The sequence below is a fragment of the Cottoperca gobio genome, chromosome 15 (assembly GCF_900634415.1).
Source record: "Cottoperca gobio chromosome 15, fCotGob3.1, whole genome shotgun sequence".
Classification (NCBI taxonomy): domain Eukaryota; kingdom Metazoa; phylum Chordata; class Actinopteri; order Perciformes; family Bovichtidae; genus Cottoperca; species Cottoperca gobio.
The window spans coordinates 8321261-8393349 of record NC_041369.1 but is presented as its reverse complement, the minus strand read 5'-3'; the positions used below and the strand labels follow the sequence as shown (position 1 = coordinate 8393349).

The 72089-nt window shown below is 41.1% G+C and overlaps 2 protein-coding genes and 1 long non-coding RNA gene across 3 annotated transcripts; 2 read left to right on the top strand and 1 right to left on the bottom strand.

Annotated features, from left to right (window-relative positions):
- Positions 1–131: 131 nt before the first annotated feature.
- Positions 132–1033, bottom strand: LOC115020184 (uncharacterized). Its single transcript, XR_003833548.1, has 3 exons — positions 920–1033; positions 714–807; positions 132–266 (listed from the first exon to the last, which is right to left on the bottom strand). It is a non-coding gene; the product is annotated as an uncharacterized LOC115020184 (long non-coding RNA).
- Positions 1034–28448: 27415 nt separating this feature from the next.
- klhdc3 (kelch domain containing 3) lies at positions 28449–55374 on the top strand. The gene is made up of 11 exons (XM_029450145.1): positions 28449–28581; positions 30228–30469; positions 31817–31993; positions 32249–32364; positions 32447–32518; positions 34139–34352; positions 34451–34537; positions 35576–35684; positions 48041–48114; positions 49566–49644; positions 52054–55374. The coding sequence occupies exons 2-11, from the start codon at positions 30316–30318 to the stop codon at positions 52118–52120; spliced, it is 1149 nt and encodes a 382-aa protein (XP_029306005.1). The 5' UTR covers positions 28449–28581; positions 30228–30315; the 3' UTR covers positions 52121–55374.
- Positions 55375–59949: 4575 nt separating this feature from the next.
- npas4l (neuronal PAS domain protein 4 like) lies at positions 59950–64648 on the top strand. Its single transcript, XM_029450129.1, is given in 10 exon segments — positions 59950–60185; positions 60358–60464; positions 60466–60504; positions 60598–60697; positions 61125–61389; positions 61479–61572; positions 61574–61589; positions 62161–62296; positions 62397–63637; positions 63782–64648. Coding segments are annotated over 10 exon segments (2205 nt in total). The 5' UTR covers positions 59950–60007; the 3' UTR covers positions 63811–64648.
- Positions 64649–72089: the final 7441 nt, after the last annotated feature.

Below are 72089 nucleotides of genomic sequence, written 5' to 3'. Positions count from 1 at the left end.
CAGCTCATTATTTGATTAATGCCTGTCCAGATGCCCAGTTTGCAAATGAGGGGGGTGGGGATATATTTATCCAGTGCTTATGTTTTAAGACAAACTGTGAATATGACTTGGCTTACCCGTTTGACAACCTCTATCCTGGCCCTGTTGGTGAGGATTTCTTGTTGCAGAGCGTGTTGACACCTCCTGGCTGCCTCCAGCCCCTCAAAGTTGGCTATTGAACACACCTGCGTGGCCATGGACACATTGTCTTTTAGCCAGGACAAAGTCTGAGATGGAAAGGAGAGCAAATGGGGACATGGTTAAAGAGAAGAAACAGTTTGCAAGAGGAATATCTGACAAGAGAAACAAGGGTGATGACATTTAGATGCCACAGGAAGCATAGAGACCAGGATCCAGGGGATGTTTCTCATCAGGACCTTTAAACACACCCAGAATTTGAAATAAAACAAGACAATTACTGGAAATAAGAACACAGTAGCACACCAGTCAGGACACACTCACACTTGAATGCATGACAACTTCATCTCATTTACAGTCAAATGTGACATAATGTCTGTGGTTACAAGAAGAGGGTGTAGTCGACGATGAGTACAACTGCAAGTGCTGATTTTACAATTCATAGCAATGAATTCTGAGGTCACAGGATTTGGTTTCGTACGGGGATTTCTGGTGTAAAGAGGAAACGTGGGCGTGCCTGCCAGGGGTCAAGTCACCTTGTCAGCAGACACGGTGAACTTCTGGAGCTGCATGTGTAGCTGTGGGTGGCCTCGCGGGGCGGTGGCAAGCTTGGGCTCTGCTCTGGGCTTCCTGGTGCAAAGAAAACACAGACATGTGAGACCAATTATGACTTACATAAAGACCTCTCATTATGTAAGGTCACAGAGAGAGAGACAGAGAGAAGCCAGGCCGCAATGTTCACCTGTCCCCCTTCAATTGATGTCTGACGATGACATCATCTGCAGAGGCAGGGCCGCCTCCCGTGGGTGACGAGGTGCGGTTCACTGATGGCTGCTCCTGGCTTTGGCTGCTCGGTTGTTCTCCTACCGATCCCACATTCAACAGTACTCTGCGGACAAAAGAGTAAAAAGTCTCTGTAGGAAAATCCAAAGATCACCAGCATGTCATGTGAGTAATGTTTCGCTTTTTCTGTCAGCCGTCCATCCCATAAATGTCAGCTGGATGCATAAACATCTCAAATGGAGGATTTATACTGCAGTCACGAGACAATGAGGCATTGCTGTTGCTCGCTGCTAATGTGAATGTTACAATGTGGCTAGAGGTCGGACAACATGGACAGCTGCCAGAGTAAAGTAAAGCCTCTCCTGTAAATGACACAAAGCATACTCTCTTACAAAGGCTGGCTCTTCTCTGTGAAATAACCCAGGCCAGACTAAAGACACAAGTTTCTTTTTGGTTTGAAAGCATCAAAGTCTGCTAAGAAAAATACTAAAGATGGCAGAGAAATTATATATATTATAATTGCTTGTGAATGAACACATTATGTCTAACAAGGTTGCCAAACATGTGCTGTACCACTCGGATGACTAAAAAGAGCCATTGCAGTTGGAAACATGACCCTTTTTTTAAATCCCCTTTCCCCAACGCTCATTAAACAGCTGCAAGTGTGTTGTCAGCCTCAGTACTGATTTCCACTGTGATCTGTTTTACAACTATGCAGTGGAGTTTTCAAGGTCACTGCCAGAGCTATGGAGCTTGTCTGTGTGCAGAAATATATTAAAGAGGTCAACAGCCACTGAGCCTCTTTTACACCATCGGAGTGCTTTAAAGGTTGGCCAAAGGACTCTACAGCATGGTGTCCAATGAGAGCTACATGTCTCTACTGTATGGACTATACCAGAGAACACAGTGACATATCACCCTAAAAAAAGATGTGATTCATCTGATTCAATTAGTTTGTATTAAAAATGATTCTTTAATGAGTATAACTCGTCAAGCTGTTTTTTGACCGCAGTGAAAATGTTGTTTTTGAATAAATATTGATTAAAGCAGCATATTTTGTTGGATAAAAACATATTAGAATTTTGGAAATTTCTATCTTTTTTTTCAATGAATGAGTGTAGCCTAATTTGTATCTGCAACTGTGCAGAAGTTTTTACAAAAGAATCAACAGACATAAAAGTTCAAATGTTTGAAATGTTGATTTAGAATTCGAATGCCAATGTTATGAATAAAGCTTTGAAATATTCTGCACTGCCTTATGGGATATCCTGGTGGTTGGTGTCGTTACCAACTGCAGAGTCCACTGCAAACATCTGAAACATCGTACTGCAACAGAACCAACGCAAGAATGCATGAAAATGCTTAAAGCTTAGTGAAATGTTTTGCTTGTTTTCATTGCAGTATGTACTTATTATGTGTGTACGTATAATTTAAAACCATATATTAGCCAACCAAGGTTTTAAAAAGGGCTATATAAATAAGGTTTTACTTGATTTGCTGGTTGGCATAAATATGAAACAATTAAATGAACTATGACCTTCGTAAAACATTCTCTAATGCGGACATTTCTCTCTCCAACTGTATTAATATTGCAGACCACAATGTGTTAATTGTTCTATATAACATAATGTCTTTTACACATGCCAGTAAAACACTGCTGACATAAGTGAGGTCTCTGCAACAATCAGCGAGGCAAATATGCATCTGTCAATGCTTTCACACATAAAAAATAAAAATCAGAAAGGCTGAATTTACACGGCGGCCAAAAAGCACAAAACAGCCATTAATAATAGTGTTTTATGGAGTAGGTTTAATTCATTTTTTTGACTGGGATTATAGAAGAAGTGAGTCAGAGAGTTGGAGAAAAGTGTCGCCCTCAAAATGATGCGAGAGATGCAATAAATTAAAAGGGTCTAACATCATTTACTAACATGCCAGTCATTTTATAGGCTGGTCTGAGCTTCATAGAGGCACATTATCAGCCCATTTCTGCGCTAAAGCTGCAGAACTAACAAACTACTGTGATTCATTTGACAGGCTTGATAACATCAATGACGTCTCCTCCCCAGATATTTGCTTCTGACCTTCATCCTTCACAGAGGCTTCCACTGTAAACAACTCCTGTGGTGCACTCAACATCCCATTCTGCCATATGAAAGAGAATTATGTCAGCCACGGCAAAAAGAATTGCAGTTTAATGATTCGCTATGTCATATTCAATGGTATTTTGTGTTTTAAGGCCTCATCCAATCATCTCCTATTTCAGCATACTTCTCCCAATCTTGGTAGTGTTGATTCTTATCTGTTTTCTACTGATCTCCTCTTCCCCCCGTGTGTCTTTCAGCAATGTGCTATGAAGTGATGTCAGCCAAGAACTATCACTTAGCACCGAGCCCATCTGGTCTGCAGCCCAGCATCTGGCTACAATTAGCCAGAGAAACAGACGAGAGCCATGTTTACCTCCAGCGACAAGAGGCCATACTACTGCTGACACAGACATGAACATATAGATCATAATGCATGTAGCCATACACATACAGACACTAAAACCTTTACAGTTACCTTTAATCGAGTCAAATTGCATCAGAGAGGGAGAGACTACGAGACAGAAAGTGTGTATGTTAGCCTGTCTGCAGGAATACACTGAAAGTGCTGTCTACCAGCACATATGCAAATGCCTCAGAGTCCCTGCAGCTGCATCTCGCACCCTTAAAAATACTGTAATCAATTCCACACAGCCAGGAGCTGGAGTTAAAAAGTATGTGACAAATTACTTTTACTGTTCAACTGGTGGTTGAACAGTAAAACTGAGTTTGGCCTTTGGGCTCCAGGGTTTTGTTTGGAGTGTGTTATTAGTCCTTCCATAAAGAGTAACAAGAGGGGCTCCCACAGACAGCGCACCTACGTAACTCCCAGCTTCCAATGCAATAAAGGCAACAGACAAAGCTGAAAGGGCTCGGGACATCAACAACTGAGCCAGGCTTGCTGGTCTGATGTGTTCCTGTCACAGGTGGCGAGGCCACAGAGTTGGTTCGAGGGAAATAAACTGAACAAAAGGAAGAATGGAAAGAGTGAAGTCTTTTCTTCTAGAGCAGCTAGGCACTTTTTCTCTGGGCAAAACGAGGCCAGAGGCTCAGAAGAGACTTCACAAGAGCTCAGGGTCAGAAGCATTGCATTCTGGGATACCTCTGCGCTGGACACAAATAGCCAATCTGCGTTCACTTACGGATTGTAAAGAGATTTTATGTGACAGCTTAAAAGACTAAATATACACATAATTACTGGTTTTTAACATACCGCACAATTAAGTTTTTGGATACGTCCACTTCTAAAAGACGCTAACAGTATTTCCTTGTAGGTTTATGGGCAGTGGGGTCACTATAGCAGGCCCCACGTGTTCAATAAAGTGCTGGTAGGCCTCCAAGATGAGGAATGTCGGGTCTGAGGAATCCACATGCTCTGCAGATTATCCATTCACCCCGGACTGACCCACAGGCCATCTATTAATACAGCATTAATCCAATGACTGTGTACTTTTGTTGAAAGCCAAGATACTATTCTACGATAAAATGAAATTTGGGGTCGGAGGGAGAGGCTTACTTGCTCTGGCCTTGACATTTTTCACGGAAATGTATGTTGTGTTTGTGCCAGGGTTAATAACACCTCTCAAAGCTCTTCACGGGACTCCTCCAGGGCAATATTCAGAACATGTCAATACAATACATGCTCTACTGCACTGGTCTTTGGGTTTTAGAGCCAAGCTGCTTTTCATCCTACGAATCTTATCGAGGGCTTCCTCACAACTCGTACATCAGATGGTGTTATTAAGTGCAACTAACTAGCTGGGAGGATGGAAAACCAGCAGTATGTTGAGTGCCAAGACTACAAGCCACGGCTCTACAGCACATCTGACGACTCCAAAAGCACTGTTATTTAGGAAAAACCTGCTTAAATTGTAAATCAGGCATTTTCCAAACCAAAGGACAAAGTGCGTCACTTTCTGCAGCCACAGATGCCGTAGGACTGGAAGAGGCTGATGGCGCTCTTCTCCCCCAGTCAAGAGCCAGTGTGGTTTCTGCAGTAATAGAGTGAAATACCAAAAGCTACTTACCACGAAGCCTTTCAGCCGATTCTGCTCCTCCTTCACCTCCTTTCCCATAATCCTTTGCGTCTCCGTTCCCACGTTGCACTGGGGTTCCCGGGCTGGTGTCAGGGGGTCAGCATCTTCCCTGGTGAAAGCGGAGCCAGTGGGAGAGAGTGTGGTCCTGTCACTCCTGCAGAAGGAGCAGAGCGGGAGGTTACTGTCGGAGCCACGCAATGAACTCCAATTATGGCTCTGAAGTTTTCGAGCAGTGTTTGTGTTATTTGGTTTAAATAGCTGTGAACCGCAGCTGATAAGACAGACTAGATGATGTAATATTTGGATCTAAAGATAGCCAGCCGACATGAGAGGCTCACAGCCTGAGAAATATTTGGAAAGCAGGAGATGTTGGAGATGGATGTCAGAACTGGGAACTGGAGTTACTCCTGACTGTATTTATTATTAGGAAAATGGAAAATGTTATTTTTTTTGCCCAGGTATAAGGATTGCTATGTTATCCATTGGCCATTCCAACACTTTGATCCAGTACAAGATAAATACAGGCCAGACTGAAATTACATTTTGCATGGATATTCATGGTCCCCAGAGGATGGATCCTCATGACTTTCATTTATACAGCACCTTTCAAAACAACATCTTAAAGTATGATAATCCCCTGACCCCTTCCTTTAACGGTATGAATCACAGTGCACAATCAGTATATCATTTTATGAAGCTGGTTCCAATTTAAAGCAGCATTTAAATGTGTTCTCATTACGCAGATACTGGTTCTGTTGGTCTAAAGTCTGGACTCTTACTGAAGGCTATTAAAGTAACAATAAATTAGTTTTACAAATGCCATAAAAATGACAAAATATTCTTGTAAACGTGTAATTTCTCAGATTCCGCAGACTATTCGAGGTGATAGAAGGATTTTAATAGGGAAACAACCGTGTTGCCAACTCGACTCAGTAAGCCAAAGCATTATTCACCTCGTTCAGTAATCAAACACATGGCCAAGTTCCAAAGCAGTGCAGAAAACTGAACATTATAACCTCAAACCAGTGGGTGGCGAGTGATGCTTTGTGTGGTAGTTGGTCTCCAGACATCCAGACAGACCAGTGCTTCACTTTGCTTATAATTTTTCACTGACTCAAACCCAAATGCAACAAGGCTAATCAAGAGAGAGAGAGAGAGAGATCTTTATACAAACGGAAAACTAAAGTTCCAGCTCAGTGTAAACCTGTGGAGGACCTAATTACTGGGTGAAATGGCGCATGCACTCACTGGGCCACCTAAGTTGTCGGCAGCATCGTTGGCCTACCTGAGAAGCTTCTGAAGAAGCGCCCAGCAGTCCTTCACCTCGCTCTGCTTCTGCGTGACGCCGGCAGCCAGGGCAGGATGGAGATTGGACACCTGGGACACGCTCACATCTAGCATCTAGCACACACAGGCCTGCAGGTTAGGTAGAGAAGGCTTCTGCAACACACTGACAGGATCTGTTCACGCAGTGCTGCTTTAAGTTACAAAGAAAACAGTTCCTACCATGATTTGACCGGCGATGTCGCGTATTTCTCTATCACCGAAGCTGTCCAGCTCTTTGGATGCAGACATGCTTTTCCTCTGGAAGAGAAAACAAGTAATGTGAGCGAAACGTGAATCTTCAATCGAAGCGGAAAGAGAAACAATTAAAAGGCTAGAATTGTACCATGTTATCAATAGCAAACAACGTATTATCAGCCTGTTGGTAGAACGAGGACACCTCCAGTGCCAGCTGAAGATTTTCATGGTAGTTTTTCAGATGAGACTGGACCTTCAGCCACCTACACGGAGAAGATAACACACAAATCAGTCTTCTCTCCGCAGTGAGGACGGTCCACTCAGCATACCAGTTCAACTTAACGTGTACATTTTATTGATGTGTTTCCTCTTGCTGGAGATGTTTTTGCCATCTGTCTTCCCTTGTTTCTCCAGTTTTAGGGCCAAGTGGTTGATCTCCTCGTGGAGGTTTCTGTATAGCTGCTCGTCCTGCAGGGAAACAGGCGAACACAATCCACTATGACCTCAGCTTTACCATACACTCCTGGGAGACAAATTACAGTCAGCCATAGATAAATGACTGGGAAACCTCTACAGAATTGTATTATAAACTATTTACATATGGGAAGGTGTATAGTTGTATCTAAAGAATGTTGTTTAGCATGTTTAATGTTTTTTTTCACCTGTTTTAGATCTAAAATTCTCCTGGTCAGCTGCATTTTGTCAACATGTTCCCCCAGGACATTCACCAGAGACTGCTCCTCTTCCTGCTGACACACATAAAAGTCAGTATTTATAGCCCCCCATTTGTTAGGAACCCAACCATTATTTCTTCTCAGAGGCACCAGGATTAAACCACATTACCAAGGAAGATGCTGAACAGAAATAGCCTTCAGCGTTAGGTGAGAACTTGATACTAATGCACGGAGGAAAGGATGAGTGGAACTAAATGGAGACTGCAGTCTCCTGTGGGGATTGAGGTTTTATACACTAACATCCTGCATTACATTCCCACAGGTCCATTATCAATCATCAGTTCCCCTGTGCCAGACATGGACATGAACAGAAAGATAAACATAAGCCTAAAACGCAGATTGCTTTTTTGATAATGACAGGCAGATGTTGTACGCTTGTGAATATACAAAAACAAGAGATGTCCTCAGGATACTGAGATAATTTCCTGTATTAGAAAGTGTTGGTTTTTTTGTGCCAATTATCTTGACAACTGTTGATCAGAGCTGTCTGTCCACTCATAAATTTGCCTCCTGGCCAACTGTTTTTGGTTTTAATTATTGCAGTCGGAGAGCTTGATGGCTTTAGATGAATGGGAAATGGGGGGCGAGAAATTTGGAGATGATCAAAATTAGAATCTGAAATGGGAATTATGTAAAAATGTTAAATGTCTGTGAAATTTAAATGAAGTGCATAACAATTCAAATAAATCTGATTTGAAGTACTTATTTCACATTTCACCCTGTTTCACATTCATGTTACAACTTTGAAAAATAATAACATGAACCATAATGAATGAGTAAAATGTGCTAGCATCATGCAGGCAGCACTAACATAAAATCCAAACAACCAATATCATAAAAACATGCAACGCTTTTACTTAACAGTTAAATAAAAGTGGCTCTAAAAAGGATGACAAATAGCCGTCGCTCTGCAATTAAATCCACACTTAGCATAATAACAGAAAAACAGAGGGATGTATTTATTGTCACCTTATCTTTAATCCATGCCTCCAGCTTGTCCACTTTCTTGTTGAACTCCTGCAGGTTCTTGGCTCCACCCAGGGCCCTTGTCTGATTTGCGGCCGTCTGTTTCAGGGTCTGCCACATGTCCCTGAGCTGGCTGAGCTGCTTCTTCACCAGGTCAGAAGTGGGGTTTAGCCTGCAGATCAGCTGCTCGCCCATCTTTTGAAACAGAAAGCCGCTGTTCATTTTAGATGTAGCGCAGACAGAGCCACCTGACTTGACACAGAACAGTGGCTGAGTACGTTTGTCGGAGTCATAGCTTATGTGCCAGCTGGCTCCACAGAAGTTGGAAAACTTCCATTTATTTCTTGGATATACCCTTGAAAAAGTCTCCTGGTTCTGCTTCTGCCCTTCCTGAGCTGTCTGAGTGTCAGGGGAGGTTAATTATCAGCAATGTACCATTTCAAAACATTTTCTCCTCGGGGAGAAAGTATAAACTGGCTTGACAGAGCTGTCTGGAACACTGAGGGTCTGCTTTTCTCTTGTTGACTGGAAATACCTACCATTATGTTATGTGTCATGTGATCGGACAGACTCTTTTAGCACCAAAGACAGTGATTAATGTTTGCATTCGGATCTCCATTACCTGATAAAAAGATTAAATAAACATTTAATTTTGGATGTGTGCTGCTGCGATGTGCTTGCTCTGGTAACGTGATAATATTTCAGTTAGAATCCAGCAAAGTGTTGAATCGTTTTGTTACCTGGTTGAGTTGAATTAAGGTGTTCTCAAAGTCTCTGAGGTCTCTCTGGAGCGTCTGCGAGGCTTCCTCCCAGTCCTGCAGGGGGCAGCGCTGAATATTACATCCATCCTTCAGGTCCTGCAGCTTGCCTTTGATCCACGCCTCTGCCTACATCACAAACAGACACACAGACAAAAATGTTTAGCATGTCCTTCACACTCTGCTAGGCTTGGGGAGTAACGCAATGCATGAAACAGCATTACTTAATACAAAAAAAAAGGTTACTGTTTTCAATTACGCTTACAGAAAAACAAGATATAATCAGATTACCGATGAATTAAAGGTGCAATGTGTAAAATATGCCAGAATTTCAATTTAAAACATTAAAACAATTAACTAAGATTATCATCAGAATGTGAAGAAGTAACAGTCTGTGTGTTGTTTTGCAGAGATATCTACTGAAATTAGCATGCTAACTGACTACCTGCGCTCCGTCAATATACAATATAAAGAATAAATTAGACTATGGAGCCAGTTTAGAGGTGAAATACTTGCCTCTATTTCTGTGGAGCAGTTAGCTCAGAATTACACATTGGGAATATTAGCAAGATTACAACTTTTAAATACATTTTTAAATAAAGAGCATTAAACAGTGGCCTTTAACATTAGTGAAAACAATATTTAACAGGATAGAAATGTTGCCATTACTTTGTATGTAAAGCAGAAAGGGGAAAAGACATCACAGTACAGTGCAAGTTATCGCAAAGCAGGATGGTTCGCCCACTTTCCAGTCCATCAAGATTAGCCTTTTTGCTGAGAGGTGTCTGAGCTTGAAAAGACGGTTCGTAGAAAGTGAGCTAACTGTTTTTAAATGTCTGGTCCAGCAAACATAATACAGAACAAAGCAGGACATTTGCATGTACAGTAGGTTAATTCAAATGAATTTAAATGGGTACTGCTGCTGCTCCGAGTTCAAATCCGGCAACACTAATGTGCCAAATGATTCAACTCTGTGGATGATGACAGCGTTTCCACAGCTGGAGGGCAGAACTTGCACCGTACTGTGATGCTGTTCCCCTTTCCTGCTTTACATACAAAGTGCTGGCGACATTTGAGCACTTTTCTTTTTTGTAGTCTTTATTTGCATACTTGGCATTGGGGTAATACAAAAGTAACGGAAAGTAATTAAATTACTTTAATATTGCTATACTTGGATAAAGTTACTGACAACATGTTTTAACAGGACTTTAGTCATTGTATCAGAATACAGCTTGAAAACATCTCTCCCAACCCTGCACTCACTTATGTGTGTTTATTGACCTGTTTTATGATACCCCTTCTTTTTTCTTTTTTAAGTGGAATCTGAGAATGTATCAGCTTTAGATACCTGATGCAATTAAACAAACATGGTTGAGGTTGAAGCAATCATTCTTTATGCATAGACGTCATATTTGTAGATATATTTGTATGGATCAATGTTAAACATGGAAAGAGGAGTTGACGTGTTTTCTATTGGTTGTGAGATATCTGCTGTGTGACAGTACACTCAACAAAGCTCTTATTTCTGCTCATCAGGAGAGCAAACAGGCCACAGACCTGAGAGTAATATGCAGCTTCAGACACATCAAGAACAGCTTTGTTCTCTGATGTCATGTTATGCAGAGCAGAAGTTTCTCTTGGCGAGTGATGGGCTCTATTGCATAAGGCTTTGTCTTGCAGAGCTGCCTTTTCTGGCAACATGTATACGGAGTGAGAAGAACTGCAGACCAGGTGGCCCAAAGTCAGAAAGTGTTGGAAAGTACATGTTTGTTTTCTGCAAAGAGCTCAGTGTGGAAGTGAGCGACCCACCCAGGTCACAATAATTGAATGGCTTAATAACTCAACTCGGACTGATCCTGAGTGAGTCATACAACGGATCAAATCTGCAGAACTTTATTTTTCAGTGTTGCTATTGTGCAGATTGTCAGTTAAGCACACAAGTAAGTTATTATAACGTTAGATCAAAGCAGTATTTCTTAAGGAATTTAATATGACGAAGAATAATAGACTCTACAGTAACCCATATTTAGGATCACTAAAACATGAACTCCACACGTGACACTTGTTCTAAACAACAGTTTGCTCGAGAATAAAAAGATTAAAATGTGTTTCCCTGTTAAGAGAGGCAGGTCATTAACTTTACAGCCCCCCCCCCCCCCCCCCCTGTGAGGTATTTCTGTGTTGAACAGAAGGAAAAGAGCTTGACAACACAGGCCTGCCCCTATCTCCTCACACTGGCTCCCATGGCATTATAATGACCTCATACAGGAAGTCTGAGTCCCTTGTTTTTTCCTGTCCACTCTCCACAACAATTGTCTGTTTATCAAAATGTACAGTAAGGCCTTAGTCTACCCACAAAGAATAGACGGCGAATGCATGTAGTTCAGATTGTATCACTGCTTCTGATTTATTTGTGAAGAATCTGTGACCACACAGGAAAAAAATCTCCTGAAAAAAAACAGACCAGATTATAGATTACAATCAAACACGGAGTTTATTTTAAACTACATGTTTGATTATAATCTGTAAGCAGAAGCCAGCCCTTTTTTTAAGGCTGCTTTTCATTTCTGCAAGCTTTAAAGGAACCTAATGTTTTAGCATTTTAACTGGAAAAAGAGTGAGCACATCTCTATAAAAATGTTTACCAACAAGCCACATTTTTTGCCCCTCTGGTAATGCGACTCAGCCCTGACAAGACTGTGGGAGTGGAAGTTTCTCGACTTTGTCTATCATGGAAAGATACGGTGAAAGGTGAGATGTTTTGCAGAGCCGCCTCGGAGACAGATGGCCCTCAGCGAGCGCCGTGCTTCTCCATGTGGTGACCTGCTTTGCTCTCCTTAGTTTGAAACATTAGGAGCTTTTAAAAGTCTCTCCCTGGAAAAGTCACTTCCACTTCCACAGCGATGTAATACTGAAATAACACATCAGTGATAGCAGTCAACCAAATCCCTGTTAAACCAGCAGGTCCCCAGGTATCAAAACCTCTGGTTATTTAAAGTACGAACAAAGTTAAAATACAAAAGGCTGTTTCTACCAAAAGCAACAGAAATGTAAGCTCCACTTAAGAGCAAAGGGGCTGCTAAGCTTGTTAACATTAACGACGTGCTATAGAGCTGTTTTCAACACATACATACATCATATGTTTCCTTCAGCGGACACATCCAAAATTTGTTTCTTATTACTGGAAGTCAACAGCCTATCACTTGATGGTTGATGACAAAGCCGACTGCCGGACAAAATGTCCCTCAGCCGAACTCGCAGAAAAATGTCCTTGTACACTGGGGTGGACGCAGCGATGAGATAACACAGCCAGTTGTGCTGCTTGGCTGAGTCTCTCTGGGCCATAGGCGTGAAGAGATGGAGCCAAACAATGATCTCACTCCTAAATAATTGCTTCACTTGTGGCGGTTTCCCCTCCCTCTCTTCCCCTCAGCCGAACACAGCACATACAGTTCTCAGGACAAAATAAGAACCAGTACATATTTTGTTCTCCTCGGAGGATCACGCGACAGGCAGCTTCCATTGTGATTTCTTTCTCAACAGCATAACTTGTTGCTTTTGAGATGAACCCACTCCAGCTCATTTTCATGTAGCTTTCTTTTGAAGGAGATGAGATATACTGTATGTTGTGGTTTGATTTAAAACATCTCTGCATACTCTGGAAGTGGAGTGGAAAAACCACACTCTCCTCAAACATTTTATTAGTTTCCAATTATGTGAGGGAACACAGAGGAGTAGGAGGAAAGTGACGTTTTTCCTGAAGAGGTATTCAAACCTGAGTGACTTTAACAAATTGTTGATATTGATATTGTATATGCATGCTACATTTTACCTGCAGTACTTCCTTGTTGAAGAGCGAGTTGCGCTGAGTGAAGCAGTCGCTCTGGGACGTAACAGCTGCCGACGCTTCATCCTCCAGATGACTTTCTTTCTTCTGAGGCTCTTTCTTCTGCGATTCAGGCACTGAAATCTGTGTGAGCACACGACACAGACAACATAGTGTTGAAAGCACGATGGCAATTTGAATGCTAAATTCATTTGATAAAACCTGAACACCAGAAGATGCTTGCCTTTGATAAAAACCTATAAGGAGGTACAGTCCTTTCATGTTGGTAACACTGTTTTTACTATACAGAGACATTATAAACTTGTGTGACCTCGAGGTCACGCTTAACAAAAACATACTGTCAGCACAACTTGACTGGCACAACTTCACTAATCGAGCATTCCTGCTGCTCGCCAATCAGGAAACATCTGGGCACACGAAGGAAGCAGGAACGGACAGATCCTTGGATGTCTGACGTTTTTTACTGGCAGCCTTACATATAAACATTTCACCTTTAAAAATGACTTTGGTAGATCATGTTTTCTCTTTCATACCTGAACAGGTAAAGGCACCACCACCTTCCCACATGTAATTACAGCCATTTCTTGGGGCTCTTGCATGAATAATATAAGAAAGGACTGAAAGCAAAGGATCGTTTTGGTTACAGAATAAGAGGTGAGGGATTTGAATACTGTAGTTTTTTGTCCTAAAAGGGGAAATGAGGCCATTGCTGTGTCAGTGTGTTATTATAAGCTGCCTCCATGAGGGCTTCTGCAAGCCTTTTCTTTTGTTAACATCTTCCCTGACCTCATGTTTTCCAGTGAGCCTTGCCTCTGCAGGGTCTGCTGTAACAGAGCACTTCATCCACAACACACACTGATGACTTCAACAAGAAACAGGCCAAATCCAACAGCCCATTGACTTTAAACAATATCCTTCAATATACATCTACAGGGTTTTTTTCTCCTGTAGACTGTTTCTTTAATAAATCACAGTTAAACAAGAGGACACCGCACGCTATTTGTGTGGCGTTCAACGACACGTTGCTCCCTTAACTTAACTGGTTTTCCACCTCTGTGTAACTTTGCTCCAAAAGTATAATATAATAAACTGGTTTAAGTTTGGCGAACACAGCACATGACTTCACTTCCTAAACTCCAAGAGATCCATCAACTCCACCGCTGGCTGTAAAGACCCCACTACTAAACACAGTCTGAATGAAGTTGGGAGAAATAGCACCAATATCAACAACAAAACTCTCCATATCAATATATATACTCATAGGTTTGTTTAATTTCAATTTCCATTCATGAGATAAAAAACAAAGTTGTTTCCCCCTCAAGCTAGCTAGCTTACTTGTAATTTAATTAAGCAGGTAGCGAGCGTCTTACCTGTTGGACTGATTTCTCTCCGTTTAGTTTGGGTCTGGTTTGTCCCTGCGTGGGCTGTTCATCACTGCTGTCTTTTCTGAGTAAAACCTAAAATATTAATACTACTATTATTATAACAAGAAGAAGAAATAAGCAGTGCTGAAAATCAGCCGTAAATGAGTAGAACAAGCTGGACAGGACGACGGAAATTGTGGCATGCGACAAAAAGAAACACAACACTTTACACATTGACTTCTTAAAACAAATATATCTATCAATTTTCGGTACGAGATACAAGATTTTACTTTCTGTGGTAGTACATCTGTCAAATAATATGTCATACAGATATTATTCTAAAACCGATATCTAAAAATCATAAATAATGCAATTACGAAGAAACAGAGGGAAAACAACCAGGTTTCAACCAGGTATGTTTCAAACATACTTCTAAATATTTGCACTGTAGGCCTATGTCGAAATATTTTACTAAATCTTCCCATGCTATGTTTGAGGTTAATTTCTTTGCTTGTAGATACACCAAAGTAAAGCACATATCACATAAACTTTATGTAACTAAAACCACACTTTACACATATCTTAAAAAATATGTACACTACCTATATTTTGTCTTTATTGAGCCTTTTAATTAAACTACAATATTAAAATAAATGTATTCTTTCCATTGTTATTATATTGGCATATTTGCATTAGTAAAGTGTGTCCTGTACCTTGAAGTGAGAACTGGGCTTATTCTCACAGCTCACACCCACAATCCTGGGCAGATGTGGATCTGATGTGCTGGTGACGTTGTTGTTGTTATTGTTGTTTTCAGATGTGGACCCTGTGATTGAAAGCTGTGCTGGTCCCACTAACACCTTGTTCTCTGATATGTTTCTACTCCCGGAGATTGTGATCTTCTTGATGGACCTGGAGACGGAGGAGGGAGAGGCGACGTTCTGGTTCAGATGGTCCTCAGCTGCCATGTCCTCCTGGTTGGGCTTCACGGGGCCTACCTGCTTGACGATGGGTGAGACAAGACAGGGGCCACGTGCGCACACCTGGGATCGACTGAGGTAGAGCGAGTTTAGGTTGTGCTGTAGAGTGCAGTTATCCAGACTTTGGCTCTGCAGATAACTCTGTGTAAACTCCTGGCATTTTGGCACAGCCGGGACTGACAGCCTCGTCCCAATCGTGAAGGGCTGGACCTTCCTCACAATGCTTTCAGACATTGCCAGTGTCCAGATAAGAAAACAAAATATGCTGAAGTCCAAATGGGCATTAAAAAAAGTCTGTCACATCCCTTTGTACACTTCTCCTCACTCACCAGTGCTGTTTGTCCAGTCTCTGTTCAGCAGGCAAGTGGAGAGTTTACCAGAAAGTGGAGGGAGAGCTCAGTTCTCCACCTTTTTGTGCATGTTGAGAATGCACAGCACACAGCCCAGGACAGCTTCCTTGGACTCCTGGGATCGAATGCGGTCCCAGATGTGGCGCAACGCCGTGCCAAGGTGGGCAAAGCCTGTAGAGAGGCTTCTCCTGATGAACTGTGCCACTGAGCCTGCCAGTCTACTACTGAGGAGCCTGATAACCAGGGACCGCAGCAAGATGAAAACTGCTGGCATGCTGCCTGACTACGCTGCGCGGAAGAAAAAAACTGGAAAAAAAAGCTCAAAAAAGGAGGGGAAAGAGGAGGGTTGGTTAACAGAGGGGATGAAGTCACCACCTCTACACTCAGTCTCTCTCTCTTCCTCTCTCTCTCTCTCTCTCTCTCTCTCTCTCTCTCCTTCTCTCTGTCAAGAGCGACAGAGCGGAGAGGGGGCTGTAAAGTCTGGCTGTCAAAACTTCCCCTCTGAACCCGAACAGAAAATCTGTCCAGATAAGAGGCAAGTAATGGAGTCAGAGGGAGAGACCTCTGTCAGACCTCTTCAATCACAGCTTATCCTCTATGAGGTAATATCCTCAGCTGAAACAAACTCACACACACCCACACTGCCTCTAACTTACCTCCACCTTGAAATGCAGAGGAACAGATTCAGCCCTGAGGTGTTCTGCTCTGTTCCAGCACAAAAAAATACAAGACAAAAAATAAAAGTTGTTCACAGGCAGCAGGCTTTTAGAAAAAAATCCAGGGTGGAATCTGAAGAGAGAGTAGGCTTCAGAGGCTCATGTAAGCGGTGTCTTTCCAGGAGTGGGAGTGCTTTCCTCAGCTCAGAGCTTTTCCCCATCAGCGAGGAGCAGTTGTCACACAGGTTCCAGCTGAACAGCCCCTTAAACCTCAGAGCTGCTGACATGACAAGTGTGTGTGTGTGAGGGGGGGGGGGGGGGGGGGCAAATTACAGTCTAGCAGATGATGACCCCTACCACTCCTTGATGGTGGCTAGGGTTCAACAGAGCACATGTTGGGCTGACTGATTGGAATGGCAGGGGTGCCGTGCGTATGTCAAGGGAGCAGGGATTACTGAAGAGAGCAGACAGCAGAGAAAATATTTGCAGGGAGCAGAGCGAAGAACCTGCTTCCACTGGTGAAGGCTTTCCCCAAAAAAGGAAACTCTCACTCTTCACTCAGTTGCCCTCTGACTTGACCCCATGCAGCAGTTGAACTACTCAGCCACAACAAAACCCAGTCAGTATGAAATTGAAGTAATAGCATGCCTCGTTTTACAACACAGTGTAAAATCCAGGTCATTTAGAAATAGAAACATTAAAGAAATGTATTCATTAATGTGCTCTAAAGTCGCCAGTGTTGCTGTGTTTTTTGAGTCAAAACAGCCAGCAGTGGGACAACAGTCACTCAGCAGGGCTCCATATGACAGAGGTAGCCCCCGGAGTCGACACGGTTAATGATGCTTTTAAAAGTGCTCGGGTTTCATGATGAAGTCATCTTAAGGAAGAGTTTTAATGTGTTGCAGCTTGAAATCAGAGATAAATTCTGCGCAGGCTGGGTGGTGTACACGGAAGGCTGGATGGGTGGAGTTCAAGGGGTTTGGCTGACTTCAAAATGTCATTTCCTCATATTGCTGGGTGAGTGGCTCTAAAAGTGTACAATTTATGTGCGCTGCGGGTACACTGTGACTATGACACCACCACATGCCGAAATGTTGGTTGCGTTCAAGTAGAACATTTTGGAACATTTGGGTTATTTTTAATTTAGGATATTTTTTGTCAGGAAAGAAATATATACACATAAATCTTTTTGCAAGTAATGCTGTGTAAAGGCAAACCAGTCCATGGAGAGACGTTACTTTGAACACTGCAATCTGGATTAGCCTGGAACACAACTTGAAGCAAGTAATCAAAAATCCATAACATTAAACATTTCTAATCCTGACTGTACTGAACATTCACACCAAAACATTTAGGTATTCAGAACTTGCAAAAACATCAAATGGATTAGGCTATATGTCTGCACTGTTTCACAACCACCCCTATAAATTGCACAATCAAGAAGAATCTTTATTATTATTAATATTATTATAGTATTTTGTAGTGTGACAGATTTACTAGCTCAACATTCTCAGTTTGTACATATGTGCAAGACTTTCAAATGTATATACATGAAGCATGTTGGAGGAATGCTTTCATATCAATCAATTAATACATGTGTTCATGAGCTTAAGTCGTAATGTGGAAACAACATGGACGCTACAAAGAACATGTGTTGTATTTTTTTGCTGAGACTTATTGCTGCACCAGTACATTCCCTAAAACCATTAAAATATTTATTTACCCGACTCGTCATCAGGATTAATGCTAATAAATAATCTATCTCTGTAGTCTAGATCACCGTATGTCGACAGCAACTAACGATTACGATCTAATACCATATTACAAATAACTTGTGATATGCGATATGTGAATCAATAAAAGGTATCTTATCATCATTCATCATCTAATCATCTTGCTCCGACTTGAGGGGGCGGGTGAACTTTCACAGTCGAGAAACAGCATTTTCTGTTTATTGGGAAACCACATGAATGCAGCACTACTCACATATAGTAGCCTTCGAGACACATTGTAACACAAAACATGACACAACACACTGCACAGATTTTTTTTCAAGTTACTGACCAATCAGGTAGAACCAGTATTGTTAAAGCAAACTTCTACATTTTAGGAGATACACTTATTGGAGTAAGTGCTGAGCTAGAGCCTGGAGGCGATGAGCCTAGCATAGCATAAAGATTGACAGCAGTTGAAAAGCACTAAGTTCACTAATTAACACATTACAAATGATAGTAGGCTTATTTTCACATGTTGGAGAGAGTCCTTAGGCTATGCTAAGCTAAGCTTAAATGCACAGAAATGAGTTCTCCCAGCAGCTGGCTAACGTAGATTAGCACAGAGACTGGATTACAACTACCCTGGATACAAATACAATGTGTTAATTAGTGAGCTTTAGAGGATCTGGTAGACGAAATTGTGTTGCCTGTGGACAGAGTTGAGAAAACTGTTAAACTGTTTGTCAGACTTTGTTCTGAGCTAAGCTAACCGGCTACTGACTGTCGCTTCATATTTAGCGCACAGACCTGAGAGTGGTATCGATATTCTCCTCTAACTCGCGCTAATAATACATATTTTCCAAAATATCGAAGTATCACTTTTCAACTTGAACAAAGACATTAAAAAGGCCGGCAGGTTCATGGACACGTTTCATAGCGTCATGTAAGATTTGCTAAAAGTTCACATGGAAACTTTTAGGAATAATATCTTAATCTCTTCTCTGAACGTCCAAACGCAATAATTTTATTAAATTGTATGAAAACTCATTATTTAGTCTTTGAACTGAATACAAGTGTGTATAGCCCTTTTTTCCACTTGCTGTAAATGTTTAAAAAGGATGGAAAGTTGTTCACAGATTCACTGTCTTGATTAGATTTGAACCAGGTGTCCCACCTCTGCCCACCAAGTTAGATTAGGCTACTGTAACACCTTCCTTATGTTGTTTACCCTGGAAGTCCCCCCTCCCTTCCTTCCGCTCTCATCCACATCTTGTGCGTAACTTTTAACTGTGCTGCCCACAACCATTACAAATGATTTAGCTTTCATCTGAAAGCTCTTTATTTGTGCCATCCTTCTTTATGTGCATCTATGAGGATGACTGTTAAAGACAAGCTGGGTCTGGCCTGATGGCTGATATCATTGCCTCCCAAGATGATAATACAACCCTGATGCTTTCTTACCACAGGCTCCGGTTGGTGATCACACTTATTAGAAATCTTCCATTTTATTAGAGTCAGTAAATACGACTTGGAAGACTTGTTCAAGGGGTGATGTCACCGAGGCAGGCCGCATGAAAGGAGAGTGATAGCTACGGCGGAGGAGAGAATATGCATGGGAGCTAGAGGGGGTCTGTACTTTTCCACTTGGTGTATGTCATCACAAAGGCATGATCGGCCTCCTGGTCTAGTTTCAGAACAGATAAGATTGAATTTTCGCTCTGGAACATGATCAGAAAAGAAAAGATAAAAAAAATGGTTGATATGACTGGAATGGAAAAATTTGAATTCTTACTTCCCGTGTGTTATGTCAGGCATGCTTGGCCTGAGCTTTTGACAGCACCCAGAGAGATCTAACCCCAACACTGGACACTTCTTCAGCTTAACATTACACAAAAAACATCCTCTATCAATTAAATTTGAACTAAAACGTGCATCTTAAGTCATTAGAATCAAGTCTCTGTTCATTAGTTTTATGGTTATGACTAACTGTGTTGTTTAATGTTGGATGCCAGGCCTGGATCACAACCAAAATGTAATCATTCGTCCCATAGCCGAAAACCCTATTTTTAAGTTTTAACAAGCAGGACAGACAAAGCATAAACAGACTTTCTCAAAACAAAAAGTCTTTGGCAAAGTTTTAAAGCAACATGAGCATATTTTCACCAGTTCAGTTCCTTTTCACTTTGTTTAAATAGGAAGAAACACAGACTAAAGAAAAAGTTAAAGTTGTGAATGACACTGAAACACAAACTCCAAGGCAGTGACGGCATGGTGCCAATGAAGTTGTGAAGTCATACATTTGTATTAACTCTTATCTGTTGATCTAAATAGCTTTAAATTCCTTTGCTCTTAGCTCACAAGTCTGAACCCACATCTTGACAATGACCTAGCCTCTCTCAGATGGCTCGCCTGTGGGCTTTTGTACTCCAGCCACTCGAGCTAATACACAGCATTAACAATGAAATGATTTGTGCTTGAACAGAACATCATGACATCTGCAGTTTATAGACAACGGGCAAAATAAACACGTTACGAAAGCCACATTTTCATCATTTCATCCAGCATTTATTACATGATGTCCGCAAGGGGTTTTGTGAAGCTTTTATCAACCCCAACTCTATCTAGCCGGCGTATAGATCTCAACATAGTTTATAACTTAAAAACATAAAAGCTGCAGCCTTGAAACTAAAGTTCCAATCCTTTAATCACTAGCTTAATACTTATATAATTGTGGCGCCTAGTTTTGACACCTAATGAGACTACATGCTTATTAGCTGACGTTCGCACACACCTGTGGTGCTTCATCCTGGGAGTCTTGTTTCACACGTTTCTTCTCAACATGTCCACTCTTATTACAACCCAAAAGAGCCATGACATCATGTGCAATAAAATGCCATGTTAGTCAGTCAGTACTCATTGTTTAGAGAGACAGAGTGCCAAGTTTGTCACACAGCAGAAAGAGGCAAGCAGAGACAATGAATCTCAACCGTCTGCCATGACGCATATATTTCACATCTTTCAAACTGTAACGGCATTGTTCCAAAACCACATGCGGAGGTAACTGCTGCACTGACATCAATAATATCGTGATCTCTGTCCTCCTTTTGCAGCATTCCTCCATGCAAACATGCAACACGTAATATTTATTCTATTCAGCCTCGAACTTTGGCAGCAGAGTGGCATCATGAGTAGAAACCGTGTCTAGAACCCTGTGTCAGTAAGTAGGTTCAAATGTAAAGGCAGGAGTCAGACCTGGCTTTAAGACAAGAGGGCCTTTGTTTTGACCTCAAACTGGTTTCTTGTCCTACCATAACAATTGGCCACGACATTAGAAAAATACATCATGTAGTTGAGAAACAGTGACTGTTAAAAATCAAAAGAGGCTTTCACTGGCTCTTTAAGAAAGCTGACAATTAAAAGTCAACATTCAGGCTTGTCATCAAGTCAATGAACGGGTCAGAGAGGAAATTTGTAAACGATCAAATGTATCCACTTCACAGTTAGTTTGTGTTTCTACTTCTGGACTGGAGGCCGGTTGATGACAGATTGGCATCCGTAGGATCATTTGTTCTCAACAAGTATCAGAGTCACTGGGAATGAGCTGATTTATCTTGGCTGTACTAGCAAAGTTTGGGAATTCATAGAATACATTTCATTTTTAGCCAAGCGAGGGGCATGGCTCTAAGGATGGCAATGACGGTCTGTCCACCAATTTGGTCCAGACTGATATGTCTCAATTACCTTTGGATGGATTGTCTTGACATTTTGTTCAGACATTCATGATCCTCAGTGGATGAATCCACTTTTGTGATTCTTTGAATGTTTCTCTATAGTTCCACCACAAGGTTGATATTTAGTATGTAGTGAGATGTTGTGCAACTATTAGATCTGTTGACATGATATTTGGTGCAATTACATGTCCCCTTGAGAGTAATTGTAGTAACTTCTGGATGCCTTAACTGTTCATCCAGCACTATCCTGTATTCAGTTTATTTCTCAGAGAAAGTGCATATTAATAAATATTATTGTAAATATGGCAGAATTAGCTAGGAGGCTAGTTTTACATCTGTTGTCCCTGGCCAGGTGGGAAGTTGGCAGTCAAATCAAGAAACAAGTTTGTGAACAAAAATGTGTTCAAAACTTTAAATTAATTAAGTTTAAATTAAACTTTAAATTGTTCACTTAGTACGTAGATCAGATGAGAAATATATATATATATATACATTATATAATATAATAGCTGGCTTGCATACTGCATGTGACTAGATTACTGGCATACCAAATAGTATGGTAGTATAGGTATTGGAACGCGCAGCTTGTTTTATGTCCAAATACTTGCAAAACTAATGATTTTCCCATCAGCCTCAGCTTTACTTTGTGTTTAGTGCTAATTAGCAAACGTAAGCAGTGCAGCTCCTCCATGCTGCAGATCAGTGTTCCAGTGTGCAGTAAGCATGCACACATTGTATCATACAGGCCTTTATTGCACTTTTCTATGAGTGCAATTTGAAGCCACCCCTTAGGTGGCAGTCAGGATGAGGTCACTCCATCATGTGACATCATAGGTTCACATGGCAACCGTGCTCCGGCAGCAGGAAGCAATTTTCCCATATCAAAGGTTGAATAACAGAAAAAAGCTGTACCTTATTTTTACCCTCTCCAACAGTATCAATCACCTTGAGAGGGGGATTTAACATTTGACCTCTGATGTCATTCTAGCGTCAGGTTGGGTGCCTTCAAGCCTTTATTTGGAAGCTCTGTTGACCCGGCGATGTGATTTATTAATCACATACAGGAACTTTAATCAGGTGCTGCAGCCTGCCTGGAGTATATTGCTTGCCTGTGTGCTTGACATCTGTATCGCCAAGTGTTGCCAAGTGGAAAGGCTTGTTAAACATTTCGAATGCAGAAAATCAAGAAAGAGGTGAATATGTATTTACATTTCAGCATTTACATGTCCGGACATTTGATGGATCTGCTCTGTAATCCTGATGTACTTCAAAACTTCACGAGAAAGAAAAGCAGGAGAAAAAGAAAACTGTTTCATCTGAGTGCTTCGGGCAAATGGAAAAATATAGGCAAGCACATCTTGAGTCATTTTTGAACACCACCATTGCGTTACAGATTAGTTTAATGTTTTGGTTGAGGTAATTCTTCTCTGACATTTTCTAATTAAAGGTAAATAAGAAAATACAAATAAGTACACAGAGAACTTGGGAAAACTTTCACAGATGTTCTTAAACCTTCTTGAAAAGCAGTGGGGTCAACACTAATTTTATTACACTTTGAGGACACCTCAAAGAGTCTGGATTCAATACAGTACAGGCTAATATGATCTATTTTTTCCCTGCTTTGACATACAAGGTGGCCTCGAGGGCTTTACATAACAAACCGGACCCACCTGAAAGCTCTACGTTATTGTTTGCCTCACTCATGTCACCTCCTGTTAGTGGAATGGCTGAGCTCATTGCTGACACCAGTGTGAGCTATGTGTGGCTTGTTGGTGCTAAAATGGAGCTGACACTATAACAAACACTCTCACACCAGTGGTTGACTTTTGCAAATAGAAGGGTCAGTTCTATTTGTAAAAGTTATTTGTCTCCAGAGTAGAATGACAACACATGAAAAGGAAATTGGAAAATAAAGCAGCCATTATATAATTCTGAAAGGTTCAGTCACTATTTGTGAGCATAAAGAGTTGTGGTGCCACCAAAATCCCAAACTTGGAGGCTGTTTGTGGTTTCATAAAGTACTCGTGGACATATTTTTGCATAACCTTTACCTCACTGCAGGACCAGTGACAAAGCAGAACTTGTTCCCATTGCTGGATATAGGGGCTCACAATGTCCTATTCACTAGTAGAATAACCCAGACTGCAGTCTCTTATGGCTTATGCACACATTTTAGGCCAAACTGAGACAACATGTGACTAAACAATGATTTGCACATTCCAGGTTAAAGTTTAAGTCACGGAGAGAACACAGAGCCTTGCACTTTGCTTTATTCAATCATACAGTATGGGTATGATAGGAGCAGGTGCAAGTGTCTTCAGATAGGGCGTGGGATAACAATTGGGTTTAAAACAGGTGCTGTGCAATCTACAAAGCAACTGTCCCAACTGTGTGGGGGGAGGAGGGGGGAGGTGGGGCTCTCTTGGTGCAAAAATAGAAAGTGAGCCATATAATTAAAGTGGCTCGGATGAAAATACTTGTCTCTGCCGGTTGCGTCTCATGTGGCAGTCTCAAAGACTCTGTGAAATGATAATTATTATATACATGATGGTAATAAATATCATCATGCAAACGAAAAAGAAGCTAAACTACGTCAATAACATTGTGCCCCTGAGCAAGGCATGTAACCCCAAGTTTCTCCAGGGGGTCTGTCCCTGTGGTTCGTTCACTGTAAGTCTCTCTGGATAAGAGCGTCTGCTAAATGACCTGTAATGTAATAACAAAATGTCACAACAATCTAAGTAGTAGTGGGAAAATGGAGTGTAACGATGCAGGGAAAACAACTTTTTAGCCTCATAGTGAAATTATAGGGGCTTAAGGGAGCATCTTAACCCCTAATTTGGTTTTATTTGAGGACGTGAGAGAGCCACAAACAATCAAACAAACAAAATCCCCACAAACTCCCTGGTCTGTCTAATGGGAGCAACATATAAAGAACAAACCGCACAACTGCAGGTTTAATAAGGCTTACCAAACACTCTACTTTGTGTTGCAGGTATGAGTTGAATTTAAGGAACTGTCAAAAAGGTTTTAACCTACTGTCACCAATCCTAACATTTGGTTAATGTGGTTTTGCATGTTTTTATGTCTAGAGTATAAATGATAATACTCTATTAAATCACTCATCTGTTAAGGATTTGAAGCTTTGTCCAATAACCCGCCTCCCTGCATGGCCACATGCTTATAAAGTATCGCTTGTTGGTTAATTGGTAATTGGAAACATAGCCTAACCAATAAAACAAAGCTGCTACAAAGTACAAATGTTACTCCTCATTCAGAGCAATACAAATGAACCATAAGCGAGAAGAAATGACCTAAGGCGAATACCAATCGTCTTCTTTAAAAACTCACAGAGAGGAGCTCTGTTCTTTTAATAACCCCTAAATTAAAGGAAAATGTATGATTCAATCATCTGGCCACAGAGTTAGATCATGCTCTATGACATCATTCTGAACGGCTTAGTGCTGTTGACCTAATCCAGCTATAGCGGAAGTCAAATCAGTGTGTTTAACATCCGGGGAATATCTCTGCATGATGTTTTTGCACTGACTTTAGCTGGAAAATGCACTTTTTCATAGTAGTATTTGATATTATGACAGTAAAGACTAGGAGTATGTCCATTATATCATAATCCATGATAAAGAAATGTTCAGTCAGGTTCCATACAATACTTCAGGACAATAGAGAAGCAGGTGAAAAAAACAACCTTAACTTTCATAGTACTTCTTTTCTTGTTGACGTCAACAAACATTCCCTTTCCTTTCATTTATAGGTTTATCTTGCATGTAGTTGCTTTTACTGTTCATAATAACAGCACACTCAGGATTTTTATGAGCCATGGTAAAGAAAAAGGTTAACCAAATGAGCCATTTCTAAGTAGAAGCTGTGTTTTTTCCTTGCCACAAGGCATTGCAAAGCTCTTCCATCATTGGGTTTGCCCAAGAATACCGAACAACAGTTGGTTTTTTAGCAGTTGTTGTTGACTCGCGGAGCTATGCTGCAGTTGGGCAACTCCTGTTCTCTATGTCAAGGCCTAACAACAGACAGACGCCACATGTGTCGGCTATAAAGTTTGTAAAACACACCACTAAGCAAATGTGTCAAAGAGTGGCTCAGCAGGGTCAGATGGGTGACGCAATCTGTGCAAATGCTGACAGGTGGGATGGCAGGGCTGAGTTTTTAGGCTGACAAGGCGTCACTGCAGGAGATTATTTCACTGGGCTGGGCTGGACTTCCTGATGAGACACTCATTTTGTGCTACTACTACTGATACATATCATCTCTGTAAAGAGAGCTGAGGCAAGAGAATAATCTCTAAATGTTTATGAGTTTACTTGAATAACTAAATGATAGCAGTTGTAAGTGTAATTTTCAGAAATAAACACACTAGCTCTACTATTTTTCTCTTTGTTGGTGAATAGGCAGAGTTTTTCCAATATCATAGAACGAGGCCAGGCATTTAATCTAATAGGAGAAGGTGTGTGTGTGCCTCAGTGTAATATAAGTGTATTATATCTCATATCATTATTCAACATGAGGTTTGCATATACCAGCTCAAAAACAAAACAATTACCCCAAACAGCATCCTGTGTCCCATGTGATCATTTAAATAAACTTCTCCAAGCCAGAAATTTCCTGAAATTCCTGGTTCCACTTCCAGACAATAACATCATCTAACTACAATTGTGTAATAGTAAGGACTGCTAAGTAGTCAGCTTATGGGATCTACAGTTCAGACCGTGAGAAGATTTTTTTATCTGCATCTAACAGGTCGAGATAAAAAACACAAACTGGATTTTTATTGAACGGACATCGATAAATCTATAATGATTGTTTAAAAGCAACAAACTACGAAGCTTCACTTTTAGAATGATAATAATGTTAGAATCTACCGCATCTATGATTCATTTGTTCAGTGTGTGTCCGTCTCTGGTCTGCAATCACCTATAAGAGGTCCAAGGGGCAGCCCTGGCCAGCTGTCGTTCGGGCAGCCCTAGGCACAATCTCACCATTGTGCATGACGTGCAGCTGGCATGGTGTTGGAATTCCTACCCACAATGAATCAATCAAAGCCCCTCCTAAGTGGACCAGACCTGGGCAGTGATACGGGCAGATCCATGGCAGCTGTAACATGGCTCCTCAGTGCCATAATCCTTTTACAAGGCTCTACTTTCACTTCAGCCCGACCATTTGGAACCAGCTTGATGGCACCAAACCCTACCCTTTGTAATTCAATGCTTTTAAAAATTAAGTAGCAAAATCAAGTTGCATGATGTGTCACATTTACAGTCTAGACGTGTGAAATGAGCTGTTTAAAGGGCTCCAGTAAAATGTACAATAGGCGATAGGCTTCACATATTACAAAATAGCAAGTGCCCCTGGAGTTGATCAGATTTGTACTTGGCCCCATCACCTGGAGCACAGACACAGTAGGATTAGGTCAGATGAATATTTTGTTCTCCAACCCAGGCAAGCTGCCCATGTGCACATTCTTATTTATTGACAGCATTGAGCTGGAAGAGCTTACAAGTTGGAGGATCTTTCTTTATCTCAAACAAATCACACCTAAGAACGTCCAGATTTGACCATAATCTTACACTTGAATACATTGAGCCTTATTTAGTGGTTAAATACAATGGGTTCCAGCTTGTGTTAGTAATCTTACCATGCTGAACAACTTTACACTAATACACTGAGATCTCCAGGGATGCTTCTTTGTAACTGACCATGCAAGTCTTCATGGGTGACAGGCATGCAAGCAGCCAACACGGAGTATCAAGAGCAACCTCAAACAGACCAACTGGATCATCTGGTCACGTTATCTGACCGATAATGCTAGGGTAGGAATCATATTCTTAAAAACATTTTAGGAAGGAGTCTATGTTTGTGTTTGTGACAGCCTGCTGACCTCATGAGCAATACAAAATGTGTGTGGCAGCGCCATCTACTGCTACACTTGTGTTATTGTGTGACAGCAATAGAGTTACAACTGTAAACAATGGGGAGGCAGGTTTCATCAGCTCGCTTCATCATTTGTCTTTGTTGATTTCTGTCTGTTAAAAGAGTAGTTCACAACCTTATCAACTTAATGTAACCATAATGTAGATGTGACATAAACAGTATAACCATGTTTAATTTAAATGGTTTTAGAGGCATGGGGAGGGGAAATAACCTAGTAGGCCTATTTCACAAACATAAAATATAATCATTTCTATTAGGACCGCCCAAGGGTTCCCAATATAAATCTGAGTTGGACAATAAACTCAAACTAATCTTACTGAACACTGGGTAGTACTGCCTCACGACCCCAGACTCAGAAACTAGTTATAAGACTTTAATTATTATACTGTGCTCAGATGGTGCACATTTCTGTGTTAAATCAGAGAAGCACAAAGTAACTGACACATGGTAAACCTGAGCTAGTGCTATTTCATCACAGGCTGGTGTCTGAATGTCTGGGCTTATAATGAAACTTCTGACATGTGCAGTCGGCTGTTTGCACTGTAGGTCTATTTACCCACTGGCTTCAAGTCATGTAGGCGGGAATACACAGAGGGTGGGAGGTTAGGGAAACAAAACCCAAAGCCCCCGAACAGGTTAATCAGGCCAGGCACCTTGAAAACACGCAGGTTAACATTCCCTCGATGACAAATGTGTACTCATGAATACTGATATGTGTTTCGAGTAAACGGCAGATTTGCTAACAATTCACAGGTTTACGTACAAGGTTCTGACAGAGTTAAAGTGAATTAGGGTTTTCTCCAGGATGAAGGCAGCCGACAGAGGGTGCTCGCGGACGCTGCTCCTCCCAAAACGTCACCGGGAGTCGGTAGGGGCTCCCAGCACTGCTTGTTTAACTACAACCGACTCGACCTGAAGGTAGCTAAATTATATTCTTCTGTTGATACTGTTGTCTGTTAGCTAACCAGTTCGTTACTTTGTCAAGGTTGGAAATAAACGCCGTTGTGTTAACTCTTGCCGGTCGCTTTTAATCAGTTCACGCCAGCTAGCTAACAACATTAGGTAGCTACTACATCTTAGCTTTAGCCTAGTTAGCAACAGCTTCTCGTCCTGGACAGTTGGGTATTAAAAAGCTGAATATATGAACACTGTTATCGTTAAATGGTTGTTAAAGTTGATGTTGTGAGACAAACTGCCATGTCGGCCAGTCGCTGTCGAGCACATGTGTGTGCTTATTCCTGTCATACAGCTAACGTCGGCTAGCTAGTGTATGAGACGTTGACTGGACCGTAGCAACATCAATGTCACCAGTCTAGATCAGCTTAATCAATCAATAATTTATGCGTTCACAATATACGTGGCCAACCTGTGCAGTAGTAAACATCGATCTTCCTGTATATTGACATAGTCCCATTTTCTACAAAGCAACTGTAGTCAAGTTGTCAGTGAACTAGATTGTCATCTGATATCAACAATATCCTGTTCAGGTGGTTAGGAGGGTGTAAAACTGCCGTCCACCCGCCTCAGTCCTCACAGACCTGCCCCTCTTCTCAAAATCTACGTGACAAAAATTCACTGCGAAATGTTGATATATGCAGGAAAAACTACTGGGAAGCCGGATTGCTGCAGCAAAGATGAAGCAATGTTGCCCTCACGTGCTGTATCTGTAATTTCAGAAGTAACTTTACTCCATGTGGGGCCTTGAGTTAACATGGCAGCGTTTGCGGCATGCTCCAAAACAATTTGCTTACAATTACTCTAATGAAGTTACATCTCACATTTGCCTGTTGCCTACATCTGGCCTGTGTTGCTCCTCCTGTTATGTTCAATGGTCTTCTGGGGGTTTATTTATAAATGCAAAGAAAGGTTAGAGTTCAGTGAGTAAGTGAGTCATTGAGACAGAATAAGCAGGGGTGCATAAGGTTTAGCAAGAGACTGGTTGACTTGCTTTCTGGAAGACATAAGGGTAGTAAGTAAATATTATCCTGTTAATTTAGACGTACTTACAAGCTGCCATTGAACTGCAGACGTTTTTACAGATGCTTTCAGTCGAGTGTCCTCCTTAGTTTTCATTAAATATTTTATCATTTGCACGAGAATTGACAGTTTAATTGTTGCTCTTTTCTTTCAATAAATTAGAAACAAAGTCACTTTATAATGCCTCAATAACGTAATATGACCTCAGTAATGTTAAAAGACGACTGACGCCATTTGTTTGTAATAATATTTATATATATTTTTTATTCATATTGTGTAGGCCATAAGGGGTGCATATTTTCATTTACAGGATTCTATTTTTAAAACTTGTGTAGTGCAGTGGGAGCTTACAGGGATGACAGTGAACAGAAAGAAAGAGGAGTGGTAGGTGTAGGTCTAATCACTTCTTAAAATACCCTCCCAGATAAAACGGGGGGCTTGTGAGCCTGTCAGCAACAGCAGAGCTGAACAACTCTTAGCCCAAGAACACAAACAGTTGCCCTATGTGTTTCCCTCGATTGCCCCTTCTAGTTTGCCAAACTGTTCTCAGAAGCAGATTGCTTTTCCTCTTGTTGTTGTGGTCACAGGTTTCAGCGGTGTTGGCTTGATGGGATCCAGGCGGGTGACAAAGTGATGGTCTAAGGACTCGCAGTCACAGAGGTGCTTGCGCGTGGAATGTTGCGCTGGTCGGTGCACCTAGAAGGAGGGCCGCGGAGAGTCAACCATGCTGCTGTGGCGGTGGGGCACAAGGTGTTCTCCTTTGGAGGCTACTGCTCCGGGGAGGACTACGAGACACTCCGTCAGATTGATGTGCATGTCTTCAACACAGGTAGGTGGTGAATATACATATTTATGGGATCCCATTGGGTGTGGAATTTGTGGAAAATCTTAGAATTTAGGCGTATGCATTCTTAAAATAATCTTTTGTTTTTAGCTGTTTTTTCTTGACAGTGAGTGCAACTACTGTGGGAACTTGGTAGTTCATCTCTTGGCAGTTTCATGACATCAGTAAATCAAAAGAGAATGAAATCTGCAGGTCTCAAGATCACTCTTGACTTGTTAATGAAAAGTGTTGGAGTTTTACATCAGGATCACACTGGAACCGCAGTTTACATATTTATGGATAATTGTCTAAATTCAAGCTTATTTTCTGTTGGTTTATGTTTTATGCTACAGTAAGTAGTTGAAAAGGTATTCTCCTTAAATGCCCTGTTTTATCAGTAATGAAGCAAGAACATATTTGTTTTTTTTTCAAATTATAAATTTAGGATAAGAGTGTTTCAGACTTTGTTGAACCTTCACCACTTTAACGGTAACTCATTACAGCTGGCAATTAAAACACCAGCTTTCAATTGCGGTTTGTGAAGTTTTGTCTGTTAGTGGTTTTTCTGTTGCTCCCTCACAAACACAGGTGTTTTGCTTTAAACATTCGGCTCTAACATTTATAAAATTGCTCCATTTTCTTGCTTGTAACCCTTTTTATATATTTTCTTTCCTCTGTGTGGTCAGCCACCTGCTTTAGGGTTTTACAACTTCTTAAAGGAGATTGAGCCTACCTGCCGTTGCTGTACCATGTGGCACCAAATCTTTAAAAAATATGCTTTTGAATGATTGAAATGGAAACGTGCTCTTTCTATCAGTATTCTATCAGAGCCTGCTGTCTTCCACGGTCCTTTAGATTGTCCCCTCTTTTTTCACTGTTTTTCTTTAGCCTCTCAAAATAAGTTAAAAGTGAACTCGTAAATGATTAGTTTTATTTCACACTACGTTACATCTTGTAATACTATACAGAAGGTTAAATGAAGCACTGGTATTTCAAGAGCTTGGTGTAATGTCACTATTGACGTATATTTTAGTTTCAAATGTAAATCTCTTGCAAATGTATCTACCAATTGTTTCAATAATTATTATTGCTTAATTTTTTTAATTTCTTTTAAAAACGTCTTGAAGTGAAAATTAGGTTAGCGTTGTTCTGCAGTTTGTTATTGTAACAACTTTCACTTTGGCATTGTTGCTTGTCTTGACAGTATATATTCTTAGAATTTCTTCTGATTAGATATTCTTGCATTTTAAGGTTGTTTGTTATAAAATACCCACAAACATAAAACTTAATGCAATGAACAAGTTACTTTTCAACTTTGAATGAATATACCTTTCTTCTTCTTTTGTATTTCAGTGTCTTTGCGCTGGATGAAGTTGCCTCCAGTGAGGACGGGAGGACATGAACGTGCCCGTGAAGTGCCATATATGCGTTATGGCCACACAGCTGTGCTGCTGGATGATACTATCTACCTCTGGGGTGGGCGTAACGACACAGAGGGGGCCTGCAATGTGCTTTATGCCTTTGATGTCAGTAAGTAGACTTTTATCTAACTCGCACCAAGTGATAGTTTGAGGCTGTATTGTCTCTGAGATGCACCTGTTTTGATGTTGTGATGGCAAAAGGGAAAGAAAACAGTTTTTACATCAGGGAGCTGTAACCTCTACTTATATGTGTGTGTTGGTTTTCTATTGCAGATGACCAAGTATCATGTTAGTACTGTAAAATGAGAGGTTAGGTCTCTCACAAGAGTGCTTAGAGTTAATCCAAACTGTTCCTGCTTTATAGACACCCACAGATGGTTCACACCCAAGGTTTCTGGGACTGTTCCAGGGGCAAGGGATGGCCACTCGTCCTGCAATCTGAGGAAGGCAATGTATATATTTGGCGGATATGAGCAGCTGGTGAGTCTTTGTCACTCTTCACTGTGGGACATTTTCTCTAAATGTTAAAACATGGTTTAATTAAACTCCGGGTTTTTTCTAGGCGGACTGCTTCTCCAATGACATCCACAAGCTGGACACCACCTCCATGGTTTGGTCATTAATTAATGCCAGAGTGAGTAAAAACCACCAGTTGTTAATTTATGGAGATAGATTTCTCTCAATATTATTTGTGTGAACAGATCAACAATCCGTCTGTAAATATAAAACACCTTCCACAAATGCAAAAATAATATTTGTAAACTAAATAATTATTTTTTTGCAAATATAAAACTGATCTTCAAATACACAAACAAATTGCATAAATAAATAAAAAATCTATCTGTTAATACATTAAATAGATTTACAACTAAATGAAAGGCATTTGTGAAACCAGTTTTCATTTTATTGCATTCACTCGGCCATTTTCGGTAAGCAAGTCATTGCTTGTTGATGACGTCATTTCCACATTTCAAAGTAAGAGCATGCAGTACATGAGCAGAGTTTAATTCATTTTTTTTATTTTATATGAATGCAATTACTTATAAATAAGTAATAAAATAAAATTCTATATTTTATTATGTTAATGTCACAGTCGGTGTGTGTGTGTTCTATGTTTATTATAAGAATGTCTTGCGAGTCCAAATGGATGGACACAAAGCACTCAGAAACAGAAAGCTAGAATGGTAACATGCTCGGTTCCATTCGAAGCACTGTTCAACAAACCATTGGTTATGACTGCTACACAAGACCTCAGTGGTCAGATTGGCTGGATACTAAGGCACTGCAATGTAATGCAGCTCCCTGGAAGATGGCCAAGTACAAAAAGCCTCAGAGGATTACATACACTCCCCTTTTGGAAAATGCCATTAGTGTTTGTATGCAGTCAACCTGCTCATCTGATCAAATTTCTAAAGTATATTTTAGACATAGACACCAGTGCCTTGGTCCGCTACTGGTGAAGGAGGGACCTTCTCCACCAGACTCTAGTTTTAGGTCCTAACTGATAACATTTAGTCATCAAGGAGATTACACTTCGGTGCTTACAGATTTAGTTGAGCATGTGACTGAATAATAATTTTTCCCTGCATGTTCTCAGCCTTGCATTCCTTTTGGAGAACAAAACTACCTGTTGTGCTTTAATTCAAAGCCTGTTTTCTGTCAAATTTACTGTGTTTACTCCAACAGCTCTTTTTATATAACAAGTTAAAGAACCTGTTTGCTTTCATAGAATTTGTGGGGAAAAAATATTCTGGATAGGAAGGCATGTGAAAAGCTTTACCTTGGCTAAAGTCCAGCTGAATGCTTAGCGAGTAGAGGCTTGCGTTGGGCAGTTTCATTCAGTGGAAACAGATTTCACTATTCTATATTTGTTCTTTATTCATAGTTCTCTAGTTACGACACAGTGTCATCTACAAGCTTATTCTGAGATTGGTTCCAACTAAAATGTGTTCAATGTCCCTATTACTGTATTTTATTCAGGCTGGTGGTTTCTAAAAAGTAGTTTGGCTGTAGTTGGTGACTTGGACCACTAGATGGCACTGTTTACCTAAGGTTGCAGGTCAAAAACCTCATCTTTGTGAAGATGAAGCTTTATATTCAGGGTTATGCATTGAAAGTTTGGAGACATTGGATTATTTTTGTTCTAAAACTAGTTCATGAGCTTTCTCGCTATCTGTCCTGAGTAGACTGCTTCATGTTCCGTCTCTCCTCTGTTTTAAAGTGTAACAGTCACAGCATCATCTTCTCTTCACAGGGCACTCCGGCACGCTGGCGGGACTTCCACTCAGCCACCATCATCGGGACAAAGATGTTTGTGTTTGGAGGGCGAGCAGACCGCTTTGGTCCCTTCCACTCCAACAACGAGATCTACTGCAACAAGATCAAAGTGTTCGACACCGAGACCAACTGCTGGCTGAGCACCCCTTCAACTCAGCCGTTGCCAGAGGGACGCAGGAGTCATTCAGCCTGTAAGACACAAACATAAAAGCAATGTGATGAATATATTTGTGATGATTACTTTTAAAAATTGGTAATTTTGTTTTGTATTTATCTCTCTGTGTTTTAGTTTCCTACAATGGGGAGCTGTATATTTTTGGCGGATACAATGCCCGTCTGGACCGGCACTTCAACGACCTCTGGAAATTCAATCCAGGTGATTGACCATTTTTATGTTGGATTTGATTTGGTCATTCCTGGTTGCTTTTCTTTGCTTAGTGCATAGTCATTTTGTTTTTGATCTCCCTGCATTGATTAGTTTACCTCCTGTAGAGGAAATGCAGCACTGGCAGAGCTAGCTCTCTGACCCACTTCTTCTCCTCCTTCTGTAGAGTCATGTAGACAATCCTCTCCTTCCTCATTGCATCATTGTCAGACTCGTCGTAGTGGCTGGCTGTTAACTTTTCACTATGCCGAGTGTGAAACAGACACCGTGGAGTTTTTGCGGCACCAATGGTGCACTATGGTGTTCACTATTTATACAATGAGGTATGAAGGTGCTTTAACATGTGGGTAAATATCCTCTCCCTACCTAAATGACCTGTTCCAGTCTCTGCACATCACACGGTATTTATGGGTGAAGTACTAGGTATGATCTTTTGTGTCCAGCTGGAGAGTCTCGTACTGGTTTAATTGCTGTTAACCACTATAACAGGTGCTCTGCAGTCCACTAGATGGCAGCACTTCAATTATAGTCGTAATTATTCAGGTCTGAAAGGCCTGTTGTTGCTATAGAGATACAATGACGCTGATGGATCTGAGAGTGTGTGACTAAACATTCATCCTTATATGGAGCAACTGAGAGAGCTTCACCATCGTCACTCAGGGCACTTCTGCAGAACAGAAGAGAGGATATATTTCTATTTCTGAAAAAGTTTTATTGTCCAAGTGAAGGTTACGTTTTGTTTTCTCGCTAAATTGCTCATTTTCACACCCTTATCCCTGGGCCTTGTGTTTGAGGTTAAAAATAGCAGGAAGCTGAATGAACTGCAGGCACAATGGGAAGCACAAGTAGGTGTATGTAACTTTAAGTTGCTGAGAGTTTGTAGAGCTGCTGTGATGTATCCAACACAGATCAACATTTGTTGAGTTTTAAAGAGCTACCATCTTGTAACAGCAGATCTTATTTTTCCAATCATGATGTCTAAATATTGTCATCTTAACTTTATTCTTGTCTTATGTGTACACACTACAGAAGCCGTTTCCTGGAATAAGGTAGAACCGAAGGGGAAAGGCCCATGTCCGCGGAGACGCCAGTGCTGTTGTATGGTTGGAGATCGAATCATCCTCTTTGGAGGAACCAGGTGAGACATAATATATTACTACTCCAACTAAGATCTTTCTCCACACTGTACGTACAACTGAAATCTAAAGTAGGGCTGTCAATTGTTTAAAATATTTAATCGCATAATTGTCCAGAGTTAATTGCAATTTAATCACAAATTATTTACAAAAACATTATCAGTTTAAGGAAGATTTTTTTAAAGTATTTATTATTTATCAACAATAAAGTGGAGAAATATGATTGCTTTATTCAAATGTAAGTAAATGTATTGTACAAATATTGTCCAGACACCCTCCCATGTACTGCTTTTAGAGATGTCACAATACCAGAAATGTAGTAATTGATACTAATATCAGTGAAATTCAACTATACTCAACTTGATTTCAATCATGGCTGTTCACGTTGTAGCATTCTCAGGGTTTGCAACCAGGGTTGGGAGGGTTACTCCGATAGTAACTAATTACTTGTTAAAATTTCTTGTTGTCACTCGATTACAGGATATATACACATATAGATGCAAATACTCCCTAATAACTTATAGGGGTAAACAATTCTAATTTGAATTAGCAATCATAGATCCCCTTGTTGAAATGTTCAGTGTTCAAATATCTAATTGATTCTTTATATCAATTTCCCAGAGAGGAGGGAATAATGAAGGCGTAAAAACACGTTGATCAACCACTGTCTGCCATTGACTGTCTGACTGTGAGCCATTGTTTTCTTACAACAAGCACACAACTAAATGGTGAATGTGGCTGACACCACTCATTATGTGTTGCCTGCTTTCAGCTTCCAGCTGTTAAAGTCTTGTGTAGAAAATATCAAAAGTTTGGAAAGCACTTTGACTTAAGATAAACCCTGGTGTTTGTTTGTAAAAATGCTTTAGTTTTTCTATTGAAACATTGTATTTGTCATACGCGTCAGACACCATTGGTTTCCGTTCATTTCGGAAGGATATGAAAACCAACTTGTCAAACTTGCTTAAGTTAATGTGGAGGATGTCAATGCTTTCTGAAACGTCTGAGGCACTTAAAGAGTGGCCATCCCATTTTCAACAACATGTTAACTAGTTAGCTGCTCATAATTACTTAAGGAACTATACTAATGGTTCCTAGCACTTACTAAGGTGACACAGCATATCCATCATCATTTAAACTCCAACTTTGGAATCTGCAACTATTTCTCCTAACCTTTTACTTGTTTGACTACATACTTGGTGACACCTCTGCTCATAACAATATGTATGTGTATGTATCAAGATGTATTGGATTCACACTTTTACTGCTTCATAGAAAATGCCGGATTCTGAAAAATTATATAGACACTGGAGGCAGCGTATCAAATACCAAGCTACTAGTTTTTGAGGGACAAGCTATTTCCAAAGATGTACAAAGATATCAAAATACAATGAAGTGGTCATTCTATTAAGATAAGCTTTCTCTGACAGACTGGGCTGGTGATAAGACTGTGATAGGCCAGTAGCCAGTGGAGTAATAAGGTAGCTAACGGCATTAGCATGGTCCAGAGAAGTCTGGGACCTGGGCTACTGCTATCAGCAAGGCTCTTGTCAAGCAAACCCCACTGGGATAACCTGATTGTGGGGATGGGGAGGCTGTGGATAAGAGTCCTCTCAGCCCCACTACGTCTACAGGCCCTCAAGTCCTGAAGGCCTCTGGCTGCTGCTGGATTCGTTTTTCTACTACTCCAGGGGCAACCACATCATGGGGAGCAACACACCCTAATACACAAGTGTAATCTTCATTAATCCATTATGCAGTAGCATTAAATAATAATTTTAATGATTTTCATCCTATATACTGAATAAAAAGAGTGATAATTAGGCAAAAAATATAATGTAACAAAACATTTGAGCGATATCTTAAAATATGAGAATACATAATCATACTAATCGAGTGTTTGTCATGACGTTTGGAGCAGGCAGCAAGTGCAGCCCAAATGTTTACCACTGTGAGAGAGCGCAGGCAAGAGTGAGCGTGGTGATGTCAAAAGCAAGGCAAAAAGTAAAGCGTGCGACTGGACGCACACTCCTCTGCCTGCGCGTCACAGTGTGCAAAATGGCTCTGCCCCAATGGCAAGAGGTTTGACGGTGGAACGTCGTCCAACTTTCTGCGTAGGAGTGTGGACTGAACGGCCACATTGGGTGTTTGCAAGTTTTCCGAGGGCTGGCTTGACAATCCCAGGAAGGATTCCAAATGGGGAAAAGAAAGCTAGATGCAAACTTTGTGTAAAATATTTGTAGTCTTGTCACAGCATCCTCTGAACCCAGAGCCACAAACAAGAGACCAAGAGCGACCCCAACAAGTAATGATGGATTTGTATGAGCTACAGTAACTAGCTACAATCTTCTGTCAGTTATTTGGCCACACAATAACGTACATGGTCAGAACGTAACATGCATGTTAACAGTTGGATTTCAAAACCATATATTTACATAATAAGCAACTAGCTATTTGTACTCAGATCTCAAATATGGAACCCTATAATGTGCAACATTTAGTTAATAAACATTAACCTGCCATTCTTACTACTTTCAAGCAAATCTATGTTTAAATGCTACTTTTCATATTCCTATGAGGAATTGCACGTCTTTAAGAGAACAATAGCTTTTGAAGATTGTTATGCATTGTTTGGTTTCTCGCCGGGATTAGTCCAGGATGGATTTTAAGGAGTCATGATTTCCTGTTGTGAGCAGATAAGGCCGGGGTTGGAAAGGGAGTGTCATTGGGGCAACTGGAATGATGGAGGGTGCTGGCTGAGCAGAGGAAGAAATCAAACTCCACACAGTATCTCCAACATCCTGTTTAAAAGGTTCAGGGCAGAGTTTTTTTTATTTTGGAAACTGGGGCCAATTAATTGCTAACATATATTCATGAATGCACAGCAAGTATCTTCATAAGGGGAGAACTTTGGTTTGTTTGTGTTATTTGTAAAGTGGAGGATTTTGTTGCTCAGTTGTTCTAAGTCTGCCAAGATGTTGTTTCCTGTTACTGTACAAATTGGAGCATGATCCTCGCAGGCTCTAAGCGAGTCGGCCACACAGGTTTTCTTAACCAGCACTGCACGTTTGTTGTTTACATGAGCACACTAAAGCCTCTTACACACAGGAACTCCCATAAGCACGTTCACACACATACCAAGACACACAAACAGACTCCAAGCAGCTTCTTATCACCCTCATTTGTTTGCTTTATTTTATTTTACTAAGAGTTTTTCTATTAAGGTTCACTTTTCTGTCATGATTTGCACTGATTCAAATTGGAGTAAGCGTGTGTTTTTTTCATTACCCACCTCTAATGTAGTGTGAGTGTTGGGTTTAAAACGAGCTATTGCAGTGTTTATTTTTTGCATGACCTAATAACACGAGGGCCGTTAACAGGTCTAAGAAGTTATTGGTGTCTGTCTCAACGCAACTGACAAATGCTTGCACATGCCACCATGAATTATTTGCTGGACACCTTGCTTGTGTTTTTTGTGGGGCTTCTCATGTTGGTCGGCCTGCTGAGGAAATTGTGTTTAAAATTTATGGTCCACATCTTGTTTTCCTGGGTTTGTTGTCCTTTCATATTGATCCAAAACAGAACCCTTCTGTTTAATACCTATTCCCAGTTTATGATATTTATTTTACCTGCAGGAATTTGTTCAGGAATAATTTATTACTTTAGTGAAGGACACTAAAACTATTAAGTCCAAGAGACCTCTGCTTTCAAAGGGGCTACACTTAAGACTGGACATAACACTGAGGTGTGTGAACACTAACACACTTATAAAACAAACATCTACAGCCTGATACAAACTAATGAATAAAAAGAGGGTGGTGTTTGGTATCTGGATTTAGATTGAATGAGTTTTGATGTTTACATTGGATTTCTGTATTTTGGCGCTGTTAACTTGGTTGCCGTTAAACAGGATTTGATGCATGATATCGGTTTTTTTTGTTTGTTGAGCTTTTAGGTACACGCTTATACTTCTTTTAGGGTAAATGAGCAGAGTGTGAATGACAGGCCGGGCATTAGTGGCACTATTGAGTGCCACTTACGTCAGCGTAAACAGGCCTGCTGAGCTGCAGAGAGGCGCGAAATTCTGCCCCATCTCTGATTTATGACCTTAGGGAGCATTCTTTCTCACAGAGTGCAATTTGATATACCCTCTGCGCCTCTGCTACACTCATTTACTGAGATCTGCTCACTGCCCCACGAAGGACGACCCGTGCATGACTAACTCCACCTGCACTGACCTTCACCTACGCATACAGGCAAAGAGCAGCGTGCTCTGCTAAAACCCTGTACATTTTGAGCTTTATTTTATCACCTTTCGAGGAATTAAACACTGCTAAAATTGAGTTGCCCATGAAGACAGTGCCACGGAGATTATGGATCTCCTGTGGAGGGTATGTTGTCATTGTTGGCGTTCCTCACACTCTGTGTATAATTGCTTACGACAAGCCCAGGTTGGGCTAAATTGGGAAGCATTTTAAGCTTGGGAACAGGGCATCCTATGAGGGGCAGGATGTGAATAAGGACATGACAGATTGGCATGCTGGGAGCAGACAGCTTGGAATCTGTGAAGGGGATCCTGGCACTGGCCCGTGAACTACTTGGACATGGCGACGTGTATTCATTCCATTATATTTTTATAATATATCTTTGACACGTATTTATGCCTTCCTGAGGGCCATAGTGATGATTGATTTAAATCATATGTTTGTGTTCAGTTGTTGCTCTGTGATTGAAGGCTTGCCTTTGGTTGTTTAGTCAATGTTAAAATGGAAAACATCCCGGTTGTCTAGAATTGACATTTTGTGTCTTTTTAGTCCTTCAGCACCATTTATGTGGACTGCTGGTAATGAGTGTTCTTCAAAGGGATTTTAATTGCCTTTCACTGTGAGAAGCCGAGAGCAGTGGTTGTCAGTTTCAGTCTAACAACGCCAAAGTTTTCTTAAGCAATGAATGGTAAGGTCTGTGACCCTTATGAGAATTAAAAGTTAGCATCTCAGACGTGATGTCACCACCTACAGGCAGATAAATTGTAACGTGTGCCATCTGCAGGCAAGGAGTGGTATAGCTGCAGCCTTTTCTCTTGATAATGATGAATAATGAATAAATAACTGATAACATTGTGTCATACTAACATTCACTGGATATTAAATGCTCAAAAAGAAATGCAATTGAGCTTGTTGCACTGAGCCTACAAAATGACTATCTAGATTATTATTTTTAATGAATCTATCATACAATAACCTTTTTTAACATTATAATGCGGCCAACCAGAGACCTGCACAACCCCGTTTCTAAATTGCTGACATCGGGCTCCACAGTTGGATGATATTGACTGGCCCTAGTTTTGGGTGCTTCTCATCAATAACACTTTATGTCCTTACATCTTTCCAATTCAGGCACTGCTGTAAACGGCATCTTAAATGACTGGTTTCCCTAATGTGTCCCTTGGTGCATTGTGTTGTTGGCATCTTTCCAAAACAAGAAACTATGTTAGCATTGTTAAAGCCTAAATGTATCACAATGCCCATGATTCACTTCCCCTGGATCAGAATTCAAGGAGTCAAATTGGAAGCCACTTTTGAGATGTCCTACTTCCGGTGTAGTCTGCCATTTGTGCCTGTTTGCATGCGTCTCAATGTATTCACATGACTTAATGACTCACAGCTCCTCTTGTTGTGCTGGCGTCAGACAATGCACATACACACGCACATGCTTGCTTTGCTTTGCCAGCCTTAAATATGTCGCCTGGTACATTTAGTGAGGAAAGTAATGCTGACGCCTGACATTATATGCAGAAACATTTATACTTCAATTATTGGGCCATTGACTCTGGTTTAGTATCGGTGTAAAATGTTACATATTGTCTGGAAGCAATATAAAATTCAAAGAGGTTTTAGTTGTCCTGCCTCCATTGAGGTTTTCGGTGCGGCTGCTATATGCTCTGATTACATAGCAGGTAATCTCACTGGTAGCCAAAACATCCCACCCCAAAACCTCTTGTTTAATCCACCAGAATCTCACCATGATATTTAATCTGTGTGGAATTCAACTGGTCATTTCAAAACAGCAAGTTGTTGAGCCAGAGAGCTCCTGCAGAGTCCAGCGATTTTGTTTAGTAGATCAGGAAGGTCAAAAGCCTGGTGCCTCGATATCACCTACAAGGCCATTTTGCACCTTATCAATGACTGAAAGGGCTGCTGTTATGATAGTCCAGCCGGTTAAAGTGTGGCTTGTTATCATTGTTGAACCTGACAGTTCAAATGATAGACTAAACATAACATGGCACTGAGGCAGAACTAATATGAAACACTTTATTTTCTTGCAAGACATTGCACGAAAAGCACTGCTCTCTGTTTAGATTGTCAGTCATTCTTGAATCTAAATGCCGTTATGGCTGCACTTCCTGCGCCCTATAACGTCTTCAGATATGCCAGAGTAGAACCCGGCTCCATGGAAACACAACTATCAACTCACCATAGATTATGATGCTACACATGTTGTTGTTTGGCCTTCAGTGTCAAAGGGTAGGCTGCAGAAGTTTCCTTTATTAATTGTCTGTATGCATGTGTGTGTGCGTTCAGTGTGCCCGAGATAAAACCTGTCAAACAGTGGAGGTGACCCCGACAGGATATAGGGCATCCCGCACGTGTCGGGACAGGACTTTGGGACACTGTGATTTACTCTTCAAAGACAAGCTCATGATAGTATTTCATCTGCATCTTAACCCTCTTTAACCCACTAACGGGCTGTATACATTAAGGTGTCATAGGGTTGAGTGTTGCACAGCAGCTCAAATAAACAGCCTGCATAGGTGGAGCTTTGTGAGGCTGTTGTCCACATAACTTCACATGTCTAAATAATAGTAGTTTAACTTGTGATTTACTACAGTCATCACAAACAAAACACCTCCTGGGGGTTTTAGGTCTCTTCTGTGGAACAATGCCATGCTGTGTAGACAAAGTACAAAATGAAATCAGCCTCCTGATGTAACAGAATAAGATAGTTCACACGTTTAAACAAGCCTTCTTGGCAGTGAAATAGACTTTTCTGAAACGCTACAAGGCTTTTGTTAGTGAAAGAGAATGAATCAACTAACATGACAGAAAACACTTGTAGCTATAGTGTAAAAGCAGAATATGAAGAGATAATCACTTGGCCTGCAGAAGTAGCTAGTTTACTATAGGTAGTGTGCAAACGCGTGACAAAACTGTGTGACGTATGAGTGCGACGCCATGTTGGATGATATACAAATCAACAATGGCGTCTAAAGCAAACAACAACAGTAATACAACTCCGACTTCTTCAAAGTATTGTGACTCTCTGGAGTCCTCTGCAAAGGCAAGATTCAGAGGAAAAAGTCCAAATGTGCGGCCGTGACCCGTACACGCTAAAGCAGTCGGATTATATTGAGGATTTAGATTCATTACCGCCGATTGAATATCCGGATATTGTGAACTACCTTGTGCTACAAACGTCGTGGGCAACCAACGCACAAGTGAAGGCATACAAGAGCTTAGATGCTTATAATGTCTTTGTTTCTGGCTGGGTTGGTAGTCTTCTTACCAAACCACTGAAAGATGACAGGGTGCTCGTGCCGTGTAAATCACTTTCAAAGAGCTCGAGATACACCGCTCAAGCCGTGGTTTGTGAGTGAGAAGAGCGGCGATGTTATCCTCGCACACTGTGATTGTATGGCTGGATTAAGCGAAGCATGTTCTCACATTGGTGCTTTGCTTTTCGCAAGTGAAGTAGTCTCAAGAATAAGCAATGACGAGAAGTAAGGTGAGAAGTAAGGTCTTACAGTGTTCGGGTATATCATAAGCACAAATGTTTAACGTAAACATTGAAAACATAGCTTTAGCATGAGCTCTTACCAGATATAAAGTGGACGCCACACACACGGGTGAATTGTGCTTTTTCTTCTGTTAAATCCTCACGAGTTATGTTGCTAAACCAGCTGACGGCATTCGGTAGACAGCAATTCATCCCTCTTTTGTGGATCGTTGTTTTTGATTATTTTAGGAGATCTAAAGAACCGTTTCTCTGGGTCACGAGTAGCGTTATGACCACAATTATACACTGCTGCACACGATTCGCATTTTCTTTCAATCTTAGACGTTTAAATACAAAGCGTTGCAGCAACTCCCACGCGAACGGGCGCCGTCTTGGTTGTGTATATCATCCAACATGGCTGACTTACGGGTTGGGACGTAAGCATGACGTCACATGCACACGATCTATAGAGCTACTCTGATAAAAGGGTTCACTATACATGTACTAAAACTATGGTCTGTAGCCACTGCATGTTCGTCAGTATTTTCTGTTTCTCTTATTAAGTGCCTGACCTTGATGCTAGCTACAGGTGAAGATTGGGGCTATAGAGGAAGTAACTTATTTTCCCAAAATGAATCCTCCAGCTAAAGAGGAGCATTTGACAAGCCCTTTAAAGTTTCCACTGTATATTAACCAGCTGTTTTCAAGGTCCTGAAACACTACTTAATGCCCCTTTCTTCATTTTTATAGGACCGCTGGATTGATAACAACCTGTCCTGATAAAAGAGACTAAATTTGTGTTTGCTTAAGATTTATAGGATCAGTTTTTCCTCTCCAATACCACCACCAAGTCCAACTACATTTAGTCCACAGGGGTTGCAATTTGAGATGCATGGTTCACTAGCGGCTAGCATCTCCATTCTCTAATCTGAAGCCAGGCGTCTCTCTCTGGGAGCCAGCTGTAGTTTGTGCCTCTGCATGGGGCTTAGGTCTGGGCAACTGCAGGTCTTAATCCACTGTCCAGCCACTCCCCAGGAGGGGGCACAGATAACTCTGTAAGACGAGGTGAGACGGTCAGATTAAGACGGCAATCTATTGATTGTGATGACCAAGTCTGTTGGATTTGTTTAAGAAAGTTTTACTCCAAATATTTTTGCAAAGTCTTGCTGGATTCTTCACAGTCTAGTAAACCCCTCTCAGATCCTATCTGTAGTCATTTAATAAAAATGGTTTCACTTTAAAGTAAAAACATAGCATGATGCATGATAAGTCATTCACTTACTGTTTAGCTGTGTGTCCTTATGCACGCAGATAAATCTAAAAAATTAACCTTTTTAACGGAAAAAACAGTTTTCCTCCTACAATGGGCAAGACTGTTGCCACAGTCAAGGCACAATCTTATATTATTATTATATATAAATTGATATCTCAAGAAAAGTGTCACCCATTACTCTATTTGACAAATTGCTGTCTGTTGTTTGTTTGCTGGACTATCACTGCCTGTTCCCTAATGTTTTCACTCGGAACCAAAGTAATACTGAAATAATTAGATTTCATGTCTGGCCATCCTGATAAGGTGGATTGCAGGAAGTTGTAGTGCGCAATGAGTTCCTGTGAGCTAGATAGTTCTGAAGGACCAAAGTTCAATAGGAAGGGGAGAAAGGAAAAGGATGCCGATCATATCACTCCAAGAATGAGGATATGGCCAATGGAGACTGAAAACATACCTTTGACGGGACGGTTTCCAGATATATTGTTAACATCGGTGTTTGTGTTTAGAAAGCAGCTGATGTTGCTAATTGTTTTCTCCAACACTTGTTACTTCATTTGCATTGTTTTTGTTTCTCAAAGTCCTTTGCAGAATGTGTAAGCAATTAAATTCCTGGACACTTGAGACAACTTGGAGTGTTCCCAGGCTCTGTGTTGTTCCCTCATTAGTTTTAGGACTGTAGTTCAGCTCTTTCTTCTACCGTTTTGAGACCAAGGTTTGGGAGATAATGAGGTGGAGCAGGCAGTGCATTGCTAGAAAGGACTGGCAATTGGGTGATTAGACACCCTCATTGAGTGTTGTTTGAAATAGCAACCAGTGTTTTTCTTAGTGGGGGAGCGGCATCACTCAGGCCTCATTCAGACTGAGAACCGCTGCTGCTGTAGGGGGAGGAGCACTTTCACACATAGTGATACTTTGCTGATCAAGTAACAAAGTGACCCATCAAACACCAGGATGCCACATAAAGTCATACAGAACTGTGACTTTCTCGCTTCCAGCTACTACCAGTCTATCAGATGCCTCTTACAACCCCTTTTTCCTCTCTTCCCCTGCCTCTATGATCCAGGCTCTTCCGTTTTGCGGTGACCAATAAAGCATTACCATTCCCTAATGTTCTGCCAAATTTCACACCCAGGCCAACGTTATCCATGACCATGCGAGAAAGCCTCGTCCCAAGGGGATGCAATCTTCATCTCTCTTGTTGCTCTCTGTTAAAGCGTCCTCTTATCTGCACCCATTCACGCGTCAGCATGCATCCAAGGCCTAGACCCTCTCTCCATGAGAGCTTGCACAGTAGTTGACAGCTACTGCAGTGTGCTCTTTAGATAGAGATGCTACTTTTCATTACTTCTGCAATAGAGACAAACTGCTGATGTTAGTATCATTTCCACACATGCAGTATCTAATGCAACCAATAAACATTGCATTTTTATAGCAGGTTTTTTCTTTGCACAATGAGCATAGGTATTGCATGCGGACAAAATGTAAAACCAATTTCATAAAAGATAATAAAGGTCATAATATTCAACGAGATGAATTTGTGACCAGCAATCGATAAGGACCAACTAGAGCCAATGATGACGGGCATATTGCTAAAGCTACAGGCAATTGTTGGCCATAGATGCTTAATGATGGCCCTATGGTGTCCATCAGCCGACTGTTTGCTTGGTGTGTCAGGATATTTCAGTCTGACGTCCTAATAAATATCCACTCTGCAAATGTACCTTAAGGTTCAATGCCACCATGAATGTCTCTGACCAGGGTTCATGCAGTTTATATTACCGGTAGATGTTTTTGCGATTTAGTTTTATTGTTACATTGTTAAATTAAGTTTGATACATCCGTTACATTTGCAGCAGTTGTTCATGGATTTTGAAATGAGCTGAAATTGAAAACTAACCATTTGAATCACCACAGCAATGTTACAGCCAGCAATGAACAGCAGCTCCAGGAGTAGACAGTGACCAATGATAATGGGGGGGTATTCTGATAAAGGCCCATGCTATAAGCCCGGGTGCATCACCTCCTGGGGGGCAGGGGGCGTAATGACTTCCCCAGCTGGCCCCCTGGGACGACTGCGCTCGTGCTCTGCACCTCTCCTGGCCGCTTTAAGCCACTACTATGTTTGTTTAGGGAAGATTAGCAACGTAAAACCCTTACAACATCCTGAACACGCAGCAAAGGGAGCCGCGATGGTGAAGACGGCGGGAAAGCGGAATAGAGATTGATGGGTGGAGAAGCAGTGAAGGAGAAAGTATTTTGAGTTAAGCAAGAGAATGGGGCAACAATGAAAAATGGAAAGAGATTGAAGGGAAGGGGAAGTATAATCAATGTAATCCCAAGCAATTCAAAACAAGTGGTTTCTGCTAGATTGCTTCAACAGTACTGTAGTGGTGTCTTTCTTTGGACTCATGCCAGTCATTGGCCCGTCCATGCGTAGCAGAAAGCATCTTGCAAAGCTATTGTTAAGGACCAAACCTGGCACCCAAATCCCATTCTCCGTGATAGATATTTAAAGACACCAACGTGCTCGGTGAATGCACCTGTTTGGATGAAATTGTCCTTTGGGTAGTGTAAAACTGTAAAGTGCATTTTTATCCGCTAATCTGGACAAGTCTCTTGTGGACTCTGGATATATGGCGAAGCAATGATGCGTATCTAGTACATTTACAGGAGTACACTTACCTCCTGTGGGATTAAATCTTCCTGAAGATATTAGTTCAACTCCCACAAGCTGTAGCCTATTTTGAGTTGTGTTTTCATACTGTATCCTTTCAAGTAGCCATGCTTTGAATTTTAATGGATTGATACATGGTGACTGAAGAGAGTTGTGGCTTTTTAGCTGTGGTGCACCAGGTGTGTCACAGGTGTGTGTGTTTAGCCGCGGCAGGAAACAGATGTGCAGTGATATCAACGGCTGCACAGGTCTGGGAGACTATCAGCAAGGGCCAGCCTGCCGTCTCACCGCAGTGCTCCACTTCCTGTGGGCTTAAATCATGCCAGCCCATGATAAAAAAAAAAGAGCAGAGCACTGTGTTAACAGCAAAAATCTGTGGCACCCTGATTATGAACCTTAGTGATTAAAAAAAGATTGTATGATTGTAAGGGGGTTGATGATATTGGGAGTCTGCTTGTTACTAATTGTTGGGAATTCTAGGGAAGAAACAATAAAGTTGCCACATTAACCAGTTGAAATACAACCTTGGCAAGTTGTGTGGCTCACGCTCATGATAACGGACAGGAAGTTTAAGGAGTTACTGTTGTCCTCCTGGACAGGTTTAAAGCTTTGACCACTTGTTTTCATTCTCTTTACAGCCCCTGTCCAGAGCAAGGAATGGGTGATGAATTTAACCTCATGGATCATTCAGACCTGTATATCTTAGACTTCAGTAAGTATCCTCGCATCATCAATGTCTCTGTTGTTATCTTAAAGTGTTTATTCTTGCATATTCAATCAGATTCACAAATCCCCATGTACGACCCCAGTTGCCTGTAAATAAGAAAGCATTTTCAGTCATTTCACCTTCAAGGGTAACTTTTGTATTTTTCAACCTGGACGCTATTGTCCCATGTTTTTGTGTCTAATGGGTACAGTATTGAGCAAGAGCGCCGCCAAACCGGCTGCAGTGTAATTGCTCGTTCTTTACCTTTCGCTTTATCAGGTCTGTTAATCTCACTCGGTGAAGTCTCCTTCTGAAATCTTCCACATTGCCGAAATCAGCTAAATATTCAGCAATGACATTGAAAATCTTTTTAGATGACACTAAGCTACGCTTTCTGTACCCAAATTCTGACAACATCGGCGCTCCTCACCAACTTTCACTCATGTTTCCACTGTTGTCTTCTGGCATCAAGTCACATGACACAATAACAGACGGTAAAGAAAAACATTTTATTTCTCTGAAGGGTTATTTTTATAATGTCAGATGCTTATAACAACAATCTAAACCTGCCAGTGGCCAAAACAAGCACTTTTAGTGGACGTACATTGACTGTGGGGAATTTCCCCGAGCGATTTCATTGCAGCCCGTTTTGCGGCTGTGATCTTCAATGTTCTCCCTCAATACTAAACCAATTTCAAAAATGGCTGTCTCCATTAGTCACTTAGACGCAAACTGCGGGAAAATATGGAAGTTACCCTTTAAGAAGGTGATCTTAAATCAGATACATAAATCCCCATATACAAACCCAGGTTTCATTGTAAATAACAAAGTATTTTCAGGTTCAATAAGCTTATCCAGTGGTTTCCTTAATCCATTTTTAGAACCAATACCTTCCTACACTACTGCTTCATTTCTCACCTGGCCCAGTAAGCCTGGCCTTGGCCCTGCTTTGTGTTATCACATGGGGTACTTCCGTCTCATGCACTACCAAATATAGGCATTTCCTGCCTGCACTGGGGTAGCCTGTAATGCTGTCAGGTCACAGTTTGTGTACGTGGGTTTACAGAGACCGTATGGGACTGGCAGTACCCAGTGGCATCCCCTGTGGCAAAGGCCTCCACTTGCCAGTCGCGTGTGCCTTCACACTGTTTATCACTGAACATATGGTGGAGCAGCCATGACGGTGATAAGAATGGGAGAGAGGAAGTTTGTACCAAGATGATTTAACACCGTCTTCCTATTGTTCTGCATGTCCTTATGAAACACTGTTGTTGGTTTCAGCTGTTTTCTGGGCTATGGTATAAACGGGACCACCACCATGGAGACTAAATCGAACCCCTTTCATCTACATCTGACCTGCCTTGATCCATTTTGAATTCCCACAGCTGAAATGGATATTCTGAATATGATTAGTGTCTCTGATCAGTCTGACTCATTACGCTTTCTCTTCTTTTCAGGCCCTAATTTGAAGACGTTATGCAAACTAGCTGTTATTCAGTACAGTCTGGAGCATACAGGACTCCCTCATGATATCAGGTCAGACGAACATCCGCTTCTCAAACATTAGCGCCATTTGTCCATAGAATTGACATATTGTTGTTCATGCTGTTTTTATTATGCTCGTCATTGTTGCCACCCATCTGTTTCTCTCAATAATGAGGCTGTTTTTCATAGAGGCCAATTATGACTCATTATCCTTCATTTACCCAGCGGTAACTTTCACCAAGGCTTTTGTCTGACTTTACTTAAAGTCCTTACATGTAAAATTTGTACGTAATTATATCATCCTCCAACGAATATCAGACAATCATTATTAAACTTTGAATATTAAAGGCAAAACTTCTTGTGTAGGACAGTCCAGCTGACACAAAATACACCAGCCAAGTGAAGAAGTATTTCTGTCTTCACAAAGTTTCAAAATAAGCATCTTTTAGGCTTTATAATTCCCTGATTTTGTTTATAACATGATTAAAGAAAAAACATAAAAGTTCTAAACCACCTTTCCTTAACTGTAGTACACAAAGTGAATTAGAAGCTTTTCAATGTTTCACATGTCTAGTTTGAAAAAATGTAAATGCTGGATAAATGATTTCTAAGACGAGCCGCTACTTTAGACATTAATTATAGAATTATGTATTACCTATGTTTTGTAGTTTAGTTAATGGTTCTGTTTCATCACAGCCAGACAGGATGTAATAATAGTGAGTGGCTCAGTCGCTGCTTTCTGCTGTCATTACTCAGCACCTCCTCTTATTGGCTGCTTGAGCTGCGAGTGCAGAAGAATTTGCATTTGAATTATTTTGACACATAACTTGCAAGACAGACTCAAACGTTTGGGAGCCCCACCTTCATTTGTTGTGACGCCGTAATCACAGGTTAGGGAAAGTGTAATAATTGTGTTAGAGCTAGATTTTAAACACGTAAAGACAAAATACATGCCCGTCTCTGTCAACCTTCTTTAATTTCCTAGTAATATAGCAAATAATATGTTCTTCATAGGAAATAATATTCACACAATCATTCCATCTCAAGCATATAACATTTCTCAAATAACCTTAATGAATAGGCTCATTAGACAAGTGCGTCTGAAAGAGTTGCGCTAATTTCATATATTATTTTACACGGGGACCCCATGGAACTCGACACTAACTACTCCCCTTAGCCTCTCGTTTCTCTCGTGCTGTCACTGCCACCTTGCACACTCCCCACTTTGCAGTTGTGTGTCTAACCCGTAGAGGGTTTTCGGTCGGGTCACAAGACTCTGGTTAACTCCCTTTGCCCCTCACTGGCATCCCCAGCTCCAATGCCAATCTCCCCTCTTAAACACACACGCACACAACAAAAAAATGAACAAAGCAATTGAGAGGGAGTGAGTGTGAAACCAGAGCCAGTGATAACAATCTGGAGCTCAACCTCTGACCTGTCAGCAGGTCAGCACTAGACCCTGTTGTCAGCCCCTGCTCCTGGTTCTCGTGTTACAGCGGGGCCTTCCCTCATCCTTGTCCACATCGTAGCCCTTTACTCAGACAAAGAGGGGGGGGCAGGGCAGAGCAGAGGGTGAGAGCAAATGTCACACAGTTGCTTGATTTACTGTCAGTGTAGTAGATTTTTAGCATCTTGGTTATTTCAAACCACAAGTGTTTTTCTTAGTGGAAGTTAATAAAGGCATCAACATTGTGAGGTGATCAGCTGTGCCTAAAGATCTTAAAGCCAAACCTTATGCCCAAGTTCCATATCTTCCTGAAGATTATTAACCTGCGGTCTCTTTATCTGAATAAATATAGTCTATATTTCGGCAAGATCATTTGGTAACCATGGTAACGTGTTTGCACAGAATTTCCCCCGATCCGTCTGAAAGTGAAAAGGACTTAGACCAGAGGTGTGCCGTGTTTGTGAGAGAAACATAGAGCCTACACAATAACTATCCTCCCGTAATATGACGGGACAAAATGTCTTCTTTTGTTGCTTTCTGCTGGACTAATGATCGTTAACACAAACCAAACCATAACTAAAAATAATGTGTTGTTTTTGTCTTTATTCTGGTCTAATGTTCATTTAGTCAGCTATGGTTTTTATTTAGTCTTAGTCCTGTCAATTGTCCGCTGCTAGTTTTATCATATTTTATCAACCTCATCTGGCTTTTAAGTCGCATCTTAATCAAAGAAAACTATTTTAGTATCGTTTTAGTCAATTAAAAGGTGTTGCCGTCTGAATCTTTAGTCATCAGTCGTCGTGTGCAGCGCAGGGAACAGAACTGCTCCATCGAGGGGGAAATAAAGAAATGCTCATGTTTTAGTCTCGTATCGTATCGTCATTGATATTTCCTGCTGACACAGTTACAGTTAGTGTTGTCATGGACAAAAAGGTTGTTGAAGAACATATTTAGTCATAGTTTTTGTCAATGTGAAGGTTTCTTAAGCTTCTGATTCTTCCTGTTTACTCCAGGTGGGAACTGGCCGCCATGACAACCAACAGCAACATCAGCAGGCCCATCTTCTCCTCCCATGGCTGAATGTGAAGCCGCACCAGGACTCCTCGCTGTTTCCGAACACTGAGCTTTTATCTTTCTAATCAGCTGACCTCCGACAGACTGTTTTTTTTGTACAACATTCTTCAAGTGAAAACTCATTACTGACCAAAATACCCTGCGTATGACTTCCTTGGACACCATGAGCGCTCTCATGTCTAAGGATATTTCGAACCCTTGAGACACTGGTTACGTGTGATAGAAACTCTTGACACCTGTTCACATTTTTGTCTTCTTTCTAGCTTCTCTAGAAATCCAATCAGCCTATGATAATCATAGACTTCTAATCCTAAACACAGGAAGAGACCAGAACTTCAGCCGAAGGTCTCGGGAGCTAACCTCTTTGTTGAGGATGTCGTCCTCACTCAACAGATCTCCCCTGAGGGACACATGTGAACCTTCTGTTTCCAGATATAAAGAGACTGAAATGGTCGTGAGTTTGTATATGTTTCAGCTCGATCATAAAACCATGTAAAACTACTGCGTCCACTTGCAGGAAATGAAGTTACGTACACGATATATATTGAGTGGACAAGGCTAACGTATTACTTTGGTGTTAAATGCAAGGAGAGAGTGTTGGGTATGTAGTGTTATGCTTGTGAAAGGTTCTGTGTGACTGACTTTCAATGCTTACCTTTTACCCGACTTCATCATAACTCGGTAAGCACCTTTCTGCTCTAAAGTGTCTCAAAGGTGATTTGCGGGGCGACAGAAACAATCAAGTCCATCTACCTCCCTCAATAGCATGTATCATCGAGTCTTTAAGACTTCCCCTACATTAGGCATCTACTTTCCCCCTGACAAAAAAAAGAAAGCCTTTTCACAGGGAAGTTTGTATATGTGGCCGTCTGTTGTATTCTTCCAAGAAATGTCACGTCACTGGAAGAGTGCGGCTCACCCGCCGCGCCTCCCTTCCCCTCCCCCTGCAGTTTGTTTTTCAGTGCCAAATGTAGAAGGGAATCATGATGCAAATATATACTGTGTATGTGTGTGAGCACGTGGTCCCATCTACACACAGTCCCAGCCCACCTGCTTCAGTTCCTGTTGTGAGGGAGAAGATCACCAATATGCATAATGCAGTTGTTCCTCTTCTAGACAATCCTACAAGCGACCTGCTCGTGTCCTGCTTTTTCACAGTACAATGAAAAACCAGGCAAAGTGTGTCTGTGTACGAATACGAGCAAAGCTAAACCAGATGTTATGAACAATAAGGGCTTACACACACACCACACAGCTGGAAAATGGGGGATGTTTATTCAGGTTGTGTGTTTTTATTCTAAATGACACATTTTAGAACAAAACTTTCAAAACACAGGAATGTTGGTGGGAGTCTTTTTTTAAAGCTTTTATCTCCTTCCACTAAAGGATACGGCCGGTGATGTTCTGTAGTCTTCAGGTAGGCAACAAATCCCCTAAAAAGACCAAAACCTGCAAAGTGTTAATCCGTCTCTCAACACTTTCCTACCTTGTCTGTGGCTCATTTGTTCCTACTGAACAGTACTAACGTTGGTTCATATCCTAAAACAGCTGCGCACTGTAGTTTATAACCGCTGTACTCTAACAGGAGTAAATGCACGATTTTTTGTGGACCTTTTTCAAACAAAGCACTTATGGCAGCAGGACGGCTAAATAAACTGTTCATTGTTATGAAGAAACATGTCTAGCGTGTAAGAACTATCAGACTTTGGATACACAGACAATACTTTTACACAACAATTATAATTGTTGTTTTTTGTCTTTTTTTTGGAATTTGTTGACAAAAAGCAAAATACAGATTATCACCAGATTCATCCTTTGGATCTTCTAAATGAGAATAGCAAGTAAACACGGCATGACATTGAGATGAATGACTTAGTGAGGATGAATATACAGGCAAAAGAGTTTTATTTATACTGCCTATTTATTTTGATGTGAAGAGGAACTGTGTTGCCACACACCATGTTGTTTCTGCCTGGCCAGAGAGCTGAATTGAATCTGTATCACTTGGTCTCTGATTAGCTGCTGAGAATGAAACCCTGCAGCGCTCGGGGTCCTAAACATCAGGATTGGATAACACTGACCTCCATGGTAAATGTTTACAAATCTGTGTATTTCATGTAAAGCAGTGTAAACAACCTTAAACGCAGGTCGAAGTCACCAGATAACTGCACTAAAGCCAAACGTGGCGTGTCGGGCCTTACGGAGGGGAGACATGTCAATGCTGCTTTTCGCCTACGTAGAGTTTGAGACGTTTGCCTGCCCAAACACGTCTGAATATTATTTAAAGACCGGTGGTGCCAATGTGACTCAGTCTTATGCGCTGTACACTGCACATGGACATATCACACACTCGGTGCTCCTCAGTACCACAGTTACTGACACTATACAACAGCTGATGCAGTGAAAACACAGGGAAGCTAATGGTGTGTTCACAAAACAAAACTACTGGTACAAAAAAAAAATCTAACTGTTTATGTGACACCAAATGGCAAACTGATATTTCTTCTTTTTTGTTTTGTGATGTGTGGTGTGGAAGTCATTTTTATTTCAGGATGTTGGTCCTTGTTGCGTGAAGATTATGGGTGATGGTATTTTCAGTCAAGAACTCTTCAGGAATTTGACACGAAGTAAATATCAAGTAAATGACAATGTAGACACTCTGGTCAAAAAATAAAATACCTGCACAACAAATCTCCTCATTCACTCGCTCACCTCCAGTCAGGCGACACTAATGATCAGTGTTAGTGATCTTTGCCGAGATGTAATGGCATCACGCTTGTTTAATGGCAGGGGTGTAAAAGCGCTGTTATTTCTCATTTAACTTGGTGAGGATGCCTTTTGGAAATAGTTGATCAAACTTGGCGGGGTGGCTATTGCTTTAATAAAACAGCGTTTGCCATCTTAGAAAAAATTCCGTTTGTCATTACATTATGGCGCACATTTTAAAAGGGTGTTCAGTGTGCGCGGTAATTATTTGCCAAGCAGAAGTACCTGACAGAACTGGTCTCATGCCAAGGAGTGTATTCTTTCTTTAGGACTTAACGTATAAGAGTGAATAACTTCTAAACAAACAGAATGCATGGGGGGGGGGGACAACAAAGTATGGAGTGTAGTTGGATTAACTTTACAACTGTGCAGGCTCCCCATGCTTATTGTTTATATTTGAGTTCTGATTTTCAGAGGGGACTGTCGAGGTTGGTCAGGACTTCCTGTGCAATATACTTTATTACTGTATCAATAATAAATCTGAGACAATTTGAGTTGTTAACGTGTTATACTTTCAGTTTCTTTATATACTTTTTCTACTATCAGAACTTGTTGAGCTGACTGACGATCTAAAGCCGTAACATTCTACATATGTTCCCAGTGACTTTAGACTAAAGCATGGGGTTCAAACTTCCCTTCCTGGGGGCCAGATATGGCCCAAGAAACGATTAAATGGTTTAGAATGTGTTGATAAAGGAATACTTCACCCCTAAATGAGCATTTGTACATCACTGACTCACCCCGTGTTACCTTGAATTTGTGAAGAAATCTTTGATTTTCTTGCATGACTCCACGGTGAATTTGTTTTTAAACAAGCCAGATGTGTTTCGGCCTCCTCTTGGAGCTACTGTATGTGGTACTTTATAGTTACCAGTCCTTTGAACCCTGCGGTTCCCCAGTTTCTGCTTCCTGCTGAAATCCAGAGAGCTGAATCTGCCCCAGCCGGCCTGTCTGATAGCCCTCATCGTCTACTTCAGTGGGTACTCTGAAGCCATGGTGCCACCCAACCCCCCTCCACTGACTGAGACTATCTAATGGGACGCGTGTGGCTGCTTTTGGTGGTCCCATCATTAGAAAGTGTCTCACCCTGAATCCAAGCTCCAATCTTTGCCTGTGCTGCCAGTAGCGGCCTGGCAGTTTGTTCCTGTCTGTCACCAGCCCCGTGCTATAAAGCCAGTGTTATCTGCAGTGCTAAGTGCAGGCCACAGACGGAGGGTCAGCTTAAAGTGAAGCAGCAGAGACACCCTGTCCCGCCGCACACAGGAAGCAGGGCTGCGTCGGGTCCCTCTGTCTGGCCTTTGCTTCGGCCAGCAACGCAGGCGCTAATGCAAGGAGACACTCGGCCAAATGACTCTAATTTCCCCTCAGGATTCAGACGATCCCACCGGCCCTTGAGAATCAGGCTGAGGATTTGTTCAGAATGATTTGTTTTGTCTTGTCCCCCCCTTACTCAAGTTCTAGTTCTCTGCTGCCAGTGTTGTTAGGGCCACTAAATTGGGGATTTGAGAAAAGAGGCGTTAAAGGAGCACGAGCCCTTAGAGGATAGAAGCTGCGGCTGTAGAACTTACACTAAGAAATGATGGAAAAGAAAGCAACAAGTCAACAATTCTCAACACTCAGATGCAACTTTAAACTGTAGCTGTAGGATACGTTGCAGCCTTTTGTAAAATGCAAGGTTTCTAGTATGCATTGGTCATGTTTTGTGATGCCCATAATCTATTCATCTGCGTTAGGAACTATTTTTGTGTGAGCCTCTCAGTGCGTCATGTTTGCAGACCTGTAGCTTAATTCCCTTCCAACAGGGGTTTAATTGAGTGACTAATACACACGCAGTTAAAGCCCTTTGAAGACAAACTGCCATAGCTGACTGCCTCCCAAATCTGTTGAGAAATTAAACAATGATGCATCAAGCTGGTTCTCTGCTGAGATTTGGATGATAATGAAATAGCGGTTTGAACTCTGATGCTGTGCTCAGGCTGTTGTGTTTAACTTCAAAGTGCTTCATGAAAAATAACTCCGCAGTTACATTCTTATAATATGCCTCAGTTCTTGAAATGCTTAACTTGCCTTAGTGCGGTATTGTTTTTACTGACTTAACTATCGTATTGGGGAGTAGGTGCATTGACATGATTTTATGTAATGTGCAGCCTCTAGCAGAGGGTCATTGTTTGTCTTTAATCGATTAAGGCGAGACACTACAGGTGAAAACATCGGTTTGTCATAAACCAGACGATTTTGAGATTTTGATCAATTTGCTTCCATCACATGTCTTCTTTCAGATTAGTAGAAATAGAGCATCCAAAATAAACTTTTACTAACTTTGTCAATTTGCGTGTCTAGACTTTCCACTAAATTCACCAAAAGTGTGCATTAGATAATGCCTCATTTGCATGTTCAAACATAACATTTTAGCTATCATTCATAGCCTGATAAAAAAACATTCACTCTAATATGTAAACACAATTAAACACATATTTATAAGATAATGCCTCATTTGCATATTTAAACATCAAACTTGTCTTGTCTTCAGATGAGACACACACACACACACACACACACACACACACACACACACACACACACACACACTAAATGGAAGCTTGGCTTTAGTTTGCAGGACCATAGAGTACCACAATGTTTTGTCTCCATTATCAGAAAAAAATAATCATGCAGAGATAAAGTATAGAATAATGTTGATCCTTTTATGATTAACTTAAGAATACAAGTATTAATTAAGTAAGGTTTAGTCAGTTTGTATGGCCTTGTAAACCACGCCATGTTTCAGATGTTTATGAGTTGTTTACAATCTGACACATTACCCCTCCAAAGCTCTCACATGGCTTCATTTATACAACAGTTCACATATCGAATATTTCACACACAAAAAATTAAACATCCTAAAAAAACAAAAAGGATTTGTTTATAAGAAATGTAGTTTTCCCTTCTCTCCTCTCCCATTAATCATCTCACGACCCCTCAGATTTATCTTGTGACCCTTTGGAGGGGCCCAACCCTATGGTTTGAAACCACTCAAAAGTCCTCAAACTGCTTACACATTGACGCATCACTGATAATAATGTAAGCATTTTAATATATCATTCACATGTAGTCACTTTTATGCAAAACTTTAAAAACTTTAAGTACATTTAGTTGGTAGGGTTTTACATTCAGAACTTTTATTTGTAATGGAGTATTTTTATTTATTGAGTTACAATAACCCATTAAAAAAAGAAAAGTAAGGGCTGTTTTGAAATGTGGATGTTTAGTGAACATTTTTAAAACACTTTGTGTGAAATAGTCCCTCTGTGTCAGTGTGTTTGTTGGTTAATAACGTTTTAATCAAAGCTGTTGCGGGGAGAATTCATAATTAATAGTAACATACAGCTTTCTCTTCATATGAATCTGAGTGTTTATCTTGGGAACTCCAACTTTCCTCAATTAACATTATACAAATATTTTCTGAGCATCAGAGCAGTTGATTGGCCACTAAATCAATATTTCCGTATTATCGAGCCTATAATTAACCCACTATTTGCACACATTACGGACCAACACCTGCACCGATTTGACATAATTCTCCACCTACGCACTTGAAACATGCTGAAATATTATGCTGAATTCTTAATTAATCACATCTCACGTCTTTGAATCGGATCCTGCGTCCGATCTAACGGGTTATTTATAGGACTCACTTCACTAAATATAACCCGCCTCGATCATTTGTCATCGCGTCACAACAAGCAACATTATCTCATTTTGTTTTTGTTTTTTCCCTCTCCCGCCGGCTCAGTTGGATGAGTGGTGTCGGGTTTTTTGGGATATAAATGGAGGGACGCGCACATGGGGCTCAACACTCATCATCCAGACCTGAGCCTGCAGGGGTGAAATAGTTTCTCCTCACGTGGCTTTACCTTCTGTATTCTGGGTCAACAATATTTGATCAGCTTTTAAAGAAAGTGAGTGTGTTTTTAAAGGGAAATTAAAACATTTGATTGACTACATCAGCGTCAAAATGACTATTTGGTGCAACTCCTACAAATGTCATGTCAGTGCTCCGTGCACCTCTCATCTTCTGCCCGAGGATCACCGCAGCTCCTTCTGCAGGAGGTTCAGGTCAGTGACTCTCCTCCTCTTCCTCTCTGCTCCACGTCCTCTAGTGGCTAAAATCAACACATGGCTGTTTAGAAAATGAAGACCCTGTAACTCTGCCGCTGCCTGCAGCGCGTGCACAGCAGGGAACACTTAATCCAGTTTTTTCCTGTCTGCAGCCTGATTATTGAATGTGATACATACTAATCCAGCAACAATGATGCTATTACTTAATTTAAAAACAAATCATGCTGGTTCAGATTAGATTAGGATGTTAGGTGCAGATGGTGGATAAATGACTCTGAAATATATATGCACAGATTTTATGTCTGTTAGTTATTTTATGTTATTAATTAATTCAATTTGTATAAAAAATATAAAAAGTATAAAAATCTGCAATGGACTCTAAAGTAAAGAATTGCCTAATATAAAGAAAGAAACATGTAATATGTAATGTACAAGATGTATAAGGAAAATATAGAATAATACTGGGATTTTATAATGTGTTTGTTTATTAAATTGTGGTTTAATATTCCATTCTTTAAATCTTGCTTTAGTATTTGTGCATATCTCTAAATTTGAATGGATCTTTATTGTTGTGGTGCTGGGAAACAATTTGATAGAATTCTCCTTTTGTGGCACTTTCTGTGTCCTTGTGACGTGGGGCGCCCCGCTCTGAGGACACCCACTTTATAAGGCAATGAAGGGAGCAGCAGAAGCCCAGCCTCCCCTTTGAGTGCGACGCCCACGCTGAAGCCCTGGCAGCTATAAAAGCCCCAGGCTCTCTGTGGATGGACTCAGACAGATACTGATCACACACACAGTCTATTGAGAGGCAGACACGACAGCCTCTCATATCAGCGGTTTCCATAGGAACCCTTGAGGAAGAGACACCAGGCTCAATCAGTTTATTACTTTGGTCTTAATTTTCTTGGAACAGACCGATTTTTATGAAATGAAAGTGTGGCATTAGACAAAACTTTGGCTCCCCAGCTTTAGTTTTCTTCAGTTTTCTTCCAACCTCTGACCTCAGTGACCATGGTCCCTCACAGATCCACCAAAGGAGCGTCCAAAGCCAGACGGGATCAAATCAATCATGAGATCAGGAATATGCGCTCTCTGTTGCCCATCACCCAGGAGGACCAGGAGCGTCTCTCCTATCTGCACTCCATGGGCGCCATATGTGCCTACATCAGGAAATCTGTTCTCTTCCAGGGTGAGTCTTCACACTTCAGTCATTCTTTAATATCTTTGAGCCTCTAATCTACATTCAGCCGGCGTTGTTGTCAAACTAAAAGTTTGAAGTACTGCAGGGACTGTTTCAAAGATAAAAGTTGTGACAACTGGCAGAGATGCATGAAGGCTGAACTCACTCTTTCCTCCTTCAGGACTCCCTGCTGGGTTGAGATCACACTGCTCTCTGCCATACGAGGCCTTTCTTCCTGCATTGCACGGCTTCATCCTGGTCACTACCGCACAGGGGAAGCTGGTCTACCGTGTCTGAAAATGTAGCTGAATATCTCGGTCTTTCCATGGTGAGTCAATTTGGACATGTTGTGGCGCTTTAGTTTACTTCACATCGGGCTTTAATGGGTTGTATCTAATGGTATGAAACCTCATTTTTCCAGATAGATGTGCTTCAAGGAGACACTTTGTATGACATTGTGGAACGCTCGGACATTGATATTGTTCAATCGAACCTGGACATTGAAAGCAACTCATCATCAGGTAACTTTAAACTCTCATATAACTTTAGATTGTGAAGCATTTTAAACTGTGATTACTGTGTGTAAGTATCACACATTTAAGAGATTTATATGGTGATGGTCTAGTGGTACGCCTTCCAAACAAAACACTAGAAGGTCGGGAGTTCAATACCAGGGCAGCCACCATTGTACCCCTGAGCAAGGTACTTAACCCTGAGTTGCTCCAGGGAGACTGTCCCTGTACTTAGTTCAATGCAAGTCGCTCTGGATAAGAGCGTCTGCTGAATGACCTGTAATGTAATGTTAAGAGATTAGTCATGTTGCTGGTACTCTCAGGGCACTTTTCCCCCAAACGCTTGATTCATTTTGTGCCATAAAATCGTATAATTCATAGTAAAGTGACTCCTCGTACTACTGAAAGACTAAACTGACATGATCTCTTTCCTCAGAGAGGAGCTTTATATGCTGTATGCAAACCTCGAAGGCCTTCAAGCTGCAACACGGCAGCTGCTGTTCCATGCTGGTCAGAGGGAGCTTCCAGTCTGTCCCTCAGCCTTGCCCGTCCTCCTCTTCAGCCTGTCCCACCAACCAGCCTCTGTTTGTGGCCCTCTGCACCCCCACGGTCGAGCGCCTGCAGAACACTGACTCCCACTTCTGTCACAGCTTCCACAGCGTCCACAGACTCGATATGACTTTCACTCAGCTGTCGGACAGGTACATTCATAGATCCTCGTGTAAACAGATATAATCAATATGTTCTCGTACTGGTTGCTGACAAACATTTTTATGTCTTTCTGTTTCAGTGTTTTATATTTTTTGGGGTATTCGGCAGAAGAACTGACCGGTCGATCGTGGTACAGTCTCGTCCACCCTGAAGATCTTTCTTTGAGTGCAGAATTGTCATAGAAGTTTAAGTAAGTGTACGATCCCTTGCAGGGAAACTGGCTTTACAATGATTGAAAACTTAAACATCAGCCTGATGTGTTGAGAAAGAAGTTAAGGTTCCAAACACAAAACGACGAACATATTTAAAGTGTGCAAGTTTAAGGGTTAATTTTAAACTACTCTCTGAAAGAATATTTGTATTGAACAATTATCTGAGCATTTAAGTTTATTGACAAAATATTTAAAAAGGGTTATGACTTGATTAGTATTCATTTCTCTCTACTCCTTTACAGATATGAAATACTTAATTACTTTGTTTATTGAGAGTTATCTGTATATGTTTTTCTGGGTGTTCTTGTTTCTTTTCTTCAAAAAAATCAAAAACAAAATCTAAATCTGAAACACAGTCTGAGTAGATTTGACTGAGCTCGGGGACGTTGACAAATTGCTTTGTTAATTTCCAAAATGTCTTTCGTTTTGTGCTACTTTTGCACGCTGACAGGAAGACATTTAAGGATGGAGCACTGATTTCACTGTGTGCATGTCATCTAGTTATAGTTTAGATAATAACCACGAATGCATCTTCCCTCTCCCGTCCAGTGCAGGCAGACGAGGGCTTCCAGGTAGAGGTGGTGCTCAGACTCCAGTGCAAGGATCTGACGTGGACGTGGATCTACATTCAAGCTAACAAGGACTCTGAGTGCCAGAGTGTGAGCTGCACTAACTTCATCATCAGGTATGATGAACAACACTTTTCCCGCACATCTGAGCTGACAGTGTAAGAAATGTTTTTCAAGTCACAAACATCGACTTAATGCATCGTTTTGCTCTTCCAGTGAAACAGAGGCCAGATTTCTTCAAGAGAAAATCATCAGCGATGCCTCAAGGCCATCCTCTCAACAGGCACCCCACGCTCAGAGCCACAACACTAAATGCTTTAAAAGGCAGAGGACGTCTAACAGCCAAAGTGAGGAGCCAGGTGCCAAAGCTAGGAGGGAGTCCGAGGAAGACGTATACTATATGGCGTGCGCCTCCTCCCAAGGTGATAGCTCACCTGTTCCCCTGGGTGACAGCCCTTCTCTCTTCACCCCTCCCTACAGCCCGGCCTCCTCCAGCTCCCCTCTGCAGCAGGAGGAGCTCAGCCATGACCTCCTGATGGATGTGCATGGATACACAGATCAGCTGCTGTCCTCCCCTGAGTGCTCTCCCCCCTATTATTCCTACCCAGAGGCACGGCACACCTGTCACCAATCACCCTCCGACTCCCTCCCCGTCGCCGCTGCACAAACCTTCGACCGGGAAGCCTTCGGCTCTCTCTCTCCGCTCTCCTCCTCGTCTCCAACCTATGATTTCCAAGCTTGTACGGCCGAGGCTCGATTAGTTCCAGACTGCCTGTCTGTGTCCGACATGTGTGAGAGCCCAGTGGACTGTGCTCTGCATCAAGATGACTTCGGCATCCTTGAGGAGCCACAAGGGGGCAGCCTTATCCAGGTGCATCATGTTCCCCAACACGTGTTGCCCATACATTCCGGACCCCTCACCCCCAACCAATCGCCCACATCCACAGAGTCCAACCATTACAACGAGAAGGAGCAGGCAGAGATCAGTATTCTGGCTCAGCAGATCTCCTCCCTGGCCAGCAGCTTTTCCATGTATCACACCCTGAACCTGCTTCAAAATGTGCCCCAACCTGCACCAACTAACGCCCTGCCCTCAGCCTGCGACTGGCACCATCACCCTCCTCTCCCTTCAGACGTTCCTCTTAAGCGGGAGCCAGTCCTCGATGTCGGCGTGTTCGACAGCATCCTGAAAGACCTGGACATGGTCACAAGGAAAAGCAGCATGTGCGGCCCCGGGGCTGTAACATACAGCTACCAGCAGGGCTTGTTGCACTGCAGGAGTGAGTCCCATCAGCTGGAGCAGGGGCCACTCGGTCTCTCCCCGACTATCGCAGAAGACCCGCTGCCTGCAGAGCAGTTCACCTCCACAGATCCCTTCAGTTTGCAGTTGGGACACCATGACCAAAACACTGAGTTGCATCAACTCAACCACTATATGCAGAGTGCCCTTCAGCAAGGTAAGTTATACCAAACTGTACAGCCACTACTAATGATTTATATTATATTATATATATATATATATATATATATATATATATATATATTTACTGTACATATATTGAAGTTACATTTCCCTAATAGTATTTTCTGTGTTCTTTCAGATGGACTTGCTGAAGAAAACCTGTACTGAAATAAGTCTGTGACTTACTGTACTCCCACTTGTATGACATATTGTCAGCGCTGAATTCAAAGACGAATGCGAGCAAAGACATTTAAAGGACATCTTTGCTGAGACACTGTTTCCTCAAATGACTTATTTCTGAATGTAGAAAAGCAACTGAATTAGATCATGCGCTCTTCAAGATTACAGCTTTGTCTTCATTTCTCAACACCGCTGTCGACTGTGTTTTATGTTTTGCTGATTTTACATTTTTATGAAAAAGGTGCTTTTTAATAATGTGTCTGACAACTCTTACACACTGGAATTGAAGTATATTTTTCTTCTAATGCTGAGTGACCACAGTTTACTATTGAGCACTTTATCAATGTCATTGCCACAATAATTTTATAAATGAGAAGGCGTGCTGATTTGAAGGAGTATTATGTTGATTTAAAAAGCTACCTGGACGAGCTTTTACCACATAAATCATTCCTTACAACAAAGATGCAGTTGGAAATGTTTGGCTTTAGGTGCCTTAGAAACATGCAGTCTAGCTAAAAAAGAATATTTCCATTCCTTATATCTCAGTTTTCTCAGTGTGCCATTAATGCGTTCATGCTGTTATGAATAAATAAGCAAGATAATGATGATTGTTACACCTACCTCAACGGTACATCTGAATACATTCCAAGTCTGAATTTAATGAATGAATGATATTTATTTTGAACATCACTTCTTACTCTCACTTAATTGTCTTAAAATGTTTGTACTTTACTGCAATGTGAATCTTAAACTTTATTTTTTAATTCATTCCACATGACTTTTTTTCACGGTACTGGTACTGCACGTCTAAGTGTTTGTCCTGCAACTTGCTTCAAATGTTTGAAATGTAAATAAAACAAATGAGAAATGCATTGGGTGTTGTTGATATAATGATGACACAAAAACTCATAGCACGTGTATAATATACACGACTCTCCTCTCGCTGACCTTTACAGTAAATGCAGCCGCCACTATGTTATTGGACTCATTAAACACAATCAATATCACAACTGACGTTAACATCATTAGTGCCAGGATGGTCTACTTCAATGAAATTAGACAGTAAGGTCAGTTCTTTGGCCCACTTTAGGGGAGGTGCTACAAGTTGTAAACACTATCATAGTATTATCGCCTTACAAGGTTGTTATGTTTAGCAGTCCAGCAGATACGGGTTGTATTTCTGTCCACCTGATGAACGTAAGCCAAATATTCACTCTCTGTTGAGCTGTTTTGTGATCCAACAACCTGTGTCTTTAGCTGCTTAATGCTCCGCGATGTTCACCAGCTAGCCGTAACTTTGTGTTTGGTAATAAGCAGGTAGCGTAATGTGGATGTATTCTGGATACAAGGCTGTATGAGGGTAGTGATAGTGAACCAGTGTTTGGCTGTAAAACCAATTAAATGACCTAAAAGGTGCCAAAAAGCTCAATAGAGCTTCAGAGAAAGACACATTACACTTAATAGCTTGATGTTAATATAGAAACATTGATAAGTGCAGCTTTGAAATACACCTTTTTGTAGGAACAGTTATTTATAACAAAGAGGTCTACAGGAATCTTTTACGAGCACTTTCTCTGCATCTGATCTGATTGTAACGTCTACCGAGCTCTTCAGTGCTCCATTGATTTTTACATCTTGTGGCTAGCCATACCAATGAGAGCACATAGACTGTATACAGAGGAAATCAATTACGTCTTTTGACAGAGTCGATCCATGCATGAATAGTTAGACAAAGAAGCGTCCCCGGGCCATGTGCACGAATGGAGAACAAAAAAGCTGCTGGTGCAGTGTGTGCAGTGCAGAGCCCCTATGGGTTTCTCATGCGGGTTAAAACAGCCACTAGATGGAGTAATAGCTCCAACAGCCTTCCAGTAACACAGCTATATCCATGCAATTAGTTTAATATTACTTAAAGAAACTTGAAAAAAATTGTAGGAGTGTGTGCACATGTGCGTATGCGCGCCCATGAGAGTAGAAAAGGGCAACATTCAGTCCGTTCATGAGCAAACAGCCCAGATGCCTCGTCTTATCCATGGAGACCTAATTAAGCGTGATGTCTGTTGAAGGGTACAATGGCAAATAAAGTTGCTAACAAGTCGACACATCTGCTGCGCTACAGGCTTCCAGCATCACTCAGGGTTACCTGGGGTGATAATGATTTCCCCGAGGCGCCGTGGCACCAAGTCCGTGGCTTCAACGCGTCCACACCAAGGAGACAGCAAAACATCCACCTCTTCACTTCACCGGGACACACTGTGAACATTCCCAACAGCCCCATGTCTGTGCAGATTACAAAACACAACAGTAAAGACACTTTGACAGTTTTCTGTAGCTGTGGGTACATGGTTACTATCAGATCAGGCTAGGTGTTTCACTTGGAAAGCAATGAAAATATGATTATATTAATATATATTGTCAGTGATAGCAGTAGTAGTACTGTAGATCAGTGGATGGCAATGTGTGAAAATTATGTTAAATACTGTGATACATGTATGTATGTAGTTTTAAAAACAAGGTTAAAGTAGGCGTACAAAGGAAGATACATGTAAATACAGAGAGATATAAGCAGGAACACACACACACACACACACACACTCACTTTATCTCTATAACATGGTGTAATGTATCACTTAATTACACAGGCGGCCCTCCTGCCTCCCTGATATTAAATTAAGATGAAGTGTGATTAAATTAATAAAATCTATGCCTCACAGGAGTAGTGAAGTATACTGTAGGAGTCTGCCAGTGGAAGTAAGATGTGTTTGGATGATGCTGTATGATTCGTATCTGGGATCTGAGAGGGGCATTGGGGATGAAGAAGATAACACACAGTAGAACTGATAAGAAAAGAAACACCGCCAAAACTGTCATCTGCCCTACTTCATTTCTTTCTCAGGTGGATGGCTGGAGGGCAGATGTTTAGGGAGAAGCGCGTCGGGGCAGTTAAACAGAGCAGCTCATGGATGGGATCTCTTTTCTCCAAAGCCGTGCATCCCACAAGCAGCCAGGGTTTCATATCCCGCCTCACCGCTGGCTTCTCACGAATGATTACCTCATTTACTTGCAAAAGAAAAAACTCTACGAATTGAAACTCTCACTGATTCCAGACAGTAAGGCCTCAGGTGGCGCTGCCGTGTCTTTGTTTATTTACCGGCTTTATGCTTTTATTGTCACTGCATCCGGGCTTGGGGGATCTATTGAAAGCTTATCTCGGGGTATACATTTATTTAGAAATAGAGGAAGATATTTTGCTCCGGGATTGTTTGGCGGATGGAAGCGGTGACACAAATGAAAGCCGCCAAGGTCACGGAAAAGGTCTCGCACGATGTCATGAGGGAGACCTGAGCTGTTGTGTGATTGTATGTGAACCGAATTCATTGTCTACACTCCGTGAGGAGATCCTGCTCAGTGTGTAATTAATTGTATTCTCTGTCGCAACGTATGAAGCAGCCCACAATTGTTTTGGCAGTATCACATTTCCATGTCTATAACGTTGTTGTCCCACTTTTCAAAGGAGGCACCTGACTGGTGTTGGCTCACACAGCACACACCGACACTGTAATTGGGTTAAACAAAAAGAACCCAAAATAGACTGCAGCCTGTTCCTTTAGGACCGCTCCTGTTCCTCCTGCTACCAGGCCTGAAACAACAGCTCTGATTAAACACTGGATCCCAGGCATGCAGAGTCAACACATCCCGTTGATATTCACGAGAGAAAGGCCAGCCAGCCAGGGAGAAGAATACAAACGGCAGCCTGACAGCGGAGCCTACTCGCAAAATGAATGTTATATTTATGTTTTACGGTCCATAGAAGAGACATTGCATCCCACTGTGTCAACACATTATCCTTTGTTGATGGATATTCTTGTGCATTGAAAAACATTTTATCATACAAGAATTTCCATTTGGGGACTTTAGAATACGTGCCAGGATCTATTGTTGTGCTTTACAGCAATCCCAAACAGATTTACATGGGTTTACGCTTAAGTTTTTCTTTTCTTGCAGAAGCAACACTACTGGTTTTAGGGAGGGAAAAGTCTCTTCATATATTGTGTTTGTACCGTCCATAAGCTCAACATGCAGCATTCAAAAATCAATATTCTGTGCTGCAATTTCAATACACAGCAGAAAGATACAGTTTTATTTTTCAAGCGCTGCTGTTGTTCGTGTAATGTGAGTATTTATAGTAATTGATAACAATAGCAGTGATTGTTAGTGATTAACACCTGTGGTAGAACAGCCAGAAGTGCACATCATATACCGTCCATGTACGGGAATACATAATAACCATGTTTATCTCTCCACTTCTGCAGAGTCCCAGGGGCCAGCACACATAACATACAGGACTGTATCTTATAGAGGGCTCAGGGAGGTTGGAAATGATTAGAAAGCAATTAAGTGAGAAAATAATTAATCAATAAATGGAATCAAATAATAAAGGATTCAAACATGACCAAATAATAATTGATGCATAGCTTATTTAGAAATTGGATTTAATACCTAATTAAATGGCGGAATGTGTAAATCCATTTGATGACCCAGTTTTCTAATGGGGAAGTAAACAGTTGAATATCTTTTCAAATTGCATTTGCCAATTTGTTCCCATAACCGTTCGCTAAGCTTTCCCTACTTACCGTTGCTATGCCTTTTGTTCTCACACAATAGTTTACAATGAAAATGAGGGAAGATTTACCGCCTGAAAGTTTTAGTAATGTTTAAAACAATGGGACCTCGCTTTCAGAAAGAGGTAGACAAAAGCAGCATTTCTAGAAGGCAAATTACATTTTTGAATGCTGAAATAACAACCAGCTGGCAGATTTCACCAGCAGCTACCTAGCTAAACTAGCGTTAGCTCCATAGACTGGTTGAAAACGTTGTATCGGGCTGACTTGATTGATAATGATTAGTGATTTACTAGCTCATTGTTAGCGGTCTTTTCCACAACTTTACTGTTTTGGTTTGTTCTCACCACCCATAGCGTCGTTTTGGACCGGAGCAGGGAGCTGTTTTCAACAACAAAGATCTAAAAACCCCACTGAACACTAACTCCTCCGTACCAAACAGCAGTGAGACATAGGGTTAACCCTAACCCTAACCCGCTGGGGGGTTTGATGCAAGTCTGACATCTTTGCGTTAGCTGGCTTGACAAAACCTAAAAGCCTGATCAGATCTTTTCGAAGTTGCATACAATAATATTCATACTTGTAATATGTCAACTTGAGTATGTAGTGCATTCCAGCTGCATATTTTGTGGATTATGCGAGAAATGTTATATGATACTAGAATTTCAGGTTATGAGACATACTGGACAAACTCAACCATCCATAAATGCATAATGTCTCTTCAGACAAAAACATTCACCGGTTGGATAAAATAATTACGAATGATGGTTGATGATGATTAAGTGCATGATCCTCGAGCATACAGTAAAATGCACTGTAGAAAAATATTTTATAATTTAAATTTGCCTTTAAATAATACTAGAAAATATTTAGCTAGTGGAAGAAGTAATGTGTACGTGTTTGACTTACATTTGTGATTCAACAGTAGCTTGGAGTGTGATGCAGGGAAGTCCTATTGCTTGAGTATACTTGTGAGAACGGCTGGTAATGGTATACTTAATCGTTAATTTAGTACGCAGTATACTGTACACACAGATTGAGTATGTGGTATGCAGTATATCATTTGTTTTCCCAGGTTTTCTTCATCAGGCTCTGTGCGCATTCCCATGTGACTTTCCTTCCGCAGAAAATGTACCGATCTTGTGCTGCCTGCTTCAGTCAAGAGGAACAGGTCATTATAATACATAGCTATGAAGATTATTAAAACGATCCTTCAGCAAAAAGCAAAAACACTGTTCCTAAAATAAGGCAATAGAAAAATGTCATACTGTGCTGATGAAGTGGAATGACAGTTAATGTAGCAGGAGTAGAAGTATTTCCACTACAGAGGAAATGTGTCTGAGGAACTTCCATGATGAAAACTTTGGGTAACTCTGGGGACAAGACAAAACTTTTGTAGTTTCGCAGCTGTGTGTGGGCGATCTTAGACGCTACTGGAAGGATAAAGAAATAAAACGAACAACAACACCTAACAGTAGTTTTGACTCAGATTGTTTGAGGTATTCTGACTGTGGCATTAATTTAACATGAACTCATATGCACATCATATGTTATATTCTCACATTAAACATGCTGTGGGACTACCCATATTTAGATGATTCATAGATTCATTGATGATGATGAATGATGGGTAATGTGTAGACTGTAAAATCAGTATACACAACACACACACACACACACACACACACACACACACACACACACACACACACACACACACACACACACACACACACACACACACCCACACACTTTTCCTGTCCAGGTGTAAAACTGGGATTCTGCCTGCCAAGGACTTTAAAATCATATTTGAAACATCTGCATGGCAGAAAACTGCTTATTGTGTAAATGTAAGTCAATATATTTATTTAACCACTCAAAGCACTCTCAATGCCTACCGTGCATTTCTAACATGACCACTGCACATTGCACAGCTTAAACTTTAAACTTGATGTAGCAGATTTAAAAAAAAAAAAACGTCATACTCAAGAATTGCATTTAGGTCTGACGTGTCCCATAACGAAGGGTGCATGGAAATCACTTTAGTTGTGGGCCAAATCAAAGTAAAATACATACAATTGATTGCATATTATCTGTGATTATTACCAATAGATTTATAGCTAAAACAACAAGTTGTGTGTAACGTATTCCCTCAGCTGAGAGTAACCCATCTCCTGAACATAGTGGAGCGTTTAGCAGTTAGTGAGTATTGGACCTACATTCATCAGGTGGACACAAACACATCACCACATGAATGATAATGCTCCATAATTGCTGGATATCTAAATAATGATGATGGTATGTCAATGTTGTGCTCACAACAATAATGATTTCAGTGTGAGCTCACTTTGGGATGCACACGGGGATCTATGTTGTAACATTTCAAATGGCTGTTGACTCTATGAGTCATTTTTACTGGATTTAATATGACTCAACTGGCAGGAGTGAAAATTATATTGCCTTTTTTCTTCTTCTGCGTGACTGTGTAGGCTGAGTGAATGCTTGTTTAAAATTCATTACGTATCATCAGACCCTTTCAACACACAGTTAGCTTGGCTTTAGCTCTCATTGATAATTCTGACAATGCAACTCACTCAAAGGGCGCGAGGCCTCAGCTCATGCACAACACATTCATAATCAAATGTTTCACTCCATTCTTCTTCTTTTAAAAGGATTTTTTAAATCATTATTGTTCAATCCCTCATTACCAAAGATGCCTCTCAATCTTTTCTTTTGTCTCTCAGGAAAACGTTTGATCTTCACATCAGATTTTTATATTGTATTATTATTATATATAATCTTTGTCTTGCACGTCCTCATCAACAGCAGAGTTTAGTTATTGCTGAGAGTCAAAGACAAGAAAAGAAGATTTCAGTTTTATTTCTGAATAAAACATTCTCCACAGGGTACTTGGAAGACCTCGTTATTAACACATGTGCTATGTAGATATTAATATTTCTGAATAATGTCATGTTGTTCTGAAGAAGTGGAATGACAGTTAACGCAGCGGAAGCTTTAAGTCTTTCCACTAAAGAGGAAACTTCCCCTTCTCGGAGGTTCTTCACCCGGGGGGGACGAGTGTGTGTGTGTGTGTGTGTGTGTGTGTGTGTGTGTGTGTGTGTGTGTGTGTGTGTGTGTGTGTGTGTGTGTGTGTGGGAGGGGGGGGGGGATCTGAGACGTTGCTTGAAGCATGAAGAAATAAAACAAGTGATGTGGAGAAGATGAGCAGTATCCCTCACACCTCAATGACACTCTTTCATTCTTTTTTTATCACTCGTCCTATCGCATATAAGAACGCTGCTCCAGCAACACTGACAACATTAACATTGTTTGTTTTTTGTTTGTGAATACCACATGACGTGTAGCGGTGAATGACGGACTCAAAGTGACTTTGTAAATGTACAAAGTGTTGCAGATAAATAGATCACTGTACAACCAGATGTATTCATGATGAGGCATTTCATCTTCACATTGCAGTCACAAGTGTTCCTGTGAGCAAGCACAAAGAATATTGAAGAATATTACCATGGAGATGGTACAGTGCACAAGCCGCTATAGATAATGGTAAATAGCAAACAGGATCATATTGTCAAATACCGGATTATTTGTGTTGTTATAAACAGGATATGCTTTTATGAAACGCAC

Excerpts from the sequence above, each read along its gene's own strand:
- klhdc3 (XM_029450145.1), top strand. The coding sequence starts at position 30,316 with ATGTTGCGCTGGTCGGTGCACCTAGAAGGAGGGCCGCGGAGAGTCAAC. Across the intron at positions 31,994-32,248 it reads GCTTTATGCCTTTGATGTCA|ACACCCACAGATGGTTCACA; the intron begins GTAAGTAGACTT and ends CCTGCTTTATAG. Across the intron at positions 34,353-34,450 it reads ACGCAGGAGTCATTCAGCCT|TTTCCTACAATGGGGAGCTG; the intron begins GTAAGACACAAA and ends TCTGTGTTTTAG.